Genomic DNA, 69,001 nt, shown 5'->3' with positions numbered 1-69,001 from the left:
GAATACGTCTTAAGGATTCACATAGAATTGTGCCTTGAAGTACCTGTCTGAGCCAGGGAGATGGCCCAGTCAGTGGGACCTTAGTTTCATACCTAAAAATGCTGGGCATGGTACTGTGTGCTGGAGACAAGAGGCTCTCTGGGGCTTTCCAGCAGCCAAACTAGTGTACCTGGTGAGCTCCAAGCCAGCCAGAGAACCTGCCTCAAAAAAAAAAAAATCAAGGTGTACTGCTCCTGAGATATGACACTCAAGGTTGTCCCCTGTACCATGTACACATGTACCCAACAAGCACACACTCATACACACACACACACACACACACACACACACACACACACACACAAAGGCAAGAGCACATACATGCACACACAAGGTATCTCTCTGCCCCTTCCCTGTCATGCTGAGATACTGGGTGCTGCTGGGGACTAGCCTCATTTTTTTTGAGCTTTGGACATAATATAGGCCCCGGGATAAGCTATACACAGACCTCAGAGAATCCAAGCAACTGGAATTGTAAAAGCTCCAAGCTGTCTTGGGGCCCTGAATCCCTCCTTCTTTTACTGATAAAGAAACCAGCCTATGCTCAGATCCATGGCACTTAGACTGACTGAGGTACCACTTAGAACTCCTCTCTATAATGTACATCCCGGCAGCTTCCCGGTGGTCTGTCCAAATAATCCTTTGAGGCATGTGTACAAATCCAGGGTCATTTTGGACTGGCTAAGTAGCTGTTCATCCCCCTGACCTAACAAAGGTAGCTAAAGCTCCTCCCCTGTATCTCACCCTCGACTCCCCTGGTGATGGTTTGGCCTGAATCTCCCATCCCATCATTACAATTCATTTCCTAACAGCTTTCTCAAAACACTCCTTTATTTTTGTATGTCCTGCCCTTGATTCTGCTGTCCTCCTGGGAGGTCTTCGTGTCCCTACTTTCAGCCCCACTGCCTGTAGAAGGCCCTCTATGGCCTCAGCTTCCTTCCTCCTTAGGTAAACTGAGGCCTCCCTTGTTGAAGCTCCAAGCTGCCCTGCACAGGGTGTGGTCACTGTGTCTCTATGAAGTCTTTTATTATTGTTTTGCTTGTTTGAGGCAAGGCCTCGTTATGTAGCCCAGGCTGGCCTTTAACTCACTATGTAGTTGAGGCTACTCTTGAGGAACGAGGCTGAGGCTGGCTTTGAACTCCTGATCTTCCTGTCTCCACTTCCCAAGTACTGTGTAATTTTTTTTTAAATTTTGTCTTTTTTTAAAGATAGAGTCTTACTGTGTAACCCAAGCTAGCCCAGGATCTTTCTGCCTCAGCCTCCTGAGTGCTAAAAGTCCAAGTGTGCCCCTATGCCCAGATCCATCTATAACAATAAAACAACAATTGCCTACTTATGTGTCTGTCTGCCACGCCTCAGTGAAGAACTCCCTGAGGGGTAGGACCCTGGGCATGCATGATTAAATTCTCAGTGTCTACCACAGTGCTTGGTACCTATTCGTGTTTGGTGAATTAATGAATGGATGATTGCCTGTTTGTGCCTCCTTGGTACATTCATTCATTTCACGACTATGTATTGCATCATTACCTAGGATGGGCACCTGTGAAGTTCCTCAAATGTCAAAATAGGCCTAGGCACTCAAGCTCCAAATTATGCATGCATAAATTATGTATGCGACGCATTAACAGGCACATAGAGCACAGCGCACAGAGCTACAGAAACCAGAACTAGCAAACACAGTAAAGTGTGTGCCAGATGTCCCTGGAATCTACAAAGACTCAAGAACCAAAAATGACAGTTAGCTCCAGACGCCCAGTCAAAGGGGGAGAAAAAAAAGAAAAAGACAAAGAACAAAAGAACCTCCAGCAAAGGAAGTTGCTCTGGGTCTGTTTTTCTATCCTAAGAGCCACCAGCAGGGGGTGAGAAGTGGGGGGGGGGGGTAGTAGAAGTGGGGAGGCAGGTAAAGGGGGGTAGGTAGAGGGGGTGCAGTGGGGAGGGGGAGGAAGTGGAATGAGGGGAGATGAAGGAGTCCGTGTGACTCTGAGTTCCTCACAGACTGGCTCTTAGGAGCTGTTTGTAAAATGCATTGCCAAGCAGGAGTCGAGGATTGCTTTTCATGCGGCTGGAAATTGTTAATGGGGACTGCGTTAGCGGCCCCTTAGTGCTCTGCCTGATAGAGAGACAGCAGGTTCACCCCAGCAATTCTGGAACCCTGATCACTGCCAATTAGGGTAGCATTGTCTGGCTGACATAATCAAGTGAGTATAAATATATTTATTGTGATTGGAATGGAGAAGGAGAGCGCAGAAAGAAGGAGGCAGAGGCTGCCACCCCGTGCCTGGCCCCGGCCAGAATCAAGCCCAGGGTGCCACCCACGGTTCAGCAAAGGTGGACAGACACAGACACAGGGCTTCCAGAGGTGGAAGGCACAGGGAGAATTCAGGACAAATACATTTTTTTTGGTCCCTTTTTCCTTTTTGCTCCTTGTTGTTATTTTTTTATTCCTTCTTACACCTCTCTCTCTCTCTCTCTCTCTTTCTCTCTCTCTCTCTCTCTCTCTCTCACACACACACACACACACACACACATGCTCTTCCCACCCCCGCCTCGTGCCCCGTGAAAGCTGAGAAGAGAAGAGAAAGCAAATGCCAAGTTGAGCACATTTTCATTCTGCCCTGTTGGCCATGCTGCTTGTTCAGCTTCTCTGCAGTTCAAAGTGCAGGTGGGGGAGCACGGTCATGCAGGAGGCCTTGCCCGCTCTGCCTCCCTGTGGCCTTGGGCTTCTGGCATGGCTGAAGACTTCCAGTGCTGTGGGGCTTCTGGGGGGATACCTCTGATGTGTCTCAGAGCTGGGGTTGAAAGACCCTGGTAAAAATAGTCCCCTGCAGTAGTCTAAATTCAGGAGGGATTTCCAGAATTTAAATGGATCGTGAAAGGAGGTTCATTTTTGTCACATCTGGTGGCATTCCTGTCAGCCAGGAAAGTGGGTCCTGGATAGGCCACTGCACAGCTTTCAAAGTTCAGGCTGTGTCTCTTCCTCTCCCAGCAAATGTCTGGGATCAGATACAAATGCCCCGGTTATGTTGTTGGGAAGAACAGCAGGGACAGAACCGTGTTACTGCAAATGCAGGGACAGAACCGTGTTGCCGCAATGCAGGGACAGAACCGTGTTACCGCAATGCAGGGACAGAACCGTGTTACCGCAATGCAGGGACAGAACCGTGTTACCGCAATGCAGTTGATCAAAGGAGTGACATTTTTTTTTCTCACCCTTTGATCTCAGCTATTTTCTTTGCCTTTGTCACACGTGCACTGTCCTTTCTCACCCTCTGATGGCTGATGGCTCTCCGCAGTGGTACCACCAGCATACGGAGACCCCACGTCTCAGGCCTGTCACGTTTGGCCTGGAGTCTGTCCTTACATCGCTCTCTGGTCTGCCTTCCTGCATTTGTGTCTTCTGTGTGAGGACATCCGTGGGAAGGTGCAGGCACACCAAATAAACTGGTCCAGTTGGCAGAGCGCTTGCCTATTTGGATGCAGAAGCCACAGCTTTCACCTTCAAGGCAACAAGAGACAGTTTGTTCTGGAGCCATTTTGAGTGACCATGCCTGGAAACACAGATTTAGATTACCCCAAATTCCCTGTTCTAACAAGGAAGCAGTTTCATGAAGTCTTATCATTTTACAGAACAGAGAAAGTCACAAATCAAGGTAAATAAATATAAAATACATTGGTGGGTACCATCAGAGAGAGACGGGTACACAGACATGGGGGAAGCTTTTCTATTGGCCCAAGATGCTAGCTGAGCTTTTGGCTTGGTGGAAGCTAGTGGTCTGCTAAGTTAATAGATTCTAAGATGTTTTTAATCTATTAGTCACAAGATGTTAGTTCTGACAGAGAGGTGGGCAAGGAATGGCTGCTGCAGAGGGCTAGAATGAGCCAAGATAAAGTTACTAGTCTCTGGGCCTGCAACATTCCAACCTCTCCACGGTACTGCAGTTCTAAACAGCCATTCAGTCTCTGCAGACACGCTTCTTTCCAGGAGTTCTCGCTCCGACCTGGCATGCACAAAGTCCTGGGTTTGATCCCTGCAGCACATAAACCAGGTGTGGTGGTATACGTCTGTAATCCTAACACTTGAGAAGTGGAGGCAGGAGGACCAGAAGTTCAGGATCAACCTCAGCTACATATCAAGTTGGAGGCCAGCCTGGGCTCCATGAACTACTGTCTCAAAAAAACAAAAACAAAACCAAAATCAAACAAACATACCCTTATTTAGGGGCTGGGCAGGTGACTCAGCAGTTAGGAACACTTGCTATTCTTGCCGGGGATCCAGTCTTCATTCCTGATGCCCACATAGGGCAGCTCAGGACTGTCTGTGACTCCAGCTCTAGGGGGTCCAACACCTTCTTCTGTCTTCTGGGGGCACCTGCACACATGTGGTGCTCTTACAGACAAGTGGGCACACACACACACATATACATAAAGTAAATAAGTAAATAAAAACTTAAAAGCCCATATTCAATCAATCAATCAATCAATTAGGAGCTTGAGTAGCAGAGATGTCACTTATAGGGTTCACTCTGCCTAAAGACATCTCACTGCCCATGTCCAGCCTCCTCCTTTGGCAGCTCAGAAATTGCCCAGGCCAATGCCTCTCTCTAAGCTGTTCAAAATAAATATTCCCTTCACTTTTCAAATCTTAACAGGCAAAACACCTGGTTTGTTTTTTCCTTATTTTCTGTTTTCTACTTCTTGCCGGATGTATTGGTTCATGAGAACCAGAACTCATTTGTCTCCAAGGGAGAAAGAAAGTCATTCTATATTTACCCATTAGCAAATTACCACTTAAAGGTGAAACACAGGGAACTCCCTCTCTCTCTCTCTCTCTCTCTCTCTCTCTCTCTCTCTCTCTCTCTCTCTCTCTCTCTCCCTCTGTTAACAGTAGGTTATTTGCCTTGGCTGAACCCCGGTGGATGGACAGCCACTGTTACCAACAAGTTGGCATCATTTTCTATGTTGCATTTGTTTCCTAGAAGCAAAGAAACTTCTGGGTACTAGCTTTGGGTGATTCTGCTTTTGAGAGATGTACCTGGCTGGAAATTGGTCTGATTCCATCCCTGGCATTTATGGAGGGTCTGCTGTGTTGGGGGGGGTGGGGGTGGGGGCTCTACGTCCCCCTGAAATTCTCTCTACTTCCAAATTAGATGGGGTCATCAATGGGAATGCTGACTCCCTCCTGGCCTGTTGGCTTTCTGTTGTACGGACAATGGCAGGAACTACCCATCACAAATGCAGTGTCCTAACGGGAGCTTCGGTTTGAAGTCAGCAAGACAAGGGATGGTAGGCAGCGTGACCAGGAATACATCGCCTCCTTTTTCTGCTCCTCGCCTCCTAACCATGACACTGATGGGAACAGCAGAGCAACCTGCACACCTTCACCATCCTCCCCGACAGGGAGAAAGCCACGTGAACGGTGAAGAGCTTGGCCAGATCACAGAACGTTGGTGCAGATCCTATGTGGTCCCAGGAAAGATTTTTGGCCTGAGGGTTTAGGGAACAGAAAACCTCCTGAATACACACCAGACTCTTGACCCCTGAATCTTACAGGTTACAGCGTTTTGGTTCTTCTTAGTCATGAAACTTCTGGCTATCGAGGAATAACTGAGCAGGTGGCGGCACAGAGATGATGAGTACCCATGACAGTTTTCTAGTTTTGATACGGCACTGCGGGGGTACGATGTCGCCATTGGAAGAAGCTGAATGGAAAAGGATGGGTGTGGTCATTTCTCTTCTCCTTGCCTGGCAAGAAGCAGCTCAGGGAAGGGGGGGGTGGTTGTTTGGGATTACAGTTCCGAGGAATGGAGTCCTCCACAGCAGGGAAGGTACAGTAACAGAAACCCCACTTACTCGGATTTTTAACAATACTCATCTATTTTGGAATAGTTTCCAAATTTCCATCTCTATACAGTCTGTTGTTGAGAAATGCACCTCCCTGCCTAACCCTCGCCTGGAATCTCACATTTCTGATACCTCCCGGATCACTTCCTGTCTGTAATCCTTGACTCAGGAAGTGCCAGGGCCATCTATTGAAATGTCCCCCATGGTGGTGTTGCTATGACACCATGTCTAGGCACAATGACTTGAATAGTTTCTCCATCTTCAGGTGCCTTTGCCTTCCAATCTCCGTAATGCCACCAGAGACGTTAAATGGAATCTCAGTGTGTCTGCAGCACGTTTTCTAGAGATGAGATGCTCTGTGACCTACCTCCACCCCAGTCACTCATCCTGTCTTCTGCCACTCCACAGGGTCCCCATCTTGCCTTTGCTCACGGCACTCTGTGTGTGTGTCACACTGCTGGGCTCTCTATTCTGCCTGCCTTCTGGTTTGCAAGGCTGGGCTCAATTGCCGCTTGATTGAGGAAGCTTCTCCTTTGAACCTGACCGCCTGCAGTTTGGTTCCTTTATCAACATGGCCCGAATCTTTGGCTAGCTAATCTATCCTTCTGATAAAGCTGTGAGCCTCTCAAGTTCTAGTCCATTCTGAATCTCCATGCTCAGCAAAATGCCTGGTGCAGAGTAAAGCTTGGGAGAGGTTGTCGAATGGATGCACACGGCCTTGAGATCAATGCCCCTGTGCTGGGGATGTAGTAGCTTAGTGGGTAGAGGGTTGGCCTAGCAAACCAGAGACCCTGGGTTGTGATTCCTAGCACCACCTAAAGTAAGGTATGGAGGCACACAGGCCTGAAATCCCAGACACTCCAGAGTCGGATGTCTCTGCTAGACTTGGGGATGCCTGTAATTCAGACACTCAGGAGGCAGTAGAATAGCAAGTTTGAGGCCAGCCTGAGCTACACGGTAAGAGCTGGGTGGGTGAGAGTGATTGTGTGAGACTTTGTACCAAACTTCCCCCAAAACAAAACCAAAATAATAATAATGATGATGATGATGATGATGATGATAATAATATAATAATAATAATAGTATAGATGCCCCGGAGAGACAGAAAGTGAGAGTTCAGTGAAGTCAAGACACTGAAAATAACCTGGGGAGAAAAGGTCACTTCCTAAAATAAAGGGAAAGGTCTGGGCAGAGGGTCAGTGACAGGAGATTTGAAATGAGAGAATATAAAAAGGAGACTATCATGAGGGGGGTGGAGAGACCGAGAGAGAGAGAGAGAGAGAGAGAGAGAGAGAGAGAGAGAGAGAGAGAGAGAGAGAGAGAGACTGAGAGAGACTGAGAGAGAGACTGAGAGACCGAGACCGAGAGAGAGACCGAGAGAGAGAGAGAGAGAGAGAGAGAGAGAGAGAGAGAGAGAGAGAGAGAGAGACCAGATGTACATTTAGGACTGTTGGTGGTTTTGTAACTTCCTCTGAGATGGTTCCAGGAAGAAGTGAGGTTCTAGGAAGACATAAAACACATACAGAAAGGATGAAGTATCATCAGCCATTCGAAGAATATTTGTCACCAGGACTACATACATGGATGACACAGGCAAATGTCAACCTGGTGGCTACGTGACGAGATTACTAATGATTTCCTGGGGCTGGTGCCCAGGAATTTTGTGCTGTGGTGCAAATGCCAAACAGGAAACTGTGTGACTAGTTATAGGTATGAGAAAGTAGGAAATGCCAGAATAATCACGAGGGAAGCATAGGAATACTGAAGAGGCCCCAGAGGATCCCTGCTCTGCCCACGATGGGTTACAAGAGGAGTCACTTAGAAAGCAGGAATTCCAATGCATAAAACCCACCAATAATGGCTAAAGCTCAACTTGGACCCACAGGTATTAAAAGTAGCAAATCACCAAAGGTGGGGACATTAGGAGGTATGACCTTCTGTGGCTCCCAGGATGTAGGAATGAGAATACAGACCTCTGTATACAACCCTCCCCACACACCTAGAGATGTGGCTCAGTGGCAGACCATGTGCCTAGCATGCGCAAGGCCCTGAGTTCTCTCCCAAGGATGCAGAATATTTTATACTAAGAATTCTAAAGACTTCCTTCCACAGCTGCTGGTCTGATTGCTAGCCTGCAACTCCCCAGGCTTCAAGGGGCAGACTCGGTGTAAGGGGAGAAGTGGAGCCAAGAGGGAGACAAGAGCAAAGGGCTCCTGGTCTTTATTCTCAACAGGAGTACAGTCTACCACTTGAGAGATTCCTGTGGTGAAGGTAAACATTTGCCTTATGTGCATACTAACTTATTTCTCTGAAATTGAAGTTTAATTGGGCACTTTGTGTTTTGCCTGGAAACCTGGCTGAAGGAGTTACATTTCCACACTCTTACCTCCTTATTAGCTGCTGAGAAAAATAAATAGGTTAATGTTTTCCAGGTCCCAATAACTAGCGCTCATTGCTCGCCTGTTCTGTACCAGGCACTTCACTAAATGTTTGAGATGAACATTTTATGTTTCACCATCCCCAAACACTAGGAAGACTGCACTGTTAGTCCTGTTTTGTGCTTTCCTTTCTCTCCTCTTTTTAAAGAGTCTTATACTGTACCCCAGACTGGCCTAGGACTCACTGTGGAGCCCATTCTGGCTCAAACTCATGGCAATCCTTCTGCCAAAGATCCTCAAATGCTGATATTACAGATGTGAGCCACCATGTCTGGTTTTAGCTGCATCTTTTTAAAAACAGGAAAACCTCTAGTCTCCATGGCACACACGTGTAACACACATGTTACCCACATGTTGAGAAGCAAAGTCAGGAGGGTTGGGAATTTGAAGTCAGCTTGGGCTACACAGAACGGCCCCGACAGGAAGGAGCTGAGACTCGGTGCATTTGGATAACTATCTTGGGGTCACATTACCCAGAGAGCTAGAGGAAGAGCCCAGGTTTGCACAGCATCAGGCAAGAGAAAGACACACCAGTACTCACAGAAGAGTCAGAGAGAGTGAGGCCAGTTGATGTGACTAGGACGAGCCCCAAGTAAAACAGTTGATCTTACACCAGGAGTCTTGATATCCTTAAGAAAATGTACTCTTGCTGGGCAGCGGTGGCTCATACCTTTAATCCCAGCACTTGGGAGGCAGAGCCAGGCAAATCTCTGTGAGTTCGAGGCCAGCCTGGTCTACAGAGTGAGTCCCAGGACAGGCACCAAAACTACGCAGAGAAACCCTGTCTTGAGGGGAAAAAAAAAGTACTCTTTTTTGTTTGTTTTGTTTTATTTTTTCAAGACAGAGACTCTTTGTGTAGCTCTGGCTGTCCTGGAGCTCATTCTGTTCACTAGGTTGGCCTGCCTCCCAAGTGCTGGGATTAAAGGCATGCACCACCACCACCCAGCTAGAAAAAGCACCCTTAACTTTAGACGGACACGTCCATGCCAGGATTTGCAGCTTAATTAGAAGAGAAATGGATGGACTTTAGCCCCGCTATAGTCTTGAGTCTGGGACCATGTGCAGTGGACAACCTGCATAACCGTACATAGTGATGTGAGCTAAACTGCAGAGGGATGATGGGACAGAGGCTCCTGGGTAGGCAGGGTGCCTGGGGAACGAAAAGCTACTTGCCAAGACATGTTTGCTTCAGGCAGTTGGAATTCTGAAGCCAATTTTGAAAGACAGGATGGGGAGAGAGGGCCGAAGGCCTGACGCGATTATGAGAGAGGCTGGAGCGGCTAGGAGAGGTCACATGACAGTGTGACATTGACAGGTTAGGAATGGGAAAAGGATCCTCAGAAAGCACATGTCAGAAAGTGTCAGCACACAGAGGCCTCTGGACCCCCTGGCTGGAAGAGTGGAACATAGGAAGACGGGAGGCCACAGCAGGCCTCTCCGACACCAGAGAAGTAAACACAATGGTTTGCAAAGAAGCACACGGACAGGGAAACGAAACGGCACAGTGAGGGGACAGACGAGAAAGCAGATGAGCAGCTGCCACTCGGGGTCTCCCCAAGTGTGGCTGTGAAGGAGCTGGCCCTGTGGCAGTGTACTTCCTTCCAGGGGCCAGGGGTGCCATAGGCGTATACAGAAAGGGGCACAGGCATGGTCTGCTTGGACTTTGATATTAGATTGTACTTGTCACAAGATTCTAGAGGACAAAATGAAGATAAGCGTGTAGATGCTTTATCTAAGGGGTGGGGAAGGACGAAGAAGTAGAGGGTACAGCTTGGTTGGTAGAGCGTTTATCTAGCGTGCACCCTGGTTTGGGTCTCAGTACCAAATACATTGGGTGTGGTCCACGAGAACACAGCCCCCAGAATCAACTAAGCAGGGTTCACAGGGGCTCACAGAGACTTCAGCGACAATCACAGAGCCTGTATGGATCTGAGCTGGGTCCTCTGCATATATGTTATGGTTGTGTAGCCTGGTGTTCTTGAAGGACTCCTCACAGAGGACGTGGAGCTGTCCCTGACTCTTTTGCTCTTGGGACCCTTTTCCTCCTCTTGGGTTGCCTCATCCAGCCTTGATAGGAGGGTTTGTGTCTAATCTTGTTGTAACTTGATAATCCGTGTTTTGATGTCCCTGGGAAGCTTGCTCTTTTCTAAAGGGAAACAGAGGAGAAGTGGATCTGGGAGAGAAGGGAAGTGGAAGGGACCAGGAAGAGTAAAGGGATGGAAAACTGTGGTTGGAATGTAATGTATGAAAGAAGAATAAATTTTAAATAATAATAATAAATTGAGTGTGGTAGCATGTACCTCTAATGCCAGTACTCAAGTGATGGAGCAAGGATGGTCAGAAGTTCAAGGTTATCCTTGGCTACATCATGAGTTTGAGGCCATCCTGGGCTACCTGAGATCCTGTTAAGAAAGGAAAAAAGAGAGAAAGGGGGAGAGAGAGAGAGAGAGAGAGAGAGAGAGAGAGAGAGAGAGAGCGCTTTTTCTAGTGTGTTTGTCCCTGATACTCAATCTCAATTAATGGGTTCCTATCACAGAAGGAGGTTTTAGGAACAGAAACTGAGCTCAAGGATGGCCAGTTCGCTGACGTCACACAGCTAGTCAAGGAAGGAGCTAGGACTTGCAGCCCACTGTGCCTAGCTCCAAAGTCCACATCCATTTATTATGGATCATGTCCATCTATTATAGAATAAAGACCCGAAGTCATGCAGTTCACTTAAGAAGAAAGAGTTGGGCCCGGGGCATGGCTCAGTAGATAAAGTGCTTGCCTTGTAAGTATGAAGACATGAGCTTGAGCCACAGAACCTGCATTAAGAAGCCAAAAGTCAAATGTGGTTGTGTGTGCCTGTGATCACAACACAGGGAAACTGGAGATAGGCAGCTCATTGGCTTGCTGGTCAACCAGCCTACCTAATGGGTGCCCTCCAACCCAGAGAAAGGCTGTGTCATAAAATAAGGTGCAGGGAAGAGGAAGGAGAGGAAGAGGAAGAAAAACTTGAAGGCAGCAACTAGAAAGAAATCAAAACATCTGCACGCTAAATGGGCGGGCAGTTGGCCAAAGGAACTGAGAGAAACAAAGTTTCGGGGGGCCATGGGAAGCCCTGTATTCTGGTTCAAAACCCCCATGACAGAGATGGAGAGGCCTAGCTCTGCCATCTTCCTGTTAAAACACCTGAGTTCTTAGAGTGTTTTACCTCCCGAACTGCCAGCAGCAACGTATAACACAATTACCAAATGCTAGCAGGCAGAGAAAGTAATTTGATCATCCTATTCCACACAGCCTGCTCAGGTCCCTTCCTGAATACTGAGCTCAAGTCGAGAGACATATTCTGAAGCTAGAGAATGACTGAGATGTGGCCTTTGGAAAATAACCGGGAGATCAAGGATGGGTGATGGAGGATCCCGGGAACAGTCGAGTTCAGGGACAAGAATCTGGGATTTTTGGTGGCTTGGTTTTTCTTCCTTGAGCACTATTTGGAATGAGGAGAGGCATTTTTGTTCAAATAACAGACTTGCCTAGTGCTTCCCTTACACTTTCTAACCAGGCCACTTCCTTTGCACCCACATACTCTGCGAGGAAAAACCCACGAGTTTTGTGAATTGCTTCCAACTTGGTGGGCCCAGGATTGGGGGGCCCTCCTGGATCAAAACGAGCAAGACAAACAAACAAAAGAGAACTGGCTGAGTGTGGTGGTGTTCACCTGTAATCTCACCAGATTGGAGGTAGAGGCAGGGGGTCAGGAGTTGAGGACAGCCTTGCCTAGGTATCCAGTTGAAGGCAGTGTGGGCTGTGTGAGACCCTGTCTGGAGGGAGAGAGAGAGAGAGAGAGAGAGAGAGAGAGAGAGAGAAGAGAGAATATCGTATTCTGTAAGACAAATGCAGACATAGCTTTCTTTAACCAAAATCAATTTAGAAAGACCTACATTTTCCTAAAAATGAGAAAATTTTAATTATTTTCTTGACATTTTTTGAATTTTGCTAAATTCAAAACATCATCCCTTTGTCTGGAGCTTTGCTTGCTTTGCTTTCTGATTTTTTTTTTATTTTGAGACAGAAACTATGTATTCCAAAGCAGTATCAAACTTTTGACCCCCCCCTGCCTCAGCCTCCAAAGTGTTGGGATTACAGACATGTGCCACCACCACCACCACCACCACCACCACCACGCCCGATTAATATCATCCCTTTGACTGACTGACTTTTAGTACCTTACTGGGTGACTTGTTGTATGAAGCTGTCAGTACCTCTAGATTTTCAGGGACAGACTTATGGGCTGAAGGCAGGTAAGTGACCATCTGAGTTAATGTTCACTTTTGCAAGCTTGGAAACCAGTGAGCTGAAAAATGGCCAGTGTTCTGATGATAAATGGGGATTTGACAACGTAAGTACAAGTGACAGAAAGATTAAGGTAGTCGTGATCACGGAGTCTTCTGAGCTACGCTTTTGTGTGTTGTTCAAATAAGATTGACAAGCGCTTCGGGCACAGATAGGGAGGGAAGAGAGAGGAGATAAGAGGGAGTGGATTTGTTATGTGTGTGGAAGCCTTGGTACCGCCCCAGTGGCCACAGAGCAAGGAGATGGAGCCTTTCAAATACGTGAGGAATATGACGAACTTTCAGAACCCAGATCCACAAAAGCAAATGTGGGAGTGAGCAGAATGGAAGAAGAGAAGAGAGCCTGGAGGCCCCGTGAAATCCTAGTGATGGATCAGAAGGGAACTCGTGATGCGCATAGGGAGTGGGAGGGAAGGATAAAAGAGCCTGGCTTCTGTAAGAATCTGTCTGGCCCTTTCTTGCCCTTTACGCTCATCGACCCCAGCCTCTCCCCATGCCCTTCTGACGGGGTTCACCAAGTGATTTCTGAATCAATTCTTCTTTTCCATTTGGATTTGCCCGCGGCCCTCCTGGTGTGTCTGAAGACGATTGCTATGGCTTTAGGAAACACTAAGGATAAAACGAACAGTTGGCCAGGGATGCATCAGCCTTTCTCCCAGTTCTATAGTTTCCTTAAAGCACAGGATTGCTGGATCTGAAGTCAGCTTCACAGCACAGTGGGGCTGTCAGGGACCTCTCTAGTGGGGCGGCGGCGGGGGGGGGGGGGGCTCTTGGCATTTTGATGTGTTGTTTCAAGGTTTTCATGGTGTTGTTTTAATAAAACAATAGGAGAAATTAAAAACATACGTTCTAAGTATAGCCATGCTAAGTGACTAGTGTTTAAAGGAGAACGTGAAGTTGAAAACCCTTGACTATATTGTAGAGAGAGAATATATTGTAGGGGGTGGGAGGGAAAAGGGGTGAAGAGAAATAGGAAGAAAAGGGAGGTGGGGAAGTGGAGGATGGAAGGGGAAGGAGCCGCAATTTTCAAGTATGTGAAGTGATATGGTTCCCCATTTCCAAAATTGCCACAGAGCCCGTGATTGCCCATTCTGAGGTCAGCCCAGTTTATTGCAGTCCTTGCCTCTTTGACCAAGAAGTAATGGGCTTGAATTTCCATGGTGTGTGGGAATTGCTGCTGTCAATTTCTTAGCTGACAGACAGCCACCCAGGAAGGTTCAGCAGGCCTAAGCTAGTTAGCAATTACCCTGACCTGGTAGGAGGAGGGCCTGTGATTTTGCTAGTGCCAATAGAGACCAAGAAACCAAGCAGAGAGTGCACATAGCCTTAGGAATCATCGGACACAGGCTCTGATATCTTGCTTCCTTTTCCCATGTCTAGTCGCGAACAATAATAATAAATGCTGAGCTGGGGATGTAGCTCAGTGGTTGAGAACTTGCCTAGCAGGCCTGAAGCAGTAGATTGAATTCTCAGTACTGCGCCTCCCCCAAAATTAGAATGGTTAAAGCCCTTGGCACATCACAGACCACAGCATGCAATGGTAGATTAGTCTTGGCCAGTTCTTGTCTCTAGGCAGTGGTGAAACTTGGGTGATGTTTCGCCTCTCTGGCTGTCCCGGGGCTTCCTGTTTTAAGCCAGTCACACCATGATCTCGCTCTGGGTGGTTGGGCAGAGTGTAGAAGCCAAATCAGTTTCCCCCTTTCCGCTTGGCTAGTTGGCCTTTTTCCTCCTACCTACTGAGTGGTCTCCATCCCACGCCATGACTGTATCTTTGGCTAATACCACAGCCAGGGCTCGTGGCCAGGAGAAAGAAGTTAGCACCTGCCCAGGGGAAATGAGGGGAAACGGAGGCTTCGAAGGAGAGGGAAAAAGGAGCATATGTTTGGTGGATTTACACTTTTAAAAGCAGTTTTGACATTTGTTCTTCTCTAAAAGAAACGTTGGTAGAGTACTCAGATGCCAAAAACACTTTGGGGGAAAGACGGTACACAGGCAAATGCCAGGGCTGAGCCGGGCTTTCTGCATTCGCTTTCCCTGGAAGGCGATGGAGTGAGGATTGGTATCTGAATTCTTTGAGGGGAAACTGAGGCATGGAGAACTAACATTCCTCGGCCATCAAGCAAGCAACAAGGCTTTGAAGGCAGGTTTGTCCGAATCACCACCACCCCCGCTCGCCCCCCCCAGTCCTCCGTGGTGAGCCTCCCTTCTACTGAGGCAACCTCACCTGACAGTTTGACAGGGTAGGAAAACCGGGTGGGCGCCGTCTGAGTTTAATAGAACATGTGTGTTACCGTTAAAGAAAAAGGAAAAGGGTAGTTTTCTTCGATAAAGTTTGGGGGTGTATGAGATTTAATGTGATAAGCATAAAAAAAAAATAGTTGATTATATAAGCCAGGCTGAATGGATTAAAGAGAAAGAAGACGCTGAGAGCCAGTGATGAAGCTGGAACTTGGGAAGAGGGGAGAGCACCTGCCTAGGGACAGTGTCCTCAGGTATCTCTCCTCTTCCTTTACTTCCTTCTCTTCCCACTCCTTCCTCTAAAACAAACAAACAAACAAACAAAAAAATATTGAGGGGAGAAAAAAAGCGAATTAAAAAAAGAGAAACGCAGCATCTCTCCCTGAGTCTCCGTAATCCGCAGTGACAGGGACCTGCCGAACAGCAATTTGATTAAATAAGGATATTGGGGATTTTAGGGACTCTCCCCGTGTGTAAGTTAGTCTGTAAGTCTGGGGGGAAAAAGCCCACCCTACTTATATGCTTCACACAAACCTGAACACCAAATACCTTCCAACCACAGAAGCTTCCCATTTGGAAAACCGCAAGAGAGTACCAACAAATCCCAAGAGGCTCCCTGACCTCGGGTTGGCCAGAGTCTCCAGGAGGGTCCCTGGTAATAGGGAGCAGTGAGATGTAAGGTACAGTCGGTAATGACCTGCACCCGGGCCCCGAGCGCCAGGATGGTGATGGGCAGAGCCCCAGGCGTCTCCAGATGACGAGGAGAAAGCAGCAAACTCCCCTGCCTGCCCGCTCAGCACCTCGCTGCCAAACCAGCTGCCCCCTTTGTCGCCTGTCATTAGAGACAGCTCTGCTGGTGGCTTCCTGTAGATGAGAAGCAATGAGAAGATGAACTGTTATTCGGGGAACACACCTGCTCGCAGGACAGAAATGGATGGGAGGTGGGGGCGGGGCCCCGAGGCTTCTATTTCATAAGCCACTTCCCCTGGGTTTCCAAGACAGGCAGCAGCGGCTGGGGACCGATACATTATTGTTCTCAGATAAGCTGCAGAGGGTCCCCTTGAGTTCCATGTATTCACCCCTGCCAGTCGTGATGGGGGATTTGTGCTTTCCTGGGGTACGGGGGGTTGAAAATAATGAGTCAGCCGAGGGCAGGAGAAAAATAAGAATGTCCTGTGTGCACAGAGTCACTTTAGAAGGGAGGGAGATCTCAGCCTCCTAGACAGAATGGTTTGGGTGGCATGTACTCTGCTGGTCTTTGCTTTCTTCGGTTGCAGTGAAATCAGAAATGTGTATCTATTCTCCGGAGAGATATCACCTGTCTCCACTGAGAGGGCTGTTCATTTGCTTAAAATCCTGGGCCAAAAAGAAATGATGGAGAATCTCACTTACGAGGACCAATAGCTAGAGGAACCATTGGCTGCAAATCTAATGAAGAGGACCCTGAGGGCCACCCCTAGATGCAGGGCCACTGATGATGACAGATGGGGCAGGGGAGGAGTACCAGGGAGCCCTGGTTATAGATGCTCCCACTCCATTCTCTGGACCTGGCCTTGGATGCAAATCTTAGAAGAAACAGAAGTGGAATCTTACTAGAAAGGGATTCACAGGTCAGTTTTAAAGGCTGCAGAGAATGTGTTAAAGACAGTTCAAGAACAGACACAGTAAAAAACAAAACAAAACAAAACAAAAAAAAAAACCCTATACGTCTTGTTAGACATTTGGCAAGCAGGTTATCATTTCCGTTATTTGAGAGCCCAAAATGCAGAGAAGCCTTCCCCATCCCACATGGCTTCTGGAATAAATTGGTTTGTACCTCTAGAAGAATATTGAAACAGAAGCTGATGGGTGAGCTGAGAGGTCATTGTCCACCCAGTGATTACAAATTCTCAGGAGCCATTTATCTGTGCCTCTTTGTTCTCTCCTGACATGCCCAATGCCCGCTAAGACAGAATGGTCCCAGACACAGCTGGAGCAGTCATAAAGAAATCCACACAAAAGGAGCTCAGTGGAGAAGGCACTCCCAGTGAGGAACAGCTGGAATCCCTGAACCCACAGAAAAGCCAGGCAGGCATCATTGATTGCTGCCTCCAATTCTAGGAAGGAAGAGATATATGTTCCCTGGGGCTGACTCACTGGCCCCCAAGACTAGCCAGAATCTGTGAGCTCCGGGTTCTGCAAGAAACTCTGCCTCGATACATAGTGGCATCCAGTGTTGTTTTCAAACCTCCACATGTACATAAACGTGCCTAAATACCTAGGAACATGAGTGTGTGCACACATTAGCCCATGGAAAGAAAGGGGGAAGCGACACAATGTGGATTTCAACACAAGATCACTACCTTATGCTCAAAAGCAGAACACGAATCAGGCCTGCACCTGGAATCCCAGTTTTCTGGAGGCTGCAGCAGGAGGATTTTGCAAGTGTGAGGCCAGCTTAGGCTACAAAGTAAGACACTGTCTCTGAAAAAAAAAAAAAGAGAGTAAGGGGACCCTGAGATGGAAGGGACCATCTTGCCAGGGTGTTCAGAAGAAATTTAAACCCCAGAAAATGTGTGGGAGAAGATGGTGTCTAATTCTCTTCCATCTAAGCAAGCCTGTGTTTTGTAGTGCTAGACTCTGAAAGGTTAATGCTTATAAGTCTCACAACTCACAAGGGACAATGAGGACAGTCACCAAACTTGCCTGGATAAAGATTATAAGGCCTCGGGAAGCAAAAAGAAACAGAAAAAACAAAGACAAAATTTAAAGTTACCAAGTACAAGCCACAATCTGGGGTGCACCATTGCCCTCTGTTGGATTAAATAAGGCAGACTTTTTGTGTGTGTGTCTCTGGCTAAGTTTGCTGAAAAGTCATGGCACCTTGAAGTGGGAAATTAATTGGGCCTTATAAACTTAGATACTTACGTCCCTTCCCTTAACAGAATAAAATATGTAACTCCGGTGGCAGGTCCTTTGTTATGCTTTGTGTATGCAACAAACGTTTATGAAATATCTACTAAGCATCGCCTGGGGACTGTGGAGACTCTAAGAATACAACACTCATGACTAGTACATATATGTTGGTTAGGGTTTTCACACAAAAGACCTGTGGTTGTTGAAGTTTTGTGGATGAGACAAGAGGACACCCAGGAGGCAAATGGCACATTGCAGATTCCAATTCATGTCTCTGGGTCCTAGTCCTCATTCCATTAGCTCTGACTTCTTCTCCCTTCAAGAAGTCTACAACCAAGCCCATTGTGCTGGTACATGTCTGTAATATCAGCACTCAGAAGGGCCAGGCAGGAGAATTAGGAGTTCAAGGTCACCTTCATCTACCTGGCCAGTTTGAGACCAGCCTGGGATGCATGAGACCCTGTCTCAAAAACACAACAAAAAGAAATGAATGCCAGTGTTCATGAATAAAGTATGAGTGAAACACAACTATATCCATTTATTTGTCGTCTGTGGCTGACCTAGAGGCTACAGTGGTACAGTCCAGAGACCATACCACCCCCAAAGCCAAAAGTATTTACGACAGGCCTTTTCCAGAAAAGTCCCCCTGACCCCTGGTCTACACTGCAAGGTAGAATGTTCTGTCTCTATTAGTAGTTTTTTAAAAAGCACTTTCAGAATTGAGCACAGTGGAGGCTAATATTTACTTGGCTCCCAGTGCGGGGAGCTAGAGGTGATATACAGGTGAGTTCTTTTTAAGACTTAATGCCTACAAACTCAGACTTGAAAATGGATCAATTAAAAGGCAGTTATTTGCATAACAAAGTTTTCTTTTCATTTCATAAGGGTTTCACCGCAGGGCTCCTTTGTAGAGAGAGTCTCTATAATACATGCTAATACGATTCCATTTACAAATACTCTATTTGGAATAACTTTCTAAGAACCTTCCTATTGTGTACTCTGGGAATTAGCTGTCATCACCCCCATGTCCCCCAGCAACATAAGGTTTCCTGCTTCTGAAAAGTAATTGAGTTGACCTTTGAGTGTCTCCAAGAGGGGCTTTACCTGCTTGCACTGAGTCTTAGACAGGTAGTCCCAGCCTTTAGAAGGCCGAAGCAGGAGCATTGCTTGAGCCCAGGTGTTCCAGGTCAGTCTGATCAAGATAGCAAGACTTTAGTGACCCTATCTCAACATAATACAGCAACAACAATGTAAAGGCCATGCCCTCCAAGTGTCTATATTATGTAGCATTAGGGATATAATTTTACAAATTTTCTAGCTTTTTTTTTGTACCCGAGCCCAAAGTTCACAATGGTAAACTTTTCACTGTTCTCTTTTCCCACATAAATAAAGAAAAATTACATTTGTGGCTAATGTTCTGATAAATGTGTGATCAGCAATATTCATAAACGCAACCTCTCTCTCTCTCTCTCTCTCTCTCTCTCTCTCTCTCTCTCTCTCTCTCATTGCAAGACATTACGCTGTCTGAATTACAACACACACTGGAACAGGCATTCAGATTAGAGCTGTCCCCAGCAAAAAAGGAAGTGGTATGGCTGATTCAATTTAGGAGCTGGCTTCCTCTTTTGTTGGGTCCTGAGCCTGAGCCTCACTTAGCTTTGTGCTGTTATGCAATTGCTCCTTTTAAGAGAGACATAAAATGGAAGCCTTGGCTATTCATAGCCAACTTAGGAGGAGCTGAAATTGTTCAAGAAGTTTCTTGCCTGCTGCCATTTTGATGATAACCAGTTTTCTGAACAAACCTATTTCAACCGGCTTCTAAACGGAGTTGTGTTAGAGAACTGCCTCGTGTCTTTGGTTTTCATCTTGTGGTGCTGATGTTTTAAAAGTAGACAAACGTTCCTTGTATATAGCTTGACTATTTTCCAGGGTGTTTTTTTCCCCCTAGTAAAAGCAGCTCACAAGGAAATTCAAGGGCAGAGAAGATCAGCCCAGGCATTCCTGTGTGGCGTCACCCTGTGGTGAGGCTGATCTGTGTCTCAGGGTTGCTAATGGATTATGCGTGAGAGAGCCGCAAAGGGCCTGTGGGAAGCAGGCTGGCTTTAGAGCCCCACAAATGGCATCGTCTGTGGGGTACGGCTTGAGGGGAGGCTGCTGGAGGCGGCTGGCTGCCCCTGGAGGCTGCAGCTTCTCATGCTGTGTGGCAGGTGGCATTTCAGCCATTTCTAAAGCCGGTCCCTGGCAGGGATAGCACATTGAGTCCATCTGTGGGGATGGAGGAGTCTGGAGAGGGGTCTCTCTCTCTCCCAGAGGTCAGGAGCACTGAAATTACAAGTAACAGCGTGAAGGCATTTTTGAATCCAGGTTGTGATCTCCCCACCCCCTTCCCTTCCTACCCTCATTCCCTTTATTGTCGCTACCCAATTTTTAATCTCCATCATATATATAAATTTGTTTCCCAGATGTAAAATGTAGTACTGACAGGTGCAGATTATTAAACAAAAGTAAATAAATAAAAGCAAATCAATGTTTACTGAATAAACTATATTGATAGTTCAATTTTCTTCTTCCCTAGTGGTCCCCTGTTAAACTTTTCCAAACCAACACTAATGAATATAGAAGAGCCGTGATCTAAATGTCCGTGTCTGAAGATGACATATTACTGTTCTCTTCTTCAAGAGGGATGAGAGGGGGTGCGGAGCTCCTTGACCTCAATCAAAGCGCCCCCCTCCCCACCTTGAACATCTCCCTCCTACCAAAGAGCAGCCAAACAGATTTTATTCCACAAATGGAAAAGGAAGTGGATCTCACGAGGAACGGGCTTGTTTAATTGGGTTTTCAGAGCCAGAATTAATATTACAAGCTGGGGAGCTGTGTGATATGCTTGTACCTCTGGCTCCACCAGGCTGCCAACCTTCCCTGGGGGAAGACAGAAAAGTGACACTATTCAGTAGCAATTTTCCTTCTGTCTGGGCCTTCTCACCCAAGTGATTTACAGCTGTCAGGAACCAAGCACTCAGGCTTGATCTTCGCAAGCTCAAGGTCACACCTAGAGCAAGCTTTCCTCACCTCTAATCTCCGTGACTTTCTAATATATTTAGTATTTGCCTCCCCTTGTTTTCATTCTGCTTATTAAGATAAATTTGCTTGGAAATGGGATCATGGTTTTCAGGACCATTAACCCGACACCTGATCTCTCGAGGTGACCAGTGTCTACTGTGGACACCATGAGGGTGACCCATAAAAGTCCCATCCCCCTGCAAACCAGAGGCAAGGCTTTAATTAGGAAAGGTTTGAGAAGTAAGGTAATGGGGTGAATCAATTCAGCCAAACGCATTTAGTCTCAAGGAAGAAGGGCAGAGTACTCCTCCCTGCTCAGTGGGTTGACCTAGGCCACCAACGTGTTAATTAGCCTCCAGCGGACAGATCCTGAAGAAAGCGTACGAAAAGGAATGTATCTGTGTTGCTGCTGTGTGGAGACAAGTCGTGACTGGGGGGGAGAGCACAGAGAGTCAAGGATGGCATTTTATTGGCTCCTGAGTGATGCTTCCATCGCTATCCACCTTTGAAGACTGGTAATAGTCATCTCACAAACGGCCTTCGGGAAACAAAGCAGCAGACGTCAGAAGTCAGCGTCCTGAGCCCCTCCCTATCACCCTGCTACAGTCGGCTCTAATCCGCCAAGGGCTCCCTGCTGCACCCTGCCACCTGCTGCCACCTTCCTGATGTCCCCAGATCTTGTTGAGAGGGATAAGGAGTTTCTGAGGAAACTATTTGCAGCCCCAGTTTCCTGATCACTAGGTCTGAGGGTTAACTTATTAACTCACCCAAAGGGCTTGAGAATTAGTGAAATTTTGTAAAGCATAAATGCCAAACCACAGCTTTCCAGACAGCTGCCCCGACAGTAAGCTGTCTTAGCAGAGGATCAGAGAATGTGACAGTCCTGCTGAGTAAGTGCCACAGTCAGTGAGAATAGTTTGTAGGAGACAGGCGACATTGTCTTTTTTTTTTTTCTACTTCAGGCTGCCTCAGCTGGGGAGAGATTTGTCCCATAACATTAGGATTATCGTTGTTATCTCGCTACAGGATGCCATGTAGCCCAGGCTGGCCTCCTAGTCACTACGTAGCCAAGGCTGACCTTGAACTTCTCATCCTCTGGCCTCTGCCTCCTGAGTGCCAGGATTACAGGAGTGTACTGCCGTGGCTGGTTTATGTGGCGCTGGGGATCAAACTTCTCATGCATGCTAGACAAGGACTCCATCAAGAGAACCACCTCTCAGCCAATAAAATTACTTTAAAACATACTCATGGGGTTAAGAGATGGCTCAATAGCATGCATGAGAAATTTGATCCCCAGTGCCACATAAACCAGCCACGGCAGTACACTCCTGTAATCCCAGCACTCAGGAGGTAGAGGCCAGAGGATGAGAAGTTCAAGGTCAGCCTTGACTACTTAGTGAATAGGAGGCCAGCCTGGGCTACATGGCATCCTGTAGCAAGATGCTCTTCCAGAGGACCCACGTTCAATTCCCAGCACCCACGTGGCAGCTCACAACTGTCTGTAACTCCAGTTCCAGGGGATCCAACACCCTTACTGGGACACACATGCAGGTAAAACACCAATGCATATAAAATAAGAATAAATAAATCATTTAAAAACACAAACACTCTCTGGGCTGGAGAGATGGCTCAGCAGTTAAGAGTAAAAACATAAATACTCTTTAGCTGTATTGTGTATAGTATTTGCAACTGTCATTTAACTCCATTTTACAACTTGATCCACTGAATATTAAGATTTTTCATTCTAAAGATGAGGGGATAGATTCCCAGAGGTTTAGTTACTTAGATCATACTCACGAACACACACACACACACACACACACACACACACACACACACACCACTAGTATTCCACTCTGTTCTTTGTGACATTACCACCAGCTCCTTCAATTTTTTTTTATATATATATATAAAATGTCGGATATAGGTGGACATAGTGATCAGCACATGGGTGTTACTGGGAGGAAAGTTAATTCAATTCAGAAACATCAAAATGGAAATTTCTGAAATGTTCTCGGGTTACATCATGATGTTAAGATAAGCTATCGGACAGACTGAGTTTCCCGGCTCAAAAACCGAAATGCGTCCTGCTGTCAAACTGGGCAGAAGGACGCTGAGTTCCCCATCGGCCAATACTGTCTAATTCTCTTAAATGATTCAGATGTAAAAGGGAAAATGGCATCTGTCTAATTAACACCCGCCTGGTTAAATATAGCTGCCAAGGGACAGCCGAGGGACAGTGTTTACTGAGCAGTCTTTCCAGCCCCCTGGGCCTCAACTTCCAGTTGATAGCAAGCCTTCTGTCCTTATCAGCGAGAAACAGAGATGCCCCCCAGAAGCGGCAGCCGGCCACAGCAGGCCAAGGGAGCTGGAGGGAGAGGGGCTGGGCTGTCTCTGGCTGTAGTTCCCACTCCTGGTGTCAAGAGGTTCAGAGAATGACTCTGGGAACCAGATCTGGAAGGCTGCAGCAGCTCTTGTTGCAAACATGAGCTCTGGCCCTGCACGGCCCTCTCGGCTGCCTGAGCCTAGCTCTCCAGCCTGCAGACATGCACTGGGCCACCCTCCTGCCCACCGCTGAGCCTGCCAGGCAGTACCATCTGCTTTGCAACCCGTCCCTGGTGGAAAGGCACAATGACCACACTGTTTCTCTTCCAGCTTCTTGTCAAGACATGGAAGCCGTCGCCAAGTTTGATTTCGTGGCCTCGGGTGAAGATGAACTGAGCTTTCACACTGGAGATATTCTGAAGGTAGGTGATGTGGGGTCCCAGGGGAATGGTGAGGGGCTGAGGTTCCCTGAGCCTGGCCACTGAGGCCACCTAACAACTTATACCTTTGTCTCTGAAAGAATGTGCATAGTTCTTTTTTTTTTTTTTTAAACTCTTAGTGTTGTCTTTAAAAGAGAGTTTCAAAACCAGATGTGAGAACATGCCTCTAATCCTAGCACTCAGGAGGTGGAGGCAGGAGGATCAGGTGTTCAAGGCCAGCTTTGGCTTTGGCTACCTTGTGAGTTTGAAGTCAGTCTGGACTACATGAGACCCTATCTCAAAACAAAAACAAAACAGAGAAAGGAGAGAGAGAGGGGGAAAAGAAGAGGAAGAGGAAGTCTCAAAGTTTCTGTCTAAGGTCACCTATTGACCACCCATGTGTAGACAAAGCTTTTTAGCCAATGCCAAGCTTTACCCCATTAGTACTGCCTGGAAGACACACAGAGGAACAAGGGAGACATGTGTAGGGCCTTTGCTATAGAGGACACAAGTGTTATGTCCTTCATCATGATAGCATCCCAGATTCCTGCCGGGTAAACAGAAGAGTCATTGTGTATATGTTCGTGTGTGTATGTATGCAGGTGTACATGCATATATGTACATGTGCACATGTATATGCATGCCCGTGTATATGTGTACATATAAGTGTAGAATCCAGGAGTTGACATTAGGTGTCTTCCTCCTTTGCTCGCCACCTTTTTTTTTTCCCCCGTTTTTATCGAGACAAGGTTTCTCTGTGTAATTTTGGTGCCTGTCCTGGACTTCGCTCTCTAGACCAGGCTGGCCTTGAACTCACAGAGATCCACCTGCCTCTGCCTCCCAAGTGCTGAGATTAAAGGTGTGCACCACCACCGCCTGGCTTCCACCTTAATTTTTTTTTAAGATTTATTTATTTATTATGTACACAGAAGAGGGTGCCAGATCTTATTACAGATGGTTGTGAGCCACCATGTGGGTGCTGGGAATTGAACTCTGGACCTCTGGAAGAACAGTCGGTGCTCTTAACCTCTGAGCCATCTCTCTAGCCCCACACCTTAATTTTTTTGAAGCAGGATGTCTCACTGAACCTGGAGCTCGCTGATCCGGCTTAGGCAGGCTGATCAGCGAGCTCCAGGGATCCACCTGCCCCTACCTCCCCTGTGCTGGGATTGTGGACACACACATCTGCACCCAGATTTTTGGGTGGGTCCTCGAGATCTGAACTTGGGACCTTATGCTTGCATGGTGGGCTATTTACTGCCTGAACCCTCTTCCAGCCCCAGAGCAGAGCCATTCTTAAGAAGCCTTGCTTTGAGCACAGCCCGATGCAGTTTCATAAAAAGATAAGTCCACATCCCCACCAAGCATTTCCTTCTGGGCACCCATGTGCTAGACACCGGGTTAGGTGGTATAAGTCACACACACACACACACACACACACACACACACACACACCATGCCTGTGGCGTGGAGTGGGCAGCACCAGCCTCTACTGGGCTGTCATAGATGCTGTCAGCTCAGTGCCTCAGGAACACGGGTGGGAAACGTGAGAGTCTACCTTGAAGTAGTGCGGAAGCATGGCAGTACGAACGTCAGGAGCTATCAAACTCACAGAAAGGCAAGGCCAGGCTCCACACGAAAAGGGTGCAGGCGGAGGCAGCCAGGGAGAGGCAGCAGACCTGAGGTGGCCCATGCACACCCAGCCACTAAGAGGCTCCTTAAAAATTGTTTACAAGCCCTGCTTGAGCTGCAGCGGCCGCTTGTGGAGCTGAAGTGGCCTTGGGCTTCTTCCGCATTTCAGGTGTCCATCAGCATACTCCCTTGTGATTCACGAAAGAACGTAAGCCTGTCCACAGGACATTCAGGAGCCTGAGGTGGCCGTGGGCCCCTGTCTGACCTCAGGGCACCCTCCAAGAGCATCCCTCCGCTCTCGTCCTCAGCTGCCCAGGTGGCCCTCTCACGTGTCTGCCCGTCACCGAGTCCACTGTTGTATCTTGCCACAGAGAATTATGATAGGCAATACAAAGGCCCTTGTGGGGGTGTTAGAGGACAACTTGGAAAGGGTCCACAGAGCACCTGCATGCAGAATAGAATGGCTCCATTTGTCGCTTAAGCCCCCCACCCCCCACACCCAGGGTGTACCCTTCTAACTGCTTTCAGCTTGAAAGAGCTAGCGATGTGGTTGACCCCACAGTGTCCCAAGTTTGACATTTTATAAGCCAAAATATGTCTAGGCTACTGATTGAGGAAAAGGTGGCTTTCACTAGAGTCATGGAGACATTGGTCATGTGATGAAAAGTCCCTTCCTCCCTCCTCTATGGGGAATTGTGACCATTCAGATGCCAGCCACGTTGGAGCGCCCACTGCTCCCGCTAGCTCCCATCCTTATGTTGATCACACACAGAGCTCAAGGCCTTGCTCAAGCTCCCCGTTCATTCTCTTCTGTTATACACAGGAGTGGAAGGAAAAAAACGAGCAACGGAACGTTCCCTGGGCTCTGCTTCCCAGCCTGACTCCTTATCGATTCTCTCTCCTCTGTTGCTCAGATGGAAACAGTTCTCTGCACTGGATGCCCTCCACTTCCTCTCTTGGCTCCAAGGCCCTCTGAAGTCAGCCCTTTACTGTGTCCTGGTTAGCTTCCTGTTGCTGTCATAAACACCATGACCAAAAGCAACTTGGGGAGGAAAGGGTTTATTTGGCTTACACTTACATATCAAAGTCCATCACTGAGGGAAACCAGGACCACAGCTCCAGGCAGGAACTGAAATGGAGACCATGGAGGAATGCTGCTTTCTGATTCATGGCTTACTCAGCTACCTTTGTTATATAACCCACCTGCCCAGGGATGGCACCGCCCACAGTGGGCTGGATCCCCCTACACACACACATACACACACATCAATCATTAATCAAAAAAATGCCCCACAGACTTGCCTATGGGCCAATCTGATGGAGACATTTTCTCAATTTACATTCCCTCTTCCCAGATGACTCTAACTTGTGCCAAGTTAACACACACAAAAAAAAATTACCCAGCACATGCTGCAACCTCCTTCATGTGACCAGAATGTTCTTCCAAGACTCCTATGGAATGAGACTCTACTGGCTGCCCCTCTCCTGGAGCTCATTCCCTTGCTCAGTGGCACTCTTGTCTCTCTCCCTCCCTCCCTCTCTCCCTCTTTTCTTCCCTCTCTTTCCTCTCCTGAGTTTGTGAGCACTCCTGTGCTCTCTCTAAGCAGATATACTCACCTCCCTGAAGCTCTGCCCTTGGCCTTCTGATTCTCCTTCTTACTTTGAAGTACCTCACCCCCTTTCTCTGGCTCTATGCTAAAGATCCTCCAGTCTGCACCTTGCTCCCTCACTAACCTCAGCCTTGAACCCCAGAACCAGTTATCTGCTAAATGTTACCCCGTAGACTCCAGCCCCTGACACCAGGCTCACACAACCCCCTTTACCCACCCCACCCCAACTTCCATCCAAGCTAGTCCTCGCCACCAGCTAAGTTCCTGTTGCAAGCCAGGACTGGCACAGGGGCTGTGTGTACCCTGTAGCATCTCAGCAAACCCAGGAGGTTGCTTTCTCCACTCTGTAAATGTGAAGCCACATGTCAAGATCACACAGGTAGACAGTGACTGCGCCCGGGGCCTGGGTGGAGCTCTGTCTTTCCTGTACACTATTTGTTCTGAATGCATTTCTTTCTCCAAGTCCCCCAAGGGAGGCTCTTCTCCATTAGGGGGGAAAATGTGTGATGCTGGAAAAAGGAACACAGGTTTTGCAACCATATGAATATGGATTCAATTCCCAGCCTGTGAGCTGTATGGCTCGGGCCTAGGCACCCGTCGATTTGAGCATTGGTGTCTGCCTCTGTCTATGGAGGCATTAACTATCCTGCAGAGTCCAGGAAAGTCATTAAAGGTAACAGCCCTGGCCCAGAGCAGAGACTGAGCAGATGATGGCCATATTATCACCAGAGCATGCCTTTCTGCTCTCTCTGACTGCTCAGACGATCGCACAGCCCCTTGACTGACCTCACTGCCTCCTGCCTCTTCCTCATTCAATCACTCTACATACTGGTCCCAGAAGGACTTTTCTAGAAGACAAATCAGATCATATCATTCCTTGCTCAAAAGTACTCAGGGTTCCTATTAACAATTGATTGAAATCTAAACCGTTTGACTCCAAGGCACTTTCCAGGCTCATCGCGCTCACACACAGGCACCTGTGTGCACACATACACATAGCATATATCTTTGAGGACACACTCTCCCTGCCGCCCCCTCCCCCCCAGTATACATCATCCTTTCTCAGGCTCCGCCTCATTCTCCAAGTGTCCTTTTATACATGACCATCTTTCCAGAGACCCCCTCACTGATCCTCTCCCTTCCTTACTACCCCTGTTCCAAGCAAAGCCAACCCCTCTTCTGGCCTCAGGCTGTACTTCCAGGGCCATCTTGCACCATCACCGTTACTTACCACATGTGATCTTAGTTGTCCATTTTCCTGTTAGCTACCCCACTAGCCAAAGTTTTATAGGGATGAGGGCCACACAGCATCTCTAGGAGCAGAAAGTTATTTCTTACTAATGTTTGATGAGTGAGTGAATGAATGAATGAATGAATGAATGGTGGGTTCTTCCATTGGTGAGCTCCCTGAGAGCAGAAAGACTCCAGCTCAGCTCTGTGCCTTCTTAACATCTGGCACAAGTCACATCCCCAAATAGGGATCCAGTGTATATGTCTCGACCTGGGAAATGGCATCTATGCGGCCATTTAGGATTCCATCAGAAAGCCAACCCTGTTCACCTTTTCACATTCTGCCCGTTGCCGCTGTAGAAGACAAAACACAGAGAGCCTGTGACAGAACTCTGGTTCTGAATGGCGGCCATTAGTGACCATGTCAGTCACTCCCATCCTCAGGCAGAAAACACACCACACCCAGGGATTCCTGCAAACCATTTCAAGGGCAGTTCTGGAGTGCCCTAGAAACTCACTTTGAGGTGCTCAAGTTTCCTGATTGGCCTTCGGTGCTTAAGATTAAACAGACTTTTTCATTAGAGAAGTACAAAGAAGTATTTGGCTGGCTTAGCCACCAGCGACTCTCTCCAGCTTATTCTCTGCATTGCAGCTAAAACAATCGGTGCTTACTAGATGCTGATCCTCATGGGATGGTAGACAAGATGGTGGATGAGGAACCTCTGCCAAACGGCTAGATCCATGTTTTCTGGGGAGAAAAACAGTTGGAAAGGACATTGGGAATCACATTTTTCGTGTTCGTACCTGTAGCTAGCTACACAGGGCACAGATCTACATTGGAATTTGCCAGCAGCTTTGAAAATTGGCTTTTGACCCAGTTTGTTCCTACCTGTTTCTGTAATGTGTCTAAGTCGACCCCATTTCTTCTAAGACTAAGAGAGGCCTAAAACCACCGGCTTAATCCCACACAATCAACTTCTCAGGGCTGCACCTTTCCACTGTGCCTCTAAGAGCTGTACTTCCATCCAATTTTACATTTTTCCCCAGCTGTACTTTTGGCCTTTCTCTTCCCACATCTAGCTGATGCTCAGGCCATGTAACCTAGAAAATTATTCTCTTAGGGAACATTTTAAGAAAGACGATACAGCAATTTAAGTGCAGAGCTTCGTGTGTTTGGGCCGAGCTCCTTGCTCAGGTTTACATGATGGTTACAAGAGATAGGGGGAACTGAATCGATGGAGAGATGAGAACAGGAAGCTTTGGGGCTCAGGGCCCACAGCAGCAGGAGGAAGCCACCACCCCTCAAAAAAAAAAAGAAAAAGGAAAGAAAAGAAAAAAACCTTTTCTTTGCAGAAAATGAGATTAAAAAAAAAAAAAAAAAACAGCTTCTATACCCCCATAAAATGCCTGGAAATTCACCTCTCTGGAAACACAATCTCAGGCAGATCAAGCCCCAGGTGGTGAAGACAAATGGCTGGCTAGCTGGCTGTCGGGGACAATCTTTAGTTTCTAGAGGAGGTAGATGAGTACTAGGCATGATTACTCAGATTGTGGCTTGTTTCGGGTCAGAGATCGAAGTACAGAGTGTGATTCGGACTGTGATAAGCCAATTTCCAAATGGCGTCTTTCACCTCACTCCTGCTCGCTTTGGATTTGACATTGGTTACCCGGGCCAAACCACACCACACACACACACACACACACACACACACACACACACACACAGCCCCCACCCCCACCCCCCGGTCCCCTGTGGTAGGAGAAACGAATTCCAAAGCTGACAGCAGTGCATGGAGAGAAACGTTCTTGAGCTTTTTGAGTGGATAGAAGATGCCACTGCTGAGTTGCCTCGCCTTCCCCTGACCTAGATCGTGTGCTTCCCCACCCCCTCGCTCCCCTCGGCATACACAGACCCACACCCATCCTCAGCAAAGCCATTTGATGTTAGAAAGTTTTCTGTTCTCAGCAATTCTCAAGCTCAAATATGGGACACGCTTTTACTGCTAAAGAACAAATGATTACAGCCCAAACATTCATGTACAATGCTTGCAAGAATTGCAAACCCTTCCATGTCTTTCAGAACTGGAGTCTTCGCTCATAAAGATACTGCACTGAGCAGAATTATATATATGTTTGTTTGTTTTTTTTAAAAGAATATATACCAGCTGGGCGGTGGTGACACATAACTTTAATCTCAGCACTCAGGAGGTAGAGGCAGGAGGATGTCTGTGAGTTCAAGTCCAGCCTGGTCTACAGAGTGAGTTCCAGGACAGCCAGAGCTACACAGAAAAACGCTGTTTTGAAACAAACAAACAAACCAACAACAACAAGAGAATATATACCTTCAGAAGGGTGTTTCTGTGCCAGAGCTCTGTGGGTTGTTATAGGCCCCACTTTTCAAATGGCTAATTGATGTGTCCTGTGTCACACAGCTAGTGACAGAGCTCAAGCCAGAAACCAGGTCTCCTTGTTCCAACCCTGATGGCACGGTCTCTTTTCTTCAACTTTAGCAGTGATATTAGAAGTAATGCCAGACATGATGGTGCACACTTTTAATCCAAGCTCTTGGGAAGCAAAGGCAAGCTGATCTCCGTGAGTTCAAGACCAGCCTGGTCTCCATAGTAAATTCCAGGGCATCCAGGTCTGCACAGTGAGGCCCTGTCTGAAAAGAGAAAAATAAAATAAATAGCGCCTAGGCCTGGGGGTGTGGCTCGGCTAGTAGGGAGCTCACCTAGTATGCAGGGAGCTGGAGACTATTCCCCGCACAGCGTAAGCTGGGTGTGGTGATGTTTGCCTATAATCTCAGAACTCCGAGGATAGAGGCAGGAAGATTAGAAATTCAAGACCACCCTCAGCTGCACAGGGATTTGGAGGTCAGCCTAGGCTATATGAAACCCTGTCAATGGAAGGGAGGGAGGGAGGGAGGGAGGGAGGGAGGGAGGGAGGGAGGGAGGATTGGCTATTGCTGTGGGAGAGAGAAATCCAAGGGACCCAGGGCTTCCACTCCTACCCTTCTGGATGACTCTTGGAAACCCCAGTCACCAGCCCCCGGCTCTCTCCTATGTCCAACACATACATCCACAGCTCACTGAGTTTTTCTTCTCAGTTGAGGAATTCAACTGGAATTCATCCGCTACAAGCTGAAGCCCACGAGTCCCTCCTGCTCCTCCTTCTCCTCTCTATTTCAGTAAAGACATCACCACCCACTCAGTCTCCCAAGCTAGAAATCCAAAGTTTTCCCAGAATCCCCTTCTCCCTCAGCTACCCCAAATGGTTACAGAATCCTGCCTGATTTTACTTCCTCGAATCCTCCGAAATAGGTCCTTGCCTCTTCTTAGCTCAGACCCCATTATCCCTTGCCCGGTGGGCAACACCCATCTTCCTTCTGTTCCTCCCCGGGTTTTACCCCACCCCCAGTTCATCTTCAAAGCTCTTCTTCAACTTTCATTCTTACTGTCATTTCCTGGCTTAAAATCTTTTGGGGGTTCTCTATAAAGAGGTAAAAATCTAGCATCATTAACCACAAGGCCCTGTACCTCTAACTTCCCTAGTTAAACCCCAGCTAGGATGGAGACACTGAACTCCAAGAACGCACCACAGAAGTGGGTCCTCACTCATCACATTTGACCCAATTAGCTCACGGCCTCGGCTGGAGAGGTCTCCAGGCAGTCTTCCCCATCTTCCCTCTGCTTTTCCACCTACCCTGGCATCTCCACCCATGAAACCGCATTCAGCTCCAGGAAAGAGAAACAACGACCTAAGCAATAGCAAAGAGCTGGTATTCCTCCAAGCCCGGAAATGGGGGAGGGGCCATTGGAAAGAGATTCCAGTGATTTGGTGGCACCGTCACAGGTTTCCCAGTCTCTTATGTGGCCGGCCACCCTTAGGTAGAGTCGTTGTGCTGGTCTAGGCCCACACCCTTTAGAAATATTCTCAGTGGAGATAGCAAATACTTTCAAGGGTGTCCCGTTTTTTGGAAGTCAACGAATATACATACATACAGTCATGTCTCCTGAGTAGTGTGAGTAACCAAGGCAGGTGACCACATGTAGGTAGCAGTCGAGGTGGGTCCTGTAGTAACGAGATGGAACTCTTGGTTTTGTCTAGGATCTGACTCCAAGTTTATAGAGGGCATCCCAAAAGTGTCTCTGTAGAGAGCGCCCCCCCTCCCCCACCCCCTCACACTCAAGTTCTCACTCTGTGGACTGAAACTTGCTACAACATAGCTCAGGCTGGCCTCCAACTGATGGAAACCCTCCTGCCTCACTTTCCTGAATGTTGAGATAACAGGTATGAGACGCCATACCTGTACTATCATCCCAGGCACCTTGAATTCTGTCCCAATTTTCAAAATTCAAAATAGGAATATAAACATTATAGTTTAGAAAGCTGGTCTCGATTAGATATCTAAGTTTTAATCTCCTTGTTTAAAAATAAATTTTTAGTCAGGCATGGTGGTCTACCTCTATAATCCTAGTACTTGGAAAGTAGAAGCAGGAAGATCAAGAGTTCAAAGCCAGCTGGGTGGTGGTGGCACACACCTTTAATCCCAGCACTCAGGAGGCAGAGCCAAGGCGGATCTCTGTGAGTTCGAGGCCAGCCTGGGCTACAGAGTGAGATCCAGGACAGGCACCAAAACTACACAGAGAAACCCTGCCTTGAAAAAAAAATTAGCTAATGAATTAGAGGCTGACGAGATAGCTCAGTGAGTGACTTTGTCCCCACAAGGTGGAAGGAGAGGACCATGAGGACTTGTCTTCTGACCTCCAGTAGACATGCTGGGGCACATCTGTCCACATGCACAGATGTAGGCACATAAACAAATAAGTGTGAAAAACTGAAATCCTAAGAAAGGATTCAGGGCATTGTCTGAGTGCTAGATCTGAGCTATGATGGGGTGACGTGAGTTGGTGGCCTCCAGTGGAGAAAAAGAGTGGTGTAAAAAGAAGTCACACACCATCACACACCAGAGACTGAACCCGAGGTGTCCCCTCCTTCCCCGCTAAGCCCTAGAGCTGATGTCCCATCCAGGTCCTTAGGCTTATTATTTCCTCTTTGCCCTTCAGCCCCCTCCTGCCGCTTGGTGTCTCTCATCGGAGTCCTTGTTCTTTGTTCTCTCCCCCTAGATACTAAGCAACCAAGAGGAGTGGCTGAAGGCGGAGCTCCGAAGCCAAGAAGGATATGTGCCTAAGAATTTTATAGATATTGAGTTTCCTGAGTAAGTATTTCCAGCCTGCCAAGATGGGTCTACCCACACATGCTCCCCTTACTTTTTCAGTCCTCACTAAAATTATCCATGCATACCCAAGGAACTGTCAGAAATGGCTGCCTCTAGAGAGCTCCCTCTCCAGCCTCCAGAACCTCACAGCGGAAGGCCAGGGTGGGAGGAAGATTTATTTGCATGGCATCACATTCCCTTCTGAAGTTTACACTGCGTGCATGGATCGCCTATTTAAAATTTTATATATATATATATATATATATATATATAATATATATATATATATATATATATATATAAAATGAGTTTGTGAGTTAAAAATCACCTATAATGAATGCAGCTGCAGAATCTCCAAGAATTCCAAAGGGGGCACTGTTGGACATCCCATTTCAAAAGCCGTTCCTGAACAGCTCCTCTCCACGACTGCCTAACATTGCATTCCACCCTAAGCAGGTGTCCCAAACTGTCTCTTCTTGCTCACCCCAGTCAGAGAGAGGGGAGGGGGAAGGGAAATTCCCCCCAGAAAGAGGAAGTGAAACACTGAGATTGGGCTGTGTTTGTCTCAAGAATTGACCACAAGGGTTAGATAGAAATCTAATCTTGTCTCAGAGCCAGGGTCTAGCCCCAAGAGTCTAGGCTTTATAAAAAAGAAAGAAAAAAAAACATAGTAGTGTTGATGACTCTAATGAGGGGCATTGGTGTCACTTTCCATGACCCAGAAGAGACCATTGAACCACAAGGCTGAACACTGACCTCCAATGGCCCCTTAGTGGCCCTGTGATCTAGGAGGGGGCCACTTCATGCCAGTCACTCTCCCACCTGTCTCTCGGCTCTGCCACCATCCTCCCAGGTGTGCGGGAGACAGGGAAAGCACCAGAAGAGAAGCTCCTTGGTTCCCTCTCCCTCCCTCGGGCGGGCCCATTTCCACAGGACCAGCACCTCCCGCAACCACATTCAGATGCCTCCAGCAAGCACACTGCCCATGGAGCCGTCTCCCCTGACCATTTTAAATGACTTTCCTCCCCAGCACCCTATCCACGTTGTTTCCATTTTCTCTCCTGGCTCACAGTCCCCTGGCATGCCATTTTGATTATTCTGTTGTTTATCCCATGTCTCCTGAGCCACCCAGAATGTCAGTTCCCTGAGAGCGCAGTTGCTTGTCTGTTCTGTTCACCACTATTTTCCTAGCACCAGGAAAACGGTCCCATGAGTTCAGAGATGGTCAATAAAAGCTGTCAGACCCAGCCCAGGTAGGAGCCATTTGTAATCCCAGTCCTTGCACTTAGAAGAAGGAAAATCAGAAGTTCAAAGCCAGCCTATAATATATAACAAGTTTGAAGTCAGTCTGGGCTACATGAAACCCTATCTCAAAGAATAACCCCCAAAATGATAGGTTGAGTGTGGTGGTATACACCATTGATTCCAGGCACTTGAAAGGCAGAGGCAGGCAGAGTTCTGTGAGTTCGCAGCCAATCTAATCTACACAGTGAATTCCAGGATATCCAGGGTTGTATAGGGATAACCCTATTTCAAAGTAATTAATTAACTACATCAAACAAAACCCCCCCCCCAAAAAAATAATAAATAAGAAATGTTAAATAGCTGGGTGGTGGTGGCGCATGCCTTTAATCCCAGCACTTGGGAGGCAGAGGCTGGTGGATCTCAGTGAGTTCGAGGCCAGCTTGGTCTACAGAGTGAGTTCCAGAACAGCCAGGACTGTTACACAGAGAAACCCTGTCTCGAAAAACCAAAAAAAAAAAAAAAAAAAAAAAAAAAAAAAAAAAAAAAAATCAATACGTGAAAGTGTAGCTTTCAAATAACAAGGAAGTTTGAAACCCTGGCCTCCTGTGTCTGATACAAAATGTATGAAAAATTTTGGAAAGCTTAAAAAAAAATAGCCCATGCTCAATTCCAGTTAGAGGATGTAGCTTTTCGAAACATGCCTACCTGCCTGTTGCCTCTGCTGAAAGCTTTCCTTCGAGCCGTGGCTGCTGTGGAGCACACTGACCTCCTCCTCCTCCTGTCACGGGTGTTTTCTACATGTGGTAATCAGTTGTTCACCCCTGAAGAGATGTAAGACACCAGCAACCCCAGGCTCCAAGCCCTCCGGGCACCACCAACCTCCTGCTGTCACCCAGGTCTGGAGGAAGAGTGTCCCTCCCGTTATCTGAGTCTGGAGTCGAGGATCTCAAATTCTAGAAAGCACAAGGGAGTCGGAAGCTGAGGCCTGCCATGCATGTGTCCTAAAGGGACTTGGGCATTAATTAGCCTTCAGATGACAGCAATTAGAGCAGCCACCTAGAAGCAGTGTGATGGGGTCCCACCACTGCCGGCCGTGAGGGAAACCCTTGTTCTAGGGTGGAGAGGAGTGTGTGGTTTCCTGCCCGAAGCTGCAGCTGCTGTTCCCCTTACCCGGTGTGTTTGATTCTTTTGAACATTCCAGCCACTGCCACCCTGACTGTGCTCTGGGAAATTTGGTTTCTCTCCCATTTCTGTTTTCTCGGCAAAGACGTTTCCAGCCTGGATTTTTGTAGAGGGTGACCTCAGAACACAGGGAATAGCTCACAAAAGAACTGAAGAAGCTGGCTGGAAATGCTGCTGTTAGACTTTCTCATCTCCAAGTGTATGCAAGACACCTGGAAGTCTCTGCTGGACATGGCAATCCAAGTCCCTGAGGCTCCCACGTTAGCTCAAAGAACCTGAACCCCTGAGCTGGAACTGTCCTGAATGCTCCTGGGGAAATGTGCCATGCCACTGGCATCTCAGGAAGGGCATGGTGCCCAGGCCTTGTCTACAAGCTTGACCAGGAACCCTGCCTCCACGCCTGCAGCAGCCCTTTTCTATCCCATACATCCTCTCCTCTGATGTCCCTTCCTAGTGGCAAGAGGCCGCATCCCACTGGGATTCAAGTTTCGCAAACTAGAGAGAAATTTCTGGAGAGAAGGCACAAGGAGAGCAAGTCCAGAGGAGTGGTCCATTGCTTCCCTGAAAGCTGACGAGTGTCGTCCCTAAGTTTTAGAATGCATGCCCAAACGCCCGACTCAGGGCCCCTGGCCTCTGCCCTTGAGTCACATCTTTTCCACGTCCCTTCTCCCTCCCCATCACCATCATGTGTCTCAAAGAACTCTTTTGTCCTCTCACTACAGGTGGTTCCATGAAGGCCTCTCTCGACACCAAGCAGAGAACTTACTCATGAGCAAGGAAATTGGATTCTTCATCATCAGGGCCAGTCAGAGCTCCCCAGGAGACTTCTCCATCTCTGTCAGGTACTGGCTACTCCCAAACCCCCCTTGACCCTTCTCAGTCTGCCACAGCTCAAGCTGGTAGGTTACCCAATGATAGAGCATGGTGGCATCTCTTTAACTATGCTACTATTTCCTCCCCAGAACATGTGTCCTCAACTCTTCCATACATTGATTTCTGTTCAAAATGATGCATGTAGCAGTGGTACACACCTTTAATCACAGCACTTGGGAGGCAGAGGCAGGCTGATCTCTGTAAGTTCAAGGCCAGCCTGATCTACAGAGTGAGTTCCAGAACAGCCAGGGATATTAAGAACCAGTTGGAGGGGGGGGGGGGGGAAAGGTGTGTATTTATCTGCTTCCCTGTCTAGCCCAGATACTTCTGGAAAGCAAGTTGATCTGCTTTATGTGTGTGTTCTGAAGAGAGCACACCCTGTAGACATCAAGGGACATCTGTGGAAGGAGGAAAGGGAGCTCCCACTTAACTGTGTCCGTCTGGAAGTTTAACCTCAGCCTTTTCTGTTCTGTCAGTAGAGGGATGAAGAAAGGCAAGAGAAAAGCAATTCCCCAAGCCGCTGCTGTGGGAAGCTGCTGGACACAGAGCCAGGCTGCTTCCACACAGCAAGGTTCTGACAAAGCCAAGCTGAGAAGAGCAGGGTAAAGTTGAGGGAAGCCTCTGGGGAAGGGGATCAGAAAGACCTTTGACCCTGTAACTCTTGTGCTGCATCTTATAGGAAGTGACTCAGTCCGGGCAGGGACATGACACAGACCTAAACTGAGAAACCCCAGATCTGAATACAGTGTGTGTGGTCAGCGTGTCAAAGACTGCAAGTCAGGCTTGGTGACCGCATAACTAACGTGCATGAAATGCAGCTCGTAGCAGAGGAGGAAGGAGCCCTGAGCCTGCACAGGACACACCTCCTGCCCGGGGATTTGATAGGCAGCGCTACCCTGCACTTGTTGATAGATTTCGAAAGGTGTGAAGCTTTATTGCTTCCTGTGAAGAAATCTAATCTCTTGTGATAAACTGTAGCTGCTTTGTTATTTAGAAAGAAAGGATCTTCAAAAACGGAGGTAGGAAGGACTAATAAATGATGGACCAGCCATCTAGAGGCATGTGTGCTGCAAGCGTGCTTTCAAATACCTTAGACTCCTTAACATCAGCAAACTTGACAGCTTACTAAAATGTAAAGAACATATTTATTGTGTGTGCATGTGTATGTGTGTGGCTGCTGAGGGGTATATATGCACATAAGGAGGTCAGAAGTTTGGGGAATTGAGGATCTCCTTCAACCATGTGGGTCTCAGGGACTGAACTCAGGGCATCAAGCTTGGTGGTAGACACCCTTACCTGCTGTCTTAGTCACTGTTCTATTGCTATGAAGAGATACCATGACCAAGGTAACTCTTATAAAAGAAAGCATTTCATTGAGGCTGGCTTATAGTTTCAGAAGTTTAGTCCATCATTATCATGGCAGGAAACAAGGCAGCATACAGGCAGACATGGTGCTGGAGAAGTAGTTGAGAGCTACATCTTGATCTGTAGGCAGAGAGAGAGAGACTGGGCTTGGCATGGGATTTCAAAACTTCAAAGCCCACCTCCAGTGACACACTTCCTCCAACAAGGCCATACTTCCTAATCCTATCAAATAGTGCCACTCACTGGTGGCTAAGCATGCAAATATATGAGCCTATGGGGGCCATTCTTGTTTAAACCACCACACCCACTGAGCCATGTCACTAGCCCCTGTACTCTTAATTCTCTTTAACTAAAATGTCTTCATATCTTGGGCAATCATAAATATTAGCTCAAGCTAATATTAATTAATTTCAAATTCTAAACTCATTGGGTCTTCATTGATTAAATTTTGGCCTGTTAATAAACCTTATCAATCAAACCCATTTTATTTTTATTTTTTCCTTTTTCTGAAAAATTATGTGTGTACGGGTAGGTGTTTTGTCAAGCAGCAACATGATATCCATTGTGATTGCTGGGAGGGACTGAGTGAAGAATAGTTATTATATACATGAAATACTTCCTCCTCTATGAGTTGAGATACCAGATCTGGAAGAAAAGCCATTATTAATGCCCAAACTCCTGAGGAAGATCAGCAGTGATGGCCATGTGTCAGTTTCCACCCTGATTCAGCTGGACAGGAAGTGACTTACTTACCCTTGGTTATGAGTAGAACCCAAATAAATGATGAGAATAAAGGCCCCAAATTCCTGTTCCCTCCAAACACAGACCCCTAAATTCATCCTTAAGAAGTCTCCACTAACCTTCAAATGAATCTCTACTCTCCAAAGCCCTTTAACTCTTGACTTTTCTGCTGGAAGTGGCCACTGATAGCACTAATACTCACACACCTGCAACATGCAAATACAGGCCTGTTTGGAAACAAAACAACCCATTTATTTATTATTTATTCTTTTGTTTTGTTTTTCAAGACAAGGTCTCTCTGTGTAGCCCTGGCTGTCCTGAAATTCACTCTGTAGACCAGGCTGGCCTCGAACTCACAAAGATCCGCCTTCCTCTGCCTCCCAAATGCTGTAGCTGGAGTTATCTCCAATCCCACTGGGGCCCACAGCCGCTCAGACCCAAGTAAACACACAGAGACTTATATTACTTATAAGCTATATGGCCATGGCAGGCTTCTTGCTATCTAGTTCTCGTATCTTAAATTAACCCATTTCTATAAATCTATACCTTGCCATGTGGCTTGTGGCTTACCAGTATCCTTACATCTTACTTCTCATGGTGGCAGCGGATGGCAGCGTCTCCTGACTCAGCCTTCCTGTTCCCAGCATTCTCCTCTCTGCTTGTCCTGCCTATACTATACTTCCTGCCTGGCTACTGGCCAATCAACATTTTATTTATCAACCAAATCAGAGCAACACATTCACAGCATACAGAGCAATCGATATCCACAGCATGGCACCACCAAAACCAAAACTTTATAGCCAAGAAGGACAACTTGGCTGTGGAGTAAGACCAGAGCTGGTAGTAAAACCTCCCCCCTTGTTTTTAGATGGCTACAGTCAGATTTCTGCAAACCCAGTACAGATGTGCCTGGCCACCTAACTCAGAATGGTAGTAAAAGGCACTGATCTAAAAGAAGTCAGTATGCTTACCCAGGCTTGCTGGGATCAGACCGGGCATTCTCCCTCAGGTTTGCCACGCATTCACATTGACCTTGACTAAGCCCTTGGGCCTCTCTCAGTCAAGCATCCTCACTGGTAAAACAGAAGGCTGGCCGGGCGGTGGTGGCGCACGCCTTTAATCCCAGCACTCGGGAGGCAGAGCCAGGAGGATCTCTGTGAGTTCGAGGCCAGCCTGGGCTACCAAGTGAGTTCCAGGAAAGGCGCAAAGCTACACAGAGAAACCCTGTCTCGAAAAACCAAAAAAAAAAAAAAAAAAAAAAAAAAAAAAAAAAAAAAAAAAAAAAAAAACAGAAGGCTGAACTATGTCTAAGGTCTTTTCCAGTTAAAATCTACAACTCCGTATAATGTGTTTCCACAAAGTACGATTTATAATCTTATTTATACAAAACATAAACTTAGACTAGATCAAGATGAGATGAGTCAAGACATTTCTGACAACAGGAAAACAGCAGGGTCTTTAAAAACAACAACAACAAAAACAAACAAACAAACAAACAAACAAAAAAACCCAGCCCTCTGCTGCCAGTCTGTAGCAGAGAACAGAACTCTGGTGTTGCCTTGCTTCAAATAAACATTACAAAAGCACCTTGATTACCCAGGCCTTACTGGGAACGGGTCTGGAGAGATGGCTCAGTGGTTAAGAGCATAGTACTCTCACACAGGACCCAAGTTCAGTTCCCAGCACCCACCCACATCAGAGGGCTAACAACCACCTGTAACTCCTGCTCCAGGAAATCCAGCTGCTGGCTTCCACAGGTACCTGCACTCACATGGCATTTACTCACACAAACATACACATCATTAAAAATAAAATAAAATTGTAAAGATATTTGGAACATTTTTCTTTTCTTGCCCAACCTTTTTTACATTTACTTGTTTGTTTGTTTGTTTGATGTGCATGCGTGCGTGGGCGTGTGCGTGTGTGTGTGTGTGTGTGTGTGTGTGTGTGTGTGTGTGTGTGTGTGTATGTGTGTGTGTACAACTTGGAGGACCTGGTTTTTTGGGGGAATCAAACTGAGGTCCTCAGGCTTGACAGGAAATCCCTTTAACCTGCTGAGCCATCTCACCAGCCCCACTTTTTCCTTCTAAATGGTTGTCCATCATCCAAGACAGATCCCAGCTCATGTTGATCACATTCTGTTGATGGTCCCTCCCACAAACCTGGTACCAGAGCTTGGGTCAGGTTGTCCATGTCTATTTCTCCCGCTGCCATAGAATGAACGGCATGACATGGCCATGGCCCTCTTGGACTTTCAACGGCTGTGATTACCTTCATGAGACCTACACAAGATAGGCCTAATAATGTCCCACCATGGAATGCAGAGGAGATCACAAGCCCCCTCCCCCAGGATATGGAGACAGTTAATAGTGACTGGGGAAGAGAAACACTCTCTTTAGTGGTATAGCTGCTTGTATGTTGTCCGTGGTACCATACATAGCCATAATTAAACTCGTTGGATCACCAAAGTAGACTTGAGTGGAATCTTTACTTTGTTCTGTCATTGATGCCCTATCTGGGTGGAACAGATGTTTGTTTATGTCATCCCCCTGCCCCCCAAGACATGTTCATACAATGCCTGCTCAAACAAAACTCCACCGTCTCTGGGTACAGACAACCACCCAGCAGGGACATGGTCACCAATGAGTTTGCTTGATCCCCAGGCATGAGGATGATGTGCAGCACTTCAAAGTCATGAGAGACAACAAGGGCAATTACTTCCTGTGGACTGAGAAGTTCCCGTCCCTGAACAAGCTGGTGGACTACTATAGGACGACTTCCATCTCCAAACAGAAGCAGATCTTCCTTCGAGATGGAACCAAAGAAGATCAGGTATGCCTCGGGTCCAGATAAACTCCAGGCCAGGGATTTCAGGTAGCCGGATTTCCTGTGTAAGCCACAAAAAAAAAAAAAAAAAAAAAAAAAAAAAAAAAAAAAAAAAAAAAAAAAAAAAAAGATATTCTGATCCAAAGTCATATCTCAGGTTTAATCCAAGCTGAACACTTCCTAGCTGTGTGACGACTTTGGAAGGCTCTCAGATCCTATTTCCTTAAAACAGCATAAATAGGGGGTTGTGAGTGTAAGATAATCTAATGTCCCCCAATCTCTTCCATCACCCCTAATCCCACTGCAAATACACTGTACACGTTAGCTCACATTGGAGGTGCTGTTGTTCAGTTATGTGTGGATCTTACATCGCTGTTTTCAGCCCAGCTCAGGAGCGGCTCAAGGATCAGGGTGACAGACAACAGTACTAGAGAGTAGCTTAGGGGTCAGGACTAAAGCACCAGGCAGTTTCCTGACAGCCTCGGGGAGTACAGGTACTGTGTAGGTTTAATCCCACTTCATTCCCGACTACCTATGTCACCTAGTCAAGTTCAGAACGCTTTTCTGAGGCCCGGAGAGGTGGCTCAGGAGTTAAACACATTTGCTGCTTTTCCAGAGGACGTGAGTTTAGTTCCCAGCCTCACATTAGAGCTTCACAACCACCAGTAATTCTAGGTCCAGTGGATCTGACGACCTCTTCAGACCTCCTTGGGCACCTGTACACACGTAGCATACATATACACAGGCATATACCCCAAATAAAATACTTTTTTTTTCAAAGAGCATTTTCTGAAGCTGGGTATGGTAGCACATGACTGTACCCAGTACTTGGGAAGTAGAAGCAGGAAGAATGCAAGTTCAAGGCCAGCCTAGGCTACATAGTAAATGCCAGGACAGCCAGGGCAAGCAAGACACTGCCCTCAAATCCAATAACATGCAAACAATAAAAGGATGCTTTCTGAGTATGTGTTTTCTCATCTTAGTATGGAAAGCATAATAGTCGCTCCCTCCCTCACTGGGCCTTTGTGAAGATTGAATATGGCATAGTCACAACCCCTACCACAGAATCTGGTCCACAGCAGGCAAGCACCAAAGACATGGTAATCAGCCTTCCACAAGGGAACTCACACACATATGTACACATGTGTACACATACAAAGTACAAACTATTTCTCAAGGAAAAGAACATGGTTCTAAGAGATAGGTGTAATAAGCCGGGTGGTGGTGGTGGGTGCCAGGTAGGGAGGCAGAGGCAGGCGGATCTCTGTGAGTTTGAGGCCAGCCTGGTCTACAGAGTGAGTTCCAGGACAGCCAGCACTGTCTTGGAACCCTGTCTTGAAAGAAAGAGAGCGAGAAGGAGAGAGACAGACAGACAGACAGAGGCATAATAAAGGAAGAAGCATCCACTAACATAGCTGGAACCCCAGGGGTAGGACACGTGTGCTTTTGGGGAGTAAACCCTCCCTTCCAAGCCACAGCTGTTTTCAAGGCTGGGAAGCCACAATCATCAGAGAGGAGGGTGTTTCCATCCAGAGCACACAGAAGTTCAGAAAACAAAGGTCAACCGAGATCTTGTGGATTATTTTAACCAGGAAACGGACAGAAGTATTAACTCACTAGGATTTGGGGCTCAGAGATAAGAGAGGCAGTGGAAAGTTGTCGTTAAACCGGATTAAATGAGTTAATATTTGTACAGTGTTAGCATATACTGAGCCCAACTTTCGATGTAATTGTTCGTTAAATAAAAATAACAATAAAGTATTTCTGATTCATGAGCTGTTACAATATGAAGCCGAGAGGCCTTGTTCCTTCCTGGTACAGGGGACACCGAGGCCTGTTTTCCATGGCTCTGCCAGAATGTTGCTGTCTTGGGTCCTTGTCACCAGGCTGTAAATGACAGCTCTAGGCTATGAAAAGTCAAGAGCAGAGCTATCTGGAGGGTAGGGTGTCCAGCAGTTTGGCAACATGTGGATTGTTTATCTTGTGGCTAAATAATCCACAAGGTCTCGGTTGACCTTTGTTTTCCTTTCTGAACTTCCGGTGTGTTCTGGGTGGGAACACACTCTGCTCTGATGATTGTAGCATCCCAGCCTTCAAATCAGCTGGGGGTTTGGAAGGGAGGGTTTACTTCCCCAGAGCCCACGGATCCTTTTCAAATCACCTGTCCCTTTCTGCCTGAAAAGTAGAATATTTAAGCTTGATTACAAAGAGAGAAACAAACCCAGTAGGAATGGATTGAGTGGAGAGCACATGGGAATGGTTAGACCAAATGGAACTTGTCGACCAGAGGCCTGAGCTCATGAACTAGGGAAGATTTGAGAATGCAGGGACCACTTTTGATCACTCGGAGGTCCAAACCTTAGATTTCCTTTAAGCCTTATCACCCCCGCCCCCAGTTACTGTCAGGAGAGTGACAGGAACGGGGAGGCCCAGGGAAAGGGTGATTCTGGAGCCCCTGTTTTCTTTTCCAGGGTCACCGGGGCAACAGCCTGGATAGGAGGTCCCAGGGAGGCCCTCACCCAAGTGGAAGTGTAGGAGAAGAAATCCGCCCTTTGATGAACCGCAAGCTGTCAGATAACCCTCCTGCCCGTCCCCAACAGTACCACCAGCACCAGCAGCCACCTCCTCAGTTCCCAGCAGGGCCGCAGCCCCCTCTACAGCGGTATCCACAGCACCATCCTTTTCACCAGGTATCTGAAGACAGGGAAGGGACAGAGCAAGGAGGGAGGGAGGACCTGCCCACCCCATGGCCCAGGCCTGGACCAGCCTCCTGAAAGATTCCGGGCCCTGTGATGGAAACCACCCACCCAAAACCCAAGTAGCTCCCAGATTGAAAACACACACACACACACACACACACACACACACACACACACACACCCCAAAGACTAAGTCTGTCAGCAGAATTCCAATTCTTGCCCCTTAACCCATAAAAAGAAAAACGGATTAACACCTGCAGCAGCCTTGTTTACCTAACCCTGCCTGTTCCAGATGGGATTGCCACTGGATGGACAATACACTAAGAGGACATTTGTCCTACATTCTTCCACAGGGCACAGGGTCCTGTGTGAGCTGCCTGTATCTACTTCCCCAGGTCCATATTCTGCTACCAACCCCCAGTACCATGCGAACAGATAATCCGGCAACTGGCACCACATTTTGTCATTGGCATGGCTCAGTGCATTTCCTCTCTTTTTGGCTTTTTACAAGCTGTTCTGTCGGCCTGATGGAGCTTTCCTGGTCAGTCCCACTGCTCCTTCAAGCTGGAGCCCAGGCATCCCCTCTTTCCAGACTCCTTCCCTGATCGACCCCGGCATGCCTGGACACTTTTCCATCGGTTCACTTAGCACATTACAGTAGGTGGTTCTTCCTCTAAACTAGTACATTTTCCTGATTTTTTTTTAACTAGGAAAAGAACCATACAAGCTAGGTGTGGTGGTGCATGCCAAAACCCCAACATTTAGGAGACCGAGGCAGGTGGATTAAGAGCCCATCTCTAGCCTGGGCTACATAGTGAATTCAAAGCCAGCCTGAGCTACAAAACAAGACCCTGTCTCAAAAGTAAAAGAAAAAATGGGGGCGGGGGGCACGTAAAGAGACAGGTAAGGAGGAAAGTGTTTGTAGGCAAACGAGAGGGCCTGCAGTCAGATTCCCAGCACCCACATAAATGCCAGCATAGGGGAACGCGTCTTTAACCTCATTGCTGAAGCGAGTGAACAGCAGGTCCCAGGAGCTCATGGCCCTGCCAGTCTAGCTGAATCAGTGAGTCCCAGGGTCAGTAACGTCCCTTCAGGTGGATGGAGAGTGACAGAGGAAGATGCCCAATGTCAACCTCAGGCCTCTACACTCATGCCCTCACGCTCTCACATATATACACACAAATGATGATGATGATGATGATGATAACTGATTGCGTTCCTGAGGCATGGGTACATGACTCCACAAATAGCTGCTATGTCACTGGATAAACGAAGCCTATCATCTTCTCCTTTAGAATCTAAGGTCCCCTCAGATTCCCTCCTGTCCATTTTCCAAGCTGAAGGGTGATGGTCAGCGAGTTAGTTCTTGGGTGTGAGTTCTGTAGACAGCACCCAAGCAAGGCACAGGGTTGGGGTGAGGTTGAGAGAGACGCCCCTGCTGATAACAGCCCTCTGTTACATGTCTCTAGGACCGCCGTGGGGGCAGCCTAGACATAAATGACGGACACAGTGGCATTGGCAGCGAGATGAATGCCACCTTGATGCAACGGAGACATACGGACCCCGTGCAGCTCCAGGTGGCAGGGGTGAGTGAGTGGAGAGCACAAGGCAGCCTCTCGGGAGAGGGTTCAGCCTGGCTCAGCAGCTCATTCAGGCTGCTGTTTGCAGTATGACTGTTGAGCTTTGCCCTGTTCTTGCTCTTCCGGCAGTGGGAGACAGGTGACCTTTGTCCCGGTGACCCAGTGCCCTTGGTCTCAGGACAGGCTCAGTGGTAGGGCACCTATCTTACATATGTGAGGTCCCAGTCTCCACAAAAGCAAAACAAGACCATATCAAAGCTGGTGAGTGTCCCAGTACCTTAGTGGCCAGGGCTGTGCATACCAGGTCTGCTCTACAGTGCTTCAAGATCAGCCTTCTGGAAGGGCCAGGGGACTCAGGATAGAGTCACGGTTCCGCTGTATGACAGTTGCTCCCAAGGCCAGCCTTCCAAGCTCATCGGCATGTCTCTCGTTTCCCCTGTAGCGAGTGCGCTGGGCCCGGGCCCTGTATGACTTCGAGGCTCTGGAGGAGGATGAGCTGGGATTCCGAAGTGGAGAGGTGGTTGAAGTCCTGGACAGCTCTAACCCATCTTGGTGGACCGGCCGTCTACACAACAAACTGGGTCTCTTCCCTGCCAACTATGTGGCTCCCATGATGCGATGAGTCCTGCTGGGAGGCTAGAAGCTTTTTGTCCGAAGCTGCCGGCCAGATAGGGACAAGGGAAAACAGCTGGACTTTATAACTACACATGCATGCATGTGATGTTCATGTGTGCCCGTGCGTACACAAAACATGTATATGTATGCCCATGTCTACACACAACATTTTATACTAGTAATTTATTGGCAGCTGGGTTGGTTCATTGACTGGCTTGAGAAGGAACTTGAGTGAAGAATGGGATGCTTTTCCGGCTCTTCTCTGTGTGAGAAGGCAGTAGGGAGCTGAGAGCAGGAGAGGGAAACGGACTTCTCCCAATCCTTGAACTTTCACAGCTTCTTTCCTGGCTTGGGAAGTTTCCAAGAGAGCAAGCAGCTAGGCAGAGGTCACACCCCAGCGATGGACGCATAGGACGGGGCTAGGCTTGGCTAGGCATGTTAAGTAGCTCACCTGGCCCCATCCACCTACAGGGTAGGCTTCCCTCCTGTTCTCCACAGGGCAGGCACTGCACCCTGAGAATTAAGGTATAGCAGATCCAGGGCCACAGGCACCAAGCAAGTCTGAGCAGGGAGTTGGCAAGGGTGTGGTCAGGAGTCTCAGCTTGGTGTGGGAGAGCCTTGCAAGCCTCAGGCCTAGTCAATGCCTGGCTGAAACTTTTACTCTCCACCAGTGACTGTCCCCTGGGTAATCCTGTTGCCCTGTGGCTGACAAGAGAGAGTGTCTCTAACATGAAGACACCACAGAGCCAATTGCTGGGGAGCATGGGGGTTCTCCACAAGCCCTTGTGGCTTGCTTGAATGTGACTTCTGTTTTCCCAGCTGTGGAGAAAGCTGTAGCCTAGATTCTGCGAAGCGCTTGGAGAAGCCCTGGCTGAGGATGTGGGATGTGTCAGAAGCCTCATTTTGTGGTTACAAGGGTTGTCTCTGGGGCGTGCTCTTGGGTTTTGCTCCTGATTTTCTGTGGTTGAGGGTATCTTTGCCAGTGGGCCAGAGGGAAGCCAAGAGCATTGACTGCAGATCAATAAACAGATTGACAGATTGACTCTAACCCTGGACCAAAGCCTCATGAAAACGAGTTTCCTCTTCCATCTGCATGCTAGGCCACTGCGGGCATCCCTCCACCTAGGAGGAGGAACCCCGCTGCCACTGTCCCTCTTTGTCACCTCAAACTAGAATTGTGTGTCCTGGTCCTACCCTGAGAAATAAAGCACAGAGGAGGCTGACTGAGGGGAGGGGACACTGGAGGGGAAGCTCTGTGCCTTTGCGAAGCCTAGGAACAAGCATGTCACAGCAGAAGGCCCTTACAAGCGTATCAGTGCGGTCACATGCGGATATGTGTGTGTTCTGAGATAGGAAAAGAAGCTCTGGGGTGGAAGTGGTGGTGGGGGTGTGTGGCAAGGGGCCCTGTCCCCTGTGTCCCCTCCTGCTTCAGGGAGGGACTGGAGGGCATCTGTTACTGAAGGCGATAAAAGAACAGTGTGACTCACAAGCCACTGCAGCATGGCATATACTCTGTCCCTTGTGACTCTGATTCAACAGTTCTCTGATCTCCGGGTTCCCCTTAGAGAAAGAGAGGAAGAGAGAGACGAGGAGGGAAGAGAAAACAGCCTGGAAGGGCAGGGAAACAGAGCGTGCATGAGGAGCAGCTGCAGCCTTGGGAAGCGAAAGCAGGGGAGGGGTCAGAAGAGGGAGAGCAGAGGAGTGGCAGGGGGGAGACAGGGAGAAGGGGGTCAGGTGGGACGGTGAGAGGAGGCATGGGCAGCTGGTATAGAAGGGAGGCCCCCTAACGCAGGTGGAGGAAGAAGGCATCAGAAGGGGCACAGAGCAGAGGCGGCCCCCAAGGAGGAAGAAGGAGAGTGGAAGCCGAGGCCAAGTGGGCCTGATCAGCAAGCTTGGTAGTGGGAGATGTGAAACATTACAGTAAATAAAAGCCAAAAGTGATGTTTGGTTTTACAGTATTTGCAAACCATATGCTTTCAACAGCCCACAAGCTTCATCCATTTGGCTGATTCCGTGGGAGGAGCAGCCCTGGCTGAGGCAGAGACTGACTAGCTTGGTTCTGGTCTAGATACTGTGCCTTGAAGCACTCTACAAGAAGACAGTAATGGTTTTGCCAGTCTGTGTCTGCTGTCTGTGTGGCCAGCCCGACTCCCTAGCTGGGAGTGGCAGAGGTGCTAGCCTGGAGAGACAGAGCCCCTAAAACCCCTGGAATGGGCATGCTGTTCTAGCAGCCACTGTGGGAGAAGGTAGGAGGAATTTTTATTGAGGTTCATTGCTGTGCCCATTAGCAGGGCACAATTCAGAAGGGAACAGAGAAGTCACCCGAACCACTAAGGGAGCACAGGGACGACTAGACAAAGAAGACCAGGGCCAAACTGTTCACTCGGGGCTCAAAACTCTTTGGCCCCTCTGCGGCTGCTTCATGGGAGGTGGGAGAAGGGCACAAGGAGTCATACCTCCATCCCGATCCCTTATCTGCTCTCCACATGCCAGCCTCTCAGAGCCAAGGGAGTGTATCTACCTAGTGTTTCTCACCATCTGCACAGGCAGCAGCCAACACATTGTCTCTGATTTTGGCCGCCACACCCTAGGTGACTTCGTGACATCTGAGCAGAGAAACTCCAGAGAAAAGCCAGTTCCTGTTGAACCAGTTGTGGTTTCCTCCTGACTTACTGGAAATTACTTCATTTCGAATATCCAGAAGCTGCCGTGGCCCACTCACTTTTAGATGGTCTCAGGGTGATTTAAGGAAATACTTCTCAAAAATCTCCAGAATCTGAGCGTTGTCTAGGGGCCGTGTTAAAATAAGGGTTCTGACTCAGTCTTACATCTCTAACAAGCTCCCAGGTGCTTTTATCAGCAAGGGCATCAGCCACACAAATCTAATTGGATTCTTTTTCCGGGGCTATTCAGTCACTGCTCTTTGTGGCTAACGAATACGTCGTTTTTTCTTTGGGACAGGCACGACTCATTACTGTCGTTATGACATCATTTCTGTTCGGCAGCCCGGTGACTTATTCTTGCATCTTCATCAGGAATCAGAAATTTTCCAAGTGACAGGCGTTTGTCTGAGACGCGAACAGGAGTTCCCTAATAGAAACCACTTGAAACAAGAGCAGAGGCTGTGGAAAGTGCAGAAGCTTTCTCAGGAAATCCTTAAAGAGAAAAATCAATGTCCATCCCTTTGGGCTATGGGCAAGGCAGGGCCATCACTAGATCTCAGCTAACAAACAACCCACACAGGGGACAGACTGGCCTGATCAAAATAATTGCGGGATGCTTTGTCTAGTTTCAACGTGTCTATCTGTAAGACAGGAGTGTCTACCACGGCAGTTCTTTAAAACAATTTTTTTTTTTTTAATTTTTCGAGACAGGATTTCTCTGTGTAGCTTTGGTACCTTTCCTGGAACTCGCTTTGTAGACCAGGCTGGCCTCGAACTCACAGAGATCCACCTGCTTCTGCCTCCTGAGTGCTGGGATTAAAGGCGTGCGCCACCACCACCTGGCAAAACGATTTATTTTTGTTATTGTTTTTCAGGTCCTTCCACTTCATCTCCCTCCATGGTCTCCTTCTGTCTCCCATAGCAACGGCACCGTCCTCTGTTGCCCTGTATTCCCTCCTATCCCTGGTATGCTCTCCACACCAACACCAAGGCATTCTTTGGACAGACAAATCCCATCACACCACTTTTCTTCCCACGTGATCCTGCAAGATCTGGCGCCTGCGGGATCTCCTCTCTGACTTCCCGTTGTCTTCATGCCCTTCTCTATCCTCCTTCTTTCAGTTCCAAATGGTCAAGGACTCTTCCCAGGGTTTTCATAATTGTGGGTACCCCGTGGAACGCACATCCTCTGTTTTCTGCTGTTCAGATCTGGGTTTACGCATCACTTCCTCTCAGAGCCCCTCATCTGAAGTAATATGTCCCTTTAGATTACCTCATGAGTCCCATGCTTTTCCTGAACAGCATGCACACAGATGGGGCACTAGAGTGAATGGTGTGACTGTTGGGCTGTATGCTCCTTGGGGCAGGGATCGTTGTGTTTTCTCGACCCTTGGATGCCCAGCATCTCACACTGTTCATGGTACATGGGGAGGAGTATCAATTAATACGTGTCTAATGAATGATTTTGTGCTCCTCCAAGGTTAAAGCCTTCATCTTGGAGGGAAACTCTTTCAGGTATAGGATGAGAAGAGGGAGGTGAAACACGCTATCTTACCAGGAAGCTCATTAAGACAGGAAGTAAACAACTCAAAACAGGCTCAGGAAGTCCCTGAAACTGTCTAGATTAACTGAGCCCCTTTCTCCTCAATAGTATATAAGCCGTAAAGACTGTTGAGATGCTTAGAAGAGGCTCAAACAGAGCAGCCTGGGATGAGCAAAGACCAGTCAAGCGCCCTGAAGCAGACCAGTTGAACTGCTTGGAAGACCAATCGAGCCACCAGAAAGGACACTCCTCAACCTGTTGAGCTGCCTGAAGGTTGTGCAGTGAGCTCTAGGTTTCTAGTTTTTCATGAACTGTCACCCATGCTGGGGTGGGCTTTGGTGACACCGCTGTCTGTGAGTCATCTGCTCCTGTGAGTGACCCCTACCCAAACTCCTGTAAGTAACCTCAGTAAACCCATTGATTTACCACATTGGACTTCGGTGACATCCATACTTTGGCCCGTCACTGGTTCCCTGCCTGGGGAGAGTAGACATTTCTTCATGTCTTCCCAGGAATAGTCATTCAACGATGAACATGTACCAGCTACCCCATCTCGTCTGTTGATTCATCCCAAATACCTCAAGCATTCCAGACCTACAGGTGTAAACAAGGGGATTTTCTCTGTGATGTTCACGGGACTGAAGCTTTTGCCACTGCCCTCAGATACTCCGCTGGGTATTTCTGTGAGTCCTGGTCTCTCTATCCATGTCTATTGTGCCACACACCCTCCATTCACTATGTTTTAGACACATGTGTCGGCTGGTGAAATGATCTGATCCTTCAGGCTATGGAATCTGACCCGTGATCCATGTGGCAAGGAGAATGGGGAGGGGGTGGGCTGGAGAATGGCCTGTGCCCAGTGCTAAAAATGTGTCACAGCTGGGCCCAGAGTCCCTCACAGTCTGCCATGAGCTCGGCTTGTTCCTTTTCACCTGAGCCCTCTCTCCATAAGACAAAATAGGAACGCCAGCCTTCCCCTCTCCATGTCGTCTCCTCTCTCCTTGGTGCACGTTTCTCCTTCAGATGAAGAGAACTGCACCACACTGCCACACACTGCTTCATTTGGGCAGTAAATAGCATGTAGGGACCATTGCATGGCACACCGTTCTGGCTTGGAGCTTGGCTACAATTAGGTCATTAGATCAGCAAATGTTTACATAGCACCTCTTACAGGCCTGATAAGATCAGTCACGAGGCTCCTCGCTCACATCTCCCTGCTCTGTCCAATCCATGCCTACACCCCAGCGGCTGCCTCGTCTTCGCTTCTTTCCCAGTGACTACACTGGTCTCTGCGCTGGCTCCCCGGCTTCCTGTCTGACGGAGGCCCCCTTTGATCTAGCCTCCAATGGCTGCCAGACAGATCTTATGAACATGTAAAGCAGATGACATTAGGCTCTTATTCAGATCCTTCAGGGGCTCCCATAGCTCTCAGTTTCAAGTCCTTAGCATTCCACTTAAGGCATTTGTGATCTGCCTGCTGCATATTTGTTCAGTCACATCTCCAGTTTTCCTCGCCTGAGCCTTTTCAGTCAGCCCGGCTGTGGTCCCAGAGTGACTCATGCTGTCTCCACCACACACACCCCCACCTCCGGTTCCTTTTGTTTTGGAAGGCCTTTCTCCCAACTTTGTTGTTATTGTTTCTGCGTTTTAGACTAGAGTGATGTTAGATTAGTTTTGCGGCTGTTTTGCTCTGTGTGGTGGCCACTACCATGTGTAGCTTTTAAATACTTGGCTATTACTTTTTTTTTTTTTCTTTTCTGAGACACAGTTTTTCTGTGTAGCCCTGGCTATCCTGAAACTCACTCTGTAGACCAGGCTGGCCTCGAACTCAGAGATCTGCCTGCCTCTGCCACCGAGTGCTGGGATTAAAGGTGTGTGCCACCCCTGCCCAGCTTACATTTATAAATTTTTATTTCATTGCCTGAAATAGGGTCTCATATAGCCCTGGTCGGCCTTGGATATGTGGCAGAGGATGACCTTGAAATTCTGATCCTCTATCTCTCAGGTGCTGGGACAATACCCATGTGCCACCATACCCAGCTGGCAACTGAACACTTGAAAGGCGGCTAAAACAAGAGCTTTGCATGTGGTTAGTGGCTACCTTGCTAGGTAGCATGGGTCCAGACACTAATTCTTAGCTCAGAATTCAAGCATCCCACCGGAAACCTGCCTCGTTGCCATGGCTCATATACATGTCCCTCTTTTAAGTGCCTAAAGCATCATCGCTCGGCTTCCTTCCGGCTTCCGTCCCAGTACTCAAAACACTGCGCTGTGGGGAGTGATTTGTTGGTCTGCCTCCACACCTAGATTGGATAGCTCAAGGCAAACAGATCACTCAGCGAGTGGTTGGGACATGAATGCAGGCTGTGCTGGGGAGGGCTTAAGAGGCGGCTCTGAGAGAAAAGCCCTGATTAGCGAGCGCTCTTTTCCAATTCTGTGGTGTAGACTCTGCATGTCAAAGGAATGAGAAGATGAGCCACAGCCTTCGTGAAAACATTTGCCAGAGACAAATCTAAGGAGAGTGAGAAACAAGAAAGGGCAGTTCATATATTTATAATTTTATACAAAATATCTTATATAACACATTTTTATATAAAAATGTCTATATATTTAATGTTATATTTATATATAATATGAAGGCTAAAAGGGGCACTATGTGTGGGGAGGCAGGATGACGACCAGCAAGAGGGGCAGAGAGGGAAAAGGTAAGGAGTGTGGTCAAGGGAATAAGAACAGAGTATAATGATAGATATGTATGAAGATGTCACAATAAAACCAACTTCTTTGTGTGTTAACCAAAAAAATTAGGTTTTTTTTTTTTTTTTTTTTTTTTAAAAAGGACAAATCTAGTCTGGGACTGAGGTTAAGCTGGTAGAGTGCTTCCCTCAGGTAGCGTGCCATCTCCAGCACCACATAAATCAGGCGTGGTGATACGTGACCGTAATCCCAGCACTTGGGAAGTAGGGAGGCAGGATGGACCGTGGTGGGTTATCTTCAACAGTGGTCAGTTTGAGGACAGCCTGGGGCCATATGAGGCCCTGTCGTGAAAGAGAGAGAGGCTGAGAGAGAGAGAGAAAGATCTGATATAGCATGACTACACAAATTTTACCTAAGGGAGCTCAGTGCAGAGGCAGAATTGCCATTTCTTAATATAATTTTTAAAAATTATTTTATTTTTTTGTCTGTATGTGTGTTTTGCCTGCATGTATGTCTGTGTACATGTGTGTGCCTGGTGTCCATGGAGGCCAGAAGAGGGTAGTGGATCCCCTTGAACTAGAGTTACAGGCAGTCATGAGTCACCATATGAGCACTGGTAACCAGACCAGAGTCCTCTGGAAGAGCAGCCAGTGCTCTTAACCACTGAGTCATGTCTCCAGTTCCCGGGATTGTCTCTCTTGAAACTCAATTAGAAGAAATTCGCAACTTAGTTAGAAAATAGTCAAAAGACCTGGACAGACCTCATTGAAGATGATATACAGATGACAACAAGCATCCTTTCAAGATGCCTGAGATCGTATGCCTTTAGGGAGTTACAGATTAAAACAGCAGTGAGCTAATACTACCTAGCTACTAGAATGCCCAAATCCAAAACACTGTGGAAAGTGAACGCTGGTTAAGATATGAAGTAGTGGGAGCACATAGCCACTCGCTGCTGGTAGAAATGCAACATGCGAGTCCACATTCAAAGACAGATTGGTAGCCTCTTACCACATTGCTTGTGGATGCTGAAAATTATGAACCCAAAATCCTGCACACTGATGTTTTGGCAGTTGTATTCAGAATTTCCAAAACGCAAGTAAGCACAAAGCCCTTCGGCAAGTAAATGGGTTAGGTATGGAAAAGAAACATTATTTCAGTGCTTTTAAAAGTGGGCTATTGCTAGGTGAGGGGCTCATACCTGTAAGCCCAAGGAGCAAGGTTCAGGCCAGACTGGACAGTGTAAAACCCTGGCTTAAAACAAACACAAAACCACATGCATATTTCTAAGGGAAAAAAACCTTCTCCAAAAGATTACCTACTGTCTGATCGCAACCTTAATTCTTCACAAGGATAAACAATGGAGAGAGTATAAAGATGAGAGTCACAGCCAGGGATGGTGCTACGCCCATGTCAGTCCATAGCTTGGGAGGTGGGAGGATCATGAATTCAAGGATAATGGGGGCTACAAAGTATGATTGCGTCTCAAAAGCGAGTTTTTATTTCATTCGAGAAAGGGTCTTGTGCCTTTTGTGTTGGCCTCCAACTTAGAGTGCAGTGGAGGATGGCTTGAATTTCTGCTCCTTCTGATTTTACCTCCTGAGTGCTGGGATTACAGGGTTTAACTGCAGCGTTCCATTTATGGCACACTGGGGCTGGAGCCAAGGCTTTGGGCCCACTGCAAGAGCTCCACCAATTACGCCACATCTTCATGACCCTAAACAGCATTTGTTTTGTTTTGTTTTAAGTTAAATAAAATGATTTAGGAGACAGAGGTGAGTGAGTGGATTGCCACAGGTTTGAGGCCAGCCGTGGTCTACATAGTGAGTTCCAGGCCATCTCAGGCTACACAGAAAGACTTGTTCTCAAGACAAACAACAGCAAAAACTTTTAAAATAATAAAAATAAAAGGATCAGTGTACCAAGGGTCATAGGGAATGGAGGAATGGATCGGCCAAGCATGGATACTGTTCAGGACAGGTCAACCACTCTGTGTGGTATGTATGATGGGTATATGTCTGTTTTGTGACACCATGGAAAGCCCAGCAGTAAGGATGTAAACTGTGGGCTTTGGGTGACATGTTTCAGTATAAATTTATCAACTGTAGCAAGCACACTGCTCTGTCCCTGGATGTCGACAGTAGGAGAGGCTACGCATGCCCTCTGGGGAGTTCTGCATCTCCGGTTTTGCTGTGAGCCTAAAACTACTGAAAAGGAAGTTCCACTTAAAAATAATAATAATAACAATAATAACCCGACTGTCACCATGTCTGACTTCACCGACCTTGCAGGGGGAAGAGACAGGTGGTTGGCTCTAGGGAGCAAATGGAAACCCACTCCAGAATGACCTCATTCCTGTACAAATGGAGCATCCTGGGCGTGGGAAGGCGTGCAAAGGTAGTCAGATCTGCAAGAGGCTGGGCATGCAGCTGCAGGTAGATCATGCTTCTAGCCTGGAGGTAAAAGATTGGGGAGTCTGTCATATCTTAGGTTTATACAGCAAGAAGGATGTTTGGTTTTTTTTTTGTTTGTTTGTTTGTTTGTATCAAGACTTGCCCCAGACATCTACTGAGTGGTGCATTCAGCCTGAACCGGAGATGCGAACATGAAGGCTTGACCAGAAGTACCTTAAACACAGGGTGTCATGGTCTACCAGAACAAGGAGTGCAAGAGTGTGCAGTGCCTAGCTTGCTTGCTTCATGGATGCAACAGTGTCATCCCTAGCCCCCTGAGCATCTTCATGGATGCAACAATGTCACCCCCTAACCCCCTGAGCATCTTCATGGATGCAACAATGTCACCTCCTAGCCCCCTGAGCATCTTCATGGATGCAACAATGTCACCCCCTAACCCCCTGAGCATCTTTATGGATGCAACAGTGTCATCCCCTAACCCCCTGAGCATTGGTAGCAGTTCCTCGGTGGTTGTTGCAATCCCAACATGACATGTAAACAAGGCAATGTCTGAGGGAGAAGAGGCACTCCCTCCCAAGTTTAATTAGTGAAACAAACCTGTCCAAAAGTTCTCAGCAGCCATCCCCACCCCAGATTCCACCGCCAAGACTGGATCATATGTCGCTCCTCAACCTGCCACATCCAAAAGAATGAACCAACCATCATTGACTTAGCCCTTTGGGAGGAAACCTATAGGAGAAAGAACTGGGGGTGGGGTGGGGGCAGGTGGGGCTCTGCTCACAGGAAGGAAGGGATGTGGGTGGGTGGGTGGAGAATGGCTGTTAAGACCAGGTCTACAGGGAATATCAGGGAAGAACCAGCTTGTTTATGACTAGCAGGTTAATTCCACAATCATTTCTTGGGGCAGAGGCAGGGGATATATAGAAAGGCTGCGCTCTGTCCTTTTCTGATCCTGGTCCCCCTCTTCTGTCTGTGGGAAGGAGGGCCTCCTTCGCTCTGTGCTTTTCAAATGCTTTCTGCCTTTCTTTGTCTTTGTTTTGTTGTTGTTGTTGTTTGTTTGTTTTTTGTTTTGTTTTGTTTTTTGGTTTAGACCAAGTATATCACCCTGCCTGGGCTTAAACTCAAAGCCGTTCTTCTTCCTTCTCTCAAGTGCTGAGATTACAGATGTGAGCCACCTCACATGGCTGTTAAGACCAGATCTACAGGGAATATTAGAGGAAGAACAGCTTGTTTATGACCAGCAGGCTAATTCTATAATCATTTCTTGGCATAATAAAGGGACAAGAAGGAGGCTGAGTGAATAACCCTCAGCTCCCTCTGCAAATGAAGTGTCTACACAGATGCGTTGATGCAGCCTTCCACCAGCCTCTCTTGGTGGACTTCCTCATCCACAGTAAGCCAGCAAGTCAATGGAGGTGGGCTCCATGCTATGCAAAAGAATCAGCACTGCGCACAGAGAGGAGGCTTTATATTTGCTCTGTGGACGAAGTCCAGGCTAGCCCTGGACTGTGCCATACTCTCAGCATTTTGCTGATCCTGATGTGAAATTCCTATACCTAGGTGCTCCCAGTTAGGCCTCTATGCAGGTCATTTATGGCCATCCCATTTCTCTACATCTGAATTCCCCAGGGGAGGCAGCAAGTGGTGTCTCATTCCCCAGCTCTGACCTGGTTATGGGGAGTTGCTAGGTAACTGCTTCCCACGCTGGAGGAGGCTTAGTTACCATGGCAAGTCCAGATGGGTTGGGGGGGAGGGGGATGATGCACAGCAGCTTTGACTGTCTTCACTCTCTCCAGAGCTACTGGAGTTCAGGGCACTGCTTTAGTCTCCCTGAACCTCAATTTCTTCATCAGTAAACTGAAGGCATGACTGGCTATCTTCTTGCTGTAAACCCTTAGTGCATGCAGACAGCATATGCTCCCTGAACAACTGGTCCACAGCCCCCTGTGAGGCGAGGTACAATTCAGGATTGGTGCAGACAAGGGATGAAGAGTGTCTTTTTAAAAAGCAACAGAGGAAATAGCCGGGCGGTGGTGGCGCACGCCTTTAATCCCAGCACTCGGGGAGGCAGAGCCAGGCGGATCTCTGTGAGTTCGAGGCCAGCCTGGGCTACCAAGTGAGTCCCAGGAAAGGCGCAAAACTACACAGAGAAACCCTGTCTCGAAAAACCAAAACAAAACAAAAAAAAGCAACAGAGGAAATAGCAAATGTGTATCTCCATTAAAACAAATAGAACTTGTGGAAATTCTGCCTTCTATTGGTAAACTTAATTTCTTGAATTTTATATCTGTTTATTTGTGTTGAGACAGGGTCTCATCATGTAGCCCTGACTGGCTTGGAACTCTTCATATAGACCAGGCTGCTCTCAAACTCTCAAAGAGATCCACACCTCTACCTCTCATGTTCTGGGATTAAAGGAGTGCACAGCCATGTTCTGCTCATTTAAAGAATTGTATTCATAAGACCTTGGGACTCTGTGGCTCCATTTCTGAGCCTAGACTTCCGTTTTCTTTCTCTGTCTTTATGTCTTTTATTCTTTCTCCTTGTGCTGGGTATGGAGCCAGGACCTCGTGCACACTAGGTACAAGCTCTACCACTAAACCACATCCTCGGCTGCTCCACTGATTCTTTTGTTTGTTTTGGTTTGAAGCAGGGTTTCTCTGTGTAGCCCTGGCTGTCCTGGAACTCACTCTGTAGCCCAGGCTGGCCTGGAACTCAGAGATCCCCCTGCCTCTGCATCCCAAGTGCTGGGATTAAAGGCTTGCGCCACCACCACCTGGCTGCTTCACTGACTCTTACACCCTTACCCCAGGACACCTTCCTCAACCCCACACCAGTGTATCAGGGTGCCTGTGAGGCCCCTTCAGATATCCTATGGATATCTGCAATATCCAGTATCACACGTTCTAGAGGGATCTACTGGCCCTTTTCCTGCTCCTCCTAGGTTTCCTACATCCAAAATGACACAATTATCTCCTTACTGCCCTCTTTCCCTCCTCATAGTCACTGGACCAAAAAAGACTTAGTCTATCTTGTTCCCTTAAGCCCTATCCATTCCCGCTGTCCCCACCCTCTCCTCACGTCCCCACCATGGCCGTTCTGCATTGTTTCAAGAGCTTCTTCCCCAGGCTCCCGCTCCAACTCCAACCTCCATGGCAATGTCTTACGCCATTCCGCTGAGCGTTGCAGTCTTCCATGTTCCCCATTATCCTTGCTTGGGGGCTTCGACTGTGAAAACACATGTCTCTGTTGTCTACTAGTGGCTCCCCAGGTCCTTCTGTCCTCACCGAGTTGTCTTTTTCTCCAGAGTGTCTTTCCTGAGCTTCTAGGCCTGAGTTTGGTCCTCCTGCATACTTACTCTGTGTTAGTGCTGTGGCTCAGGGCCCTGAAGGTCTGTATCCCCAACAGCAAGGGGTAAGGTCCCTGACAGCCTAGGGGACTGGGATGTACCTCAGCACCAGAATGAATGCCCACCATAAGGAGAACACGGAAGGCAAAGAACTCAACTGAGTATGTGTCTTTTCAACCATTCAGGTGAACAGTGAGACTCTCTCTCTCTCTCTCTCTCTCTCTCTCTCTCTCTCTCTCTCTCTCTCTCTCTGTGTGTGTGTGTGTGTGTGTGTGTGTGCGTGCGCGCACATGCAGGCATGCACATGCGCATTTAGGAAGGCTGTGTTGTCAGGAATACCAGCCACATGGTGCACATTCTCAATCATCTTTATAGAAAACAAGTGCCGAGCCGGTGGCTCACACCTGTAATCCCAGCACTGGGGAGAAGGAAGAAGAACCGCTTTGAGTTTAAGCCCAGGCAAGTGAGATGTTATCTAAACCAAAGCAGAAAAACAAAGACAAAGAAAGGCAGCAAGCATTTGGAAAGCACAGAGCAAAGGAGGCCCTCCTTCCCACAGATGGAAGAGGGGGACCAGGATCAGAAAAGGACAGAGTGCAGCCTCTCTGCATGGCCCCTGCCTCTGCCCCTCCCCCAGCCCTGCTCCAGTCACTTGTGGGCCACCACTGTGAACTCTTGAAAGCAGGACCCTCACTGAGGGTGGACTCGGTAAAAAGGGATAATCTATTAACCTGAACTTCTACCCCTTGGGCTTCAGGGCTTCTTGCATGGGTACTGCTGCTTGACAGAGTATCAGGAGGGTTCCAGATGGTGGACATGTGAATTGTCATAGAAAGTTCTTTTAGGGAGCACTAACTGTTTCAGAAACTCAAAAGAAGAAGAGCCACCAGAGGCCTGGAAGCCGGGAAGGCTATTCCAAGGAGGTGGACCACAAGCTAGTTATTTATTTATTTATTCATTCATTTATTTATTTATTTATTTATATTTTTTCAAGGCAGGGTTTCTCTGTGTAGCCCTGGCTGCCCTTGGAACTCACTTTGTAGATCAGGCTGGCCTCAATCTCGGAGATTCATCTGCCTCCCAAGTTCTGGAATTAAAGGTGTGCACTGCCCCCACCAACTTCCCCAACCCCCGCCCCCCCATCTCAAGCTAGTTCTTAAAAGAGCTTGGAAATTTGGAAAATAAGTGGAGGGTATTCTAGAGGTAGCTGATGGTGAGGAAGCAGTAAAATTCTGCCAGCTACAAAACAGATCGAATACTAAGAGGGTGTTGAACAGATGAATGAGTGAAGAAATGAAACTGTACTCTACACCATCTAGTACAGTTCATGACGTGTATGTGTATATAAAAATAAATGTATGTGTCTGCACGCACATGTGTCTAAATGGGTACATTGTGTGTCTCGGAGATGGGGAATCACAGAGAGAAGAGATAGTCGAGAAAACTGTTTGGCCTCATGGAAGTTTTTGCATTTCAATTGCAGGCTGTTTGAATTCTCTTGGCAGCTGAGAGCTCGGAACCGACCGGCAGGATAAAAATGGGACTTTGAGGTGCTGGAGACATGGCTCAGCAGTTAGTACTTGCTGCTCTTCCCGAAGACCTGAGTTCAATTCCCAGCACCCATGTCCAGTGGCTCACAACTGCCTGTAACTCTGGCTCTGGGGAATTTGATGTCATCTTCTGACCTCTTCAGGGGGCAGTGGTTAGGAGAGAATCCCTGGGAGAGGAAGGGGTCTTTTCTTCCCTCCTGTAGGCAGGAACACAAAAACAAGGGGCTCAGGGAGAGAGCATTCTCCACGGTGGAGGCCAGCCTTTACCCTGACCTGGCGGAGAGCTGCCATCATGGACCGTCTCCCTCCCGGAAAGCTGGAGGCCAGAAGCACACTTGGAGACCATTTCTAAAGCAGCTCTGACTCCCGGCTGTGTTAGTTACTTAGCCTGTTGCTGAGACCAGACACCCGACAAAGCAACTTGAGGAAGGAAGAATCTATTTTGACACGCAGTTCAAGGATGCAGTCCACCATGGCGGGAGAACGTGGCGGCAAGAGCTTGAGGCAACGGCTCACATTGCATCTGCACTCAGGAAGCAGAGAGAGATGAATACTGCTGTTTCTCTTCCTCCTTTTGTTTTTTTGGTTTTTTGTTTGTTTTTCCAAGACAGGGTTTCTCTGTGTAGCTTTGGTGCCTGTCCTGGATCTCACTCTGTAGACCAGGCTGGCCTCGAACTCACAGCGATCTGCCTGGCTCCACCTCCCGAGTGCTGGGATTAAAGGCATGCACCACCACTGCCCTGCTTTTTTTTTTTTTAAAGACACCAGCCCATTGGATGGTGTCACCCACATTCAGGGAGGGTCCTCCCTCCTTAGCTAAACCTCTTTGGAAATGTCCTCACAGGCATGCCTAGAGATGTGATTCCTGAGTACAACGAAGACTGATCATCACCCCAACCATAGATCCTATGCCAGAAGGATTACTTCCTTGGCGCTTGTTGAGCCCTGGCCTGGTGGCGTGGAACCTGGATGTCACATGGCAGAGGCCCTGATTGCACAACCTGTAGGTTAGGACCAGCAGAGCATGCTCCAGAAGGAGGTTCAGATAGAAGGGCTGCTCTAGGGTGACTTACAAAGCCTCAGGAGCTGGCTAGGGTACCATGGATGGAGATAAATAGAAAGGAATGCCACCTCTAGGTGGGAGGACCTTCATCAGCACAGTTACTAAAGAGGGGCAATACATGGCAAAGTTCAGGGGTCAAAAGTCATCCTGATGACCTACCTCAACCCAACCCAGTCTCTAGAAGGAGGCCCAGAGAAGTAATGGAAAAAGTCATCTAGACAAGAAAGTGCCTGGCCTGGGTGGGGTGCTCTATAAAACCACAGAGACCCAGGGGAAGTTACTTGTGACCCAGCATGGTGCTTTCCCTTTGAGAGTAATTCCTTCACTTGGCCGACATCTGCTAAAGAAAGCATCATCCACAGATACTAGTTAAAGCATGCTGAGGGAGAATGTATTCACAGAGAAAAGTTTGGGAGGCAAAGGAAAGTGCTGGGGTCCAGGGGTTAGACTGAACTCCAAACATACTGGGAGGGTGGGGACTTACAGACAGGGAGTAGTACTGGGGTACGTGTCTGTGAAAACAACAAAGAGGAAATGATTTAGTGATATGTGTGTAGGTTGGGGTGTCCTGGAGAAAACCAGCCTAACAGGATTTTTGGTGAAGGAAGAGCAAGATCATCCCCTGGGGGCTGGTAAAGGGGCAGGAAAACTGATTGACATGGAGGACAGTGAGATATCTGGTATCTCTGGCTGCATGGATTCATGTATACCCATACACATAAAAACAAAATAGGGTGTTGTTTTTTTTTCCCCTTCCAAATGGATAGTCAAAATTTTAGGGGCGGATGAGAGGTCTCCATGTATTTGTTTCTTGGAGCTGCAGGGTAGGTTTTGAGAGGAGAAGGCTGCTCCCCTGGGGTCCCAGGATCTGTTCCTCTCCAGATGCAAGTGAAACCTCTTCCCACATTCTCTCGCCTTCTTCCCTGGGAACGGCAGCAAGGAAGAATGTCACCAAGGTGTGAGTGAGTCCCCAAAGTTTTATAACAGCCGTTCGTGACACAAATTGCTACAGAGGAAAAAAAGTCACCCCTGGGAAACTTATCTAAGAATATATCATGAGATGGGTTATTTTGGGACTCAAAATTACACAGGAGGGCCTAGGAAAATAGACATGCACGCGGCTGAACACAGCTACAATTAATGTTAACTATAAGGTGTCATATCTTTACAAAATGCAGAAAGCACAGCCTGCGGAGTGCTGGGAGGGTGAGAGGGAGGAGAGGCAGAGCCAAGGATCGAGGCAGGAGGGGGATAGTTCTCCAGAGGAAGGAGGAGGGAGCCAGCAGGAAGGGACTTGTTAGGGGAGGGAGACACAGTTCTCTGAAGACAGCAGTCACCTTGGGCAAGGTGGCCTGTGGAGTTGGAAATGCAACCAGGGTGGATCCCACCTAACTCAGGGAAACTCCAGGCCCAAAACTAGAGGGACCAATAGAATGCGAGGAGTTTCCCCAGGGTGTTCCTGGACCTAGAGGGACCTAAATTATATAGCTTAATCTATAGGTACCTAAGGGACATCAAGGTGTGTGTTTGTTTTATTTTATCTATACAATAATCTGCAGTGTTTAGCTAGAGGGTAGGGTGGAAGGTCTGGGGGTCAGGCCATATGAAAAAGTGTCCCAACATTTCCAGTTGGCAGCAATGACCTTGAAGGGAACATCTCACTCTTAGAAACTGTTTTATTTATTTATTTATTTGTTTGTTTGTTTGTTTGGTAGGGAGGTTGTTGTTTTAGTTTTTTTGAGATAGTGTTTCTCTGTGTAGTTTTGGTGCCTGTCCTGGAACTCACTCTGTAAACCAGGCTGGCCTCAAACTCAGAGTTCCACCTGCCTCTGATTCCTGAGTGCTGGGACTAAAGTCATGGCCACTACTGCCCAGCTAGGAGCCTCGGGTTTATTCACCTGTAGCATCTCATAACAATCCCTTCCGACTTCACCAGATTCATGGAGAGGAGGTCAGATGCAACTATGTAATTGTACATTCTTCCTCCCTCTCCACAGCCTCTCTGCTATTATGTCCCCTTATCACCCTGCCTCATGAAGCCTGGTGCTGGGGATAGAATTCAGGGCCTCACACACACCAGACAAGCAATCTACCACTGAGTACAGCTACAGCTCTTTGTTGTTGTGAATATTTGACATCCATCTGAAGTACATACAGGAGGCACCAGAGAGGCCACCTATGATGTCCCATTCACCTTTCCTATTCCCAGTGGCAAGCATGTTTGTTGTCTAGTACTTATTAACCTCTCAAAAATGTAGACTGAATAAGTAAGTCTTTGGTATGTAAAAGTGAGTGTGACTAAATAACCAGTGTGTTTCTGTCAAATCTAGAAAGATCTTTTCCAATGTGAGTTGTTCTAAAATATTCTACTCTGCTTCTAACCTTCTGTCTGATCTGGAGTCCTGTCTCATAATACATGTGTGCCCTCCGAGTGGGGGGTGGAGGGGCATGTTTTAATCATTCTACTTCAATGTAAGCCTGATGTGAGCTTGGTTTGGCTCGCAGTTGCCTCCCTGTTCTAGATGGAGCAGGGCTTGATGCTCAGTAAGTAACGCTCAATAAAGAGCTGGTAAGTGGCTAAGTGGCTTCTAACTCTAAGCTAAGCCCTTAGCGAGTTCTATTGAACGGATAAATTGCCAAACAAGGCAAACACCTTCCTGTCTACTGTCTTTTTCTCATATCTTCAACTAGGGCAGAAGAGCAACCTGAGGAGGTAGGCAGGCTTTGAAGTCGAACAGTCTGGGTTTGAATTCTGACTCTTTTCCTTACTAGGTGGATGGCCTGAAGTGAGCTCCAAGTGTCTCTGTGTTCCACAAACTCACATGGAATATGAGGATAGGAATTTTTCCAATAGGATTTGCTGTTCATTTGAAGTAAATATCAAATGCTTCGTGTGGTGCCTGGCATGGCAATGGCTGCTATATTGTTATGACCCTCTCAGTCTCAGCCCTCAGGGGCCCTGCTGTAGCTGTAGCATAGAGTCTACTAAAGTCAAGTCCCAGACAGGGGAGGTGGCTTACCTGTAACCCAATCAATCTGGAGGCCGAGTCAGGAGGATCTTGGGTTCAAGGCCCAGCTAGGGACTTAGCAAGTCCCTGTCTCAAATAAGTAAATAAATAAATGAAGCTGAGGTCTCCTCAGCGTGGGCCCAGTGTCTCTCTCTTCCTAGCCTCCCCTTCCCATGCACTCACACTGACTTACTTCACCAGCCCCTCTGCCCCCACAGATCTTCTGCAAAGCGCCGCCGCATTTCCACTGACTGGTTTGCCTTCTCTAAGAAGCCTTTGATCCAGCCCTTCTTGTTCACATTTAACTAAGGATGAGACCAAAGCTGAGCAAAGAGAAATCACGTTCCCTGGGACACACCCGGAAAGCTGGATTCCATTCATGTTCTTATTCACCCTCCTCTGAAATCCTAACTGTCAGTCAGACTTCTTAGAAATGCAGAATCTCAGGCCTCCCTCCTCCAAGACCTACTGCATCCAGACCCATAGTTTAACCAGGCACTCCTGGCCCAGGGGATTGTTGGGCATGCTAACGTCTTAGAGCATCACTATAAATCACTTTCTGCCACTCAGAGTACTAATTACATCAAATAGGTGATCTTGTTTAACCCCCAGGTCAAGAAAGGTCAGTATCATTACTCTGTTGCTCTGGGCAGAGCAGGCCTCTCTTTACTGCTGCGGATCTCCTTAACAGTTACAGCCTCTCTTCTAACACGTCCCTTGATGGTAACACGAAGCTTCCTATTGCTCTTTTTTTCCCTCAAAACTGTACATTTTGTATTTCTTTTTGTCCTTACAGACTTGTATAAATGTTATCAGTAACAACCATCCCACAGACGCAATGTTCTGTTGTCTTGAAATTTCTTCCACCAGGGGCTGGAGAAATGGCTCAGTGGTTAAGAGCACTGATTGCTCTTCCGGAGGACAGAGGACAGGGGTTTGATCCTAACTCCCACATGGCAGCTCACAACTATCTGTAACTTCAGTCACAGGGGTCCACTGCCCTCTCCCAGCCTCTAAAGGCACTTCATGCACAAGGTACACAGACATACATGCAGACAAAACAGCCATACCCACAAAGTAATAAAATAATTTTTTAAATATTTTTAAGAAGTTTCTCATGATGAATAAATTAGCCCATTACTTTAAAATTTAGGCTCGGGCAAGTTCTTATGACATGGGCAGAAGGTAGCCAGATTCTCTGCCTACGTATTATATACATGGGTCATAGCCTGTTGCTAATGTTGTTCCCATCTGAAATCTCTTGAGCTGGGCCTCTGCCATCCTTATTACTCTCAGCCCTGCTGTCTTCCAGGCTCCTACTAGAACACACCACTGAACTCTGCTTACAGCATTCAGTTGTTTTTCTAGACCAAAGTTGCAAAGTCTTTCCCATTTCTCCAAAAATCAACATGGCCAGGTTCTTTACAGCAACAGCCCAGTCTCAGTACCAACTTCTGGATGACTTTCTTTTCTGTCTGTTTGTTTGATAAAATGCCATGACACAGGGGGAAAAAAAAGAGTGTATTTTCTGTTTCAAGTATTCAGTTAAAGGTCCAGAGGGAGAAGAGTCCATTGTGGCAGGGACATGGGGCAGCCATTAGCAGGCCTGGCAGCCTGAGCAGGAAGCTGAGAGATCACATCTCAGCCACAACCACATACCAGAGACAGCTAACTGGAAGTAGGAGGAGGCTGTAGATTCTCAAGGTCCACCCCAGTAATGGACTTCCTCTAGCAAGGCTCTATGTGTGGTTAGAATGAGCTGTCCCCCAGAGTCTTGGGCATTTGAAGACTTGGTCTTCAGTTGTTCGGGAAAGCTTAGGAGGTGTGGCCTTGCTAGAGGAAATATGTCACTGGGGGCAAGCTTTGAAGTCTGCCATCATTTCTAGCCTGCTTTCTGTTTCATGTTTTCAATTAAAGACATGAGCCCCCAGCTTCCTGCTCCTGCTCCCACGCCTTTGCTCTGCCATCATGGACACTAACCCTCTGGAACCACGAGTTCAAATAAATTCTTCTAATTAGTTGTCTTGGTCCTGGTGGTTTTTTTTTTTATCACAGTAATAGGAAAGCAACAATATATTATACCTCCTAAAGTTTCCATAACCTCCCCAAACAGCACCACCCACCAACTGAGGACCGAGTGTTTGAATACACATAGATAGGGGACATTTCTCATTCAAACAGTCACAGAAGTCCAAGATTTACCTTCAATGCATAGCAGTCTTCCTGCTGCAGCCTCCCAAGTGCTAAGGCTACAGACGTGAGGCACCATGCCCAGATCCCTGGTTCATTCTTTTAGAAAATATACACTGAGCTTGGCATAATGACATAGGCCTATATCCTTGTATGTGGGAGGCGGAGGCAGGAGGATCAGGAATTTAAGGCTAGTCTCTTCTACCTATGATGCATTTGAGGCCCTGGGCTATCTGAGAATCTGTCTAAAAAAAAAATGAAATAAAATGCTGATCATCAATTGTGCCAGGTGCATAATAAGCCCTGAATAAATGTTGATTGAATCAGTTTCTTCGTCAAGCACATGACTGCTTTTTGGTGTGTTAGTGGTTTGTTTTTTGAAACAGGGTCTTAGGACGTTGCCCAGGCTGCTTCTAACGCACCGCCCTCCTAACTCAACTTCTCCAGTGCAGGGGTGACCGGTGTATGGCACCACCCCTGGCTTGACTGCATTTATTAAAGCACATGTGGCACACTCAAGTTGTCCTCCTCAGCTGTAGTATCCTTGACTGTCCGTCCCTCCCTCAAGCTCCGCTCTATTCCCTAAACAGAAGGTCTGGCATCTCACGGGGCCTCCAAAGCAAGCAAATGCTGTCCCGACTGAAAGTGGACTGTGCCTGTAGTACTTCTAGAGTGGAGTGTTACCAGAAGTAAAGCCTTCTGCTTCTCAAGGGTGGAGAAGAACAGGTGACAGTCACGTTTGCCGCTCACCACCCCCGATCTGTGGGCTGACCCAGGATGCCAGCAATGACTAGTGTCACAGACTCTGCAATCTGTTTTTTAATTTAAAAATTATTTTACATGCCTGGGTGTTTTGCCTGCATTTATGTCTGTGCACCACATGCATGCCTGGTGCCTGCAGAGGCCAGAAGAGGGTGTCAGATGCTCTGGGACTGGAGTTATTGACAGTTGTGTGCCACTGTGTAGGTGCTGGAAATTAAACCCAGGTCCTCTGGAAGAGCATCCGGTGCTCTTAACCATCTCCAGGCCCTGCAGACAGTCTAATCACTCATTTTCTCCAGACTGTCAGTGGAGCTGTGGAGTGTAGATCAATGAAAGAGCCCTTGCCTAGCTTGCCAAAGCCCTGAGTTTTATCCCAAGCACAGAAGGAGCAAGGGAGAGCCAAAGACAGACAGACAGACAGACACACACACACACACACAGAGTGAGAGAGAGAGAGAGAGAGAGAGAGAGAGAGAGAGAGAGAGAGAGAGAGAAAGAAAGAAAGAAAGAAAGAAAGAAAGAAAGAAAGAAAGAAAGAGGGGGAAGGGAGGGAGGGAGGGAGCCCTAGAAATGGTGGTTGACCCCTTCACACACATCCCAGGTTAAAACCAGGTTCCCACTAACCCGTGTCCCTTCTCGAGAACAGAAAGAGCAAAAGAGGCCACATGTAGGGGAAGAACCTCCTAGACCGCAGAGAGCCTAGTCGTTCCCTAGTTTAGCCTCTCTTTTCTCCAGAGATATAGAAAAGCGTTTATTTCTAGGCCTCAATTTCCTCGTTTGTGAAATGAGGGGGTTGGACTCATTTCTAAAGCTCCTTCCAGCTCCGAGACGCTGTGCTACAAAATGAGAGAAATGTGAACCTTTGGTTGCTATGATCTGAAAATATTTTGAACGTGGAGAATCAAAATTGTACAGCAGCACACGAACAAAATAATATGTTAATGACTAAGAAGATTGTATTTAATCCAACGGAAAACAGCAGAGCCTCTGGTGGTGTGCACGCGTGTGTCTGTGCTCAGCTTCCTTCCTTGAGCTCAAACATATATTTTGTTTGAATCGCTAATATAGTAATCAGGCCTCTGGCAGCCTATCAGGCCCAAACACACGCACACACCACTTCAAATTAAAACGAGGGGCAAATTCACTGCTGCCTGCTTACATCTTTTCTGTTTGGGTGGCTCTTTTAGAAGAAAAATTTTGTAGTGACGGTGTTGAACTGACAGCCCCTGGAGGCCTCTGGTCTCAGAACTGGGACGCGTGGGCGGGGGAAACTAGGGATTTCATTAGCATCTTTACTTTCCTACACCAACTGCCCCCTACACAGTCGGCACAATTGCGCACGATCTCGCACAATAGC

The 69,001-nt window shown here is 47.6% G+C and overlaps 1 protein-coding gene across 1 annotated transcript; it reads left to right on the top strand.

The window, feature by feature from the left end:
• The first annotated feature begins 23,432 nt into the window (after positions 1-23,432).
• On the top strand, positions 23,433-46,597 carry Grap2 (GRB2 related adaptor protein 2). The gene is made up of 7 exons (XM_059247606.1): positions 23,433-23,592; positions 33,188-33,279; positions 36,429-36,548; positions 41,349-41,517; positions 43,983-44,201; positions 45,680-45,796; positions 46,233-46,597. The coding sequence occupies exons 1-7, from the start codon at positions 23,515-23,517 to the stop codon at positions 46,410-46,412; spliced, it is 975 nt and encodes a 324-aa protein (XP_059103589.1). The 5' UTR covers positions 23,433-23,514; the 3' UTR covers positions 46,413-46,597.
• The last annotated feature ends 22,404 nt before the right edge of the window (positions 46,598-69,001 follow it).

This window comes from Peromyscus eremicus, chromosome 20, assembly GCF_949786415.1.
Source record: "Peromyscus eremicus chromosome 20, PerEre_H2_v1, whole genome shotgun sequence".
Lineage (NCBI taxonomy): Eukaryota > Metazoa > Chordata > Mammalia > Rodentia > Cricetidae > Peromyscus > Peromyscus eremicus.
This window is presented reverse-complemented; position numbering and strand designations above follow the sequence as displayed.

Excerpts from the sequence above, each read along its gene's own strand:
- Grap2 (XM_059247606.1), top strand. The coding sequence starts at position 23,515 with ATGGAAGCCGTCGCCAAGTTTGATTTCGTGGCCTCGGGTGAAGATGAA. Across the intron at positions 44,202-45,679 it reads AGCACCATCCTTTTCACCAG|GACCGCCGTGGGGGCAGCCT; the intron begins GTATCTGAAGAC and ends ACATGTCTCTAG. Across the intron at positions 45,797-46,232 it reads TGCAGCTCCAGGTGGCAGGG|CGAGTGCGCTGGGCCCGGGC; the intron begins GTGAGTGAGTGG and ends TTTCCCCTGTAG.